The sequence below is a fragment of the Geotrypetes seraphini genome, chromosome 3, assembly GCF_902459505.1.
Source record: "Geotrypetes seraphini chromosome 3, aGeoSer1.1, whole genome shotgun sequence".
NCBI lineage: Eukaryota > Metazoa > Chordata > Amphibia > Gymnophiona > Dermophiidae > Geotrypetes > Geotrypetes seraphini.
Window position 1 is genome coordinate 153,677,107 of NC_047086.1, and position 72,089 is coordinate 153,749,195.

At 42.4% G+C, this 72,089-nt stretch overlaps 1 protein-coding gene across 3 annotated transcripts; it reads left to right on the plus strand.

Annotated features, from left to right (window-relative positions):
* Positions 1-3,407: 3,407 nt before the first annotated feature.
* Positions 3,408-48,223, plus strand: NMBR (neuromedin B receptor). Of its 3 annotated transcripts, XM_033937833.1 has the most exons (4): positions 3,408-4,250; positions 25,863-26,211; positions 32,431-32,739; positions 32,960-33,596. In XM_033937833.1, the coding sequence occupies exons 1-3, from the start codon at positions 3,820-3,822 to the stop codon at positions 32,704-32,706; spliced, it is 1,056 nt and encodes a 351-aa protein (XP_033793724.1). In that variant the 5' UTR covers positions 3,408-3,819; the 3' UTR covers positions 32,707-32,739; positions 32,960-33,596. The 3 variants fall into 3 exon arrangements, with proteins under 3 accessions (XP_033793724.1, XP_033793722.1, XP_033793723.1); XM_033937831.1 differs by lacking the exons at positions 32,431-32,739; positions 32,960-33,596 and adding an exon at positions 47,024-48,223; XM_033937832.1 differs by having other exon boundaries at positions 32,431-33,596.
* The last annotated feature ends 23,866 nt before the right edge of the window (positions 48,224-72,089 follow it).

The following is a 72,089-nucleotide window of genomic DNA, read 5'->3' on the forward strand; positions in this document are numbered from 1 at the left end:
AACAACCAGGGATCCCAGGGTGAAAAATAATTATAATTATAACAAAGTCCAATTCAAAAACGTGATCATAAAAATGATTAGAATAAAATAAACTCCAAAACAAAAATGAAATCAACATAACAATAAAGCAACAATTGAAAAATTCGCAATAGCAGTATTGGCAAAAAAGTGAAAAAATAAAAAAGTATATCGTGAGCAACAAAAGTTCAAATAAGGACCAAGTGAATGAACAAACAAAAAATCCAAGCGAGAAAGTCCAAACAGAAAATGATGAAATCAACAAACACAACGTTTAATTGTAAGATATAGTCCACAATCCCAAAAATCAGGACCGACGCCAAGTGTTCATGCAGTCATAAAGCCCACAAACTATGAGAAACAATTTCAAACGAGTTTGTCTGGGTTTTGGAAAGCCCTGACAAGCTCTGGCTGCATCTGGAGGGCCTCTTGAGCATGTGCGGATGATGTCACACACAGGCCTTCCAGATGCAGCCGGAGCTTGCTGGGGAAGAAGGGGAGAGGTTTGGGGGGGGGGGGCAGGGCTAGAGGCGGAACTGGGAGAGGCTGGGGTATAATAGGGTGGAGCTGAAGGCTTAACAGGGCGGCACCATGTGTCCGGGTTTTTGTGGTCTGAAATATGGTAACCCTAGGTCAGTGGTCTCAAACTCAGTGGGGGCCACATTTTGGATTTGTAGGTACTTGGAGGGCCCCGAAAAAATAGTTAATGTCTTATTAAAGAAATGACAACTTTGCATGAGGTAAAACGCTTTATAATTTAACAGTTAAAGGAAAGATTTATAAACTATAAAGAGTTTTACCTTATGCAAAATTGTCATTAACTATTTTTTCTGCGGCCCTCCAAGTACCCTATTTTTTCTGCAGCCCTCACATTTAAAGTTTAATATCTTTCCTTTCTCAAAACTGACACATTTCAATCACTATATTGAAAATAAAATCATTTTCCCTACCTTTGTTGGCTGGTGACTTTATTTTTCTGTGCTTTTAACTATGTTTCCAGGGCGTTCTTTTCCTTGGACTGTTTTTCTCTCCATCTTTACTTTCTGCCTTGCATCCATCTTTGGCTTAACTTAATATTACATTTTTCTGTTTCCTTTTCAAAATCTACATTTCCATATCTTACCTTCCCTTCTATCTCTCTCTTCTTCTGTCCCTATTTCCATGGTCTGCCATCACTTTCTTTCCTTTCTCTCCCTCCCTCCTTCCTTCCTTCCTTTCCCCTGGTCTGGCATCTGTCTCCTTCCCTCCCTCAACTTTTTATTTCTTTCACCCTGCCCCCTTCTTTCTTTCTCTCTCTCTCCATGCCCCTTTTCTTTCTATATGTCTGTCTTTCTCTCTCTCCGTGCCCCCTTTCTTTCTTTTTTTCTTTCTCCATGCCCCTTTCTATCTGTGTCCCGTCTCCCTTCTTTCTTTCTGTCTCCCTGTCCCCCCCTTTCTTTCTTTATTTCTCCCTGCCCTCCCCCAAGCCACCACCATTGGGGAACAGGCCAGCGCCGAGGTCTTAGCTCTCCCTGCTTATCTTCCCCAGCGTGGGGCCGACCAATTCTCGCCACCCGACGTTTCAAGTTTATTAGGATTTTATATACCGCCTATCAAGGTTATCTAAGCGGTTTTTACAATCAGGTACTCAAGCATTTTTCCCTCTCTGTCCCGGTGGGCTCACAATCTATCTAATGTACCTGGGGCTATGGAGGATTAAATCAATTCTAACGTCGGAGAGGAAGTTCTGGCCCAGCCAGGCAGCGATTGACTGGCCTGGAACTTCCTCCCCGACATTAGAATTGATGTCGGGTGGTGAGAATTGGTCGGCTCCGAGCTGGGGAAGATAAGCAGGGAGAGCTAAGACCTCGGCGCTGGCCTGTTCCCCGATTGCGGTGGCTTGGGGGAGAGCAGTGAGATGGGAAGGGAAGCAGATTAGGGACCCCTGCTTTAGGCGAGCCGTGAGCCATTTGCCGACATTCCCTCTAAAGAGACTTCTGCAAGTCCAATTACAGCAGTCGCGGTCTGTACCCGATTGTCCTCTCCACAATCGGAAAACTTGTGAAGTGGAGAGGACAGATCGCGGGCCGCAAAATAGTCACTGGGGGGGCAATGTGTTTGAGACCGCTGCCCTAGGTGTATAGAATTTCTGTATGTCCAAATACTTACAAGGCCAAGTTTGTTTGGGGGGAGGTAGGCTGTGGCTACCCCCTGCAACCCACCTCCATTATTGTTCATTGGGGGGCCATCTTCCCCCCAACTTACCTCCTTCCAGGCTTATAGCAGAAGGGAGATTGAACTGCCCTAGGCAGTGCCTGTGAGGGAGAAGGGGAGGATATAATAGGCGTCCTCTCAGGCACCACTTGGGGCAGCCCATGTCTCCTTCTACTATAAGAGTGCAGGGCAGTTAGAAGGGAGCAGAGCTGCAGGGGTGTCCCTTCACACTTCCCAACTAGTCAAGGAGGGAGGTAAGTTGTGATGAGGAAGGGTAGCCTACTTGCAAACATTTGGGTGTTCAGAAGTCCTATATGCCAAAATTACCTACAGGAATAAGTACCAGTATCACACTTTGTTGGCTACATTGAAACAGACATGCCAACAACAGCCATGGCAATAAGTCCTGCTTTGACAATTTCTGTTTTCTTCAGTCTCTCCTGCACAGTCGCATAGCTTGACATCTCCTTATTAGATATATTTTGAAATGCTCATGTATAAGCCTAAATATTTTATCTGGTTAATTTTTTTTCCTATGCTTTGTTTACTGAGCATTTAATTGGGTTGTTGTTGTTTTTTAGCAAGACGACAGGCAAGAAGAAATCCTGTAAAAGTGTTGCAACTTTAAGCAAAAATCTTGGGCTTGCAGAACACGGGGTTGGATTAACACTAGCTCTGACTGTCTGGAGATATCAGGCTAATTGATTAGCTCCAAGAGCCAGACAGCTGTTAACAGTGTAGTTTCGACTAGCCTAGGAGTCAGGGTTGTTTGCTTCTAGCCTGGACAGTTCCCTCAGGTGCTGCTAAATGTCGCATGGGGAGGGTGGACTTAGAAAAGCAGTCAATGTACCCACTGTATGTACGTGGGAGGATAAACAGCTCCTCCCATCTCTAGTCTATAAAAAGAAGCCCTAAAGAAGAAAGCTGCAGATGGACTCGGCTTTCCTCAGTTCTTAAGTCAGAAGACCACCGTGCCTACAGGAAGAAGAGTCTGAAAACCTCCCCCAGTTATAGCTTAAGCTTTTTGCTGCTGTATCATAATCACTGATGAACAATTTCAGAAGATATAGCTGTGCTGGGGATTCATGTTGCTTAAATTCGGAAAGCAGTTGTTTGGTGAACTAGTCCAGGCATCTTTCCCTACTTAAATTTGAAAGCTAAACCGGGGGGAGGGGGAGGGGGAGGGGGAGGGGGGGGGAATGAGCTTTAAAAATACACAGCCCTGGACAGAGCACTTTTCCTAAAGAGCATGCACAAGGGAGCAGTTCATTTGCTTCCTGGTGGTGTCTAATCTGCGGGAGAAACTGCAGTTCAAAACTAAAACCCCCCACATATTTTGTTTCTTTGCATAATTTTAACAATTTTTTGTGTGTTTTTTTTCAAAGAGGAAACGGCTCAGGAAGTAAGTCTGCCCCCCAGGAACGAAGAAAATAGCCGCAGCAAAGTTCTATTATTCTTTTCACGTGTGCTTGCAAACATCCTCGGTACAACTTATCTCCTTTTAATTTGTTGCTCAAGGGAGAAAGAACAGGACCCCCCCCCACCACCACCACCAGACATTTTTGTGTATCTCTCAATCCTCCCCCCCCCCCCCCTGCAACTTGTCCTATGAAAGAAACGGTCTCCTTCTCCGACAGGATGGCAGAGGAGTCCGCCGCCAGCAGCACCCCCGGGAACGAGAACGCCTCGCCCAGTGTTCCGCCCGAGCTTGCGGACCAGCAGGGGCCGGCGGCTTTCGCGGTCCGATGCGTGATCCCTTCCCTCTACCTGCTCATCATCACCGTGGGCTTGCTGGGCAACATCACCCTGGTGAAGATCTTCGTCACGAGCAGCGCCATGAGGAGCGTGCCCAACATCTTCATTTCCAGCCTGGCGGTGGGCGACCTGCTGCTGCTGGTGACCTGCGTGCCGGTCGACGCCTTGCGCTACTTCGTCCAGGAGTGGACGTTCGGCGAGGTGGGCTGCAGGCTGATCCCGGCCATCCAGCTCACGTCGGTGGGGGTCTCGGTGTTCACGCTCACCGCGCTCAGCGCCGACAGGTAAGAGCCGAGGAAGCGGGAAGTCGCCTTTGGTCCGGGGAGGGGTAAAACGCGGATCTTTAACCGCACGTCCTTAAAAAAATCTAAGGTCCGTGGCCACTTTTAGGCTCCGGACAGATTTCTATGACACTTTAGTTCTGACGGATCCTGATGCTTCCCCCCCCCCCCTCCTATGCTGAGACTAAAAGTGTCACATTCTCAGCATAGGGAGGGAAAAGCATTAGGATCCGTCAGAGCTAAATTGTCATAGAGGTCTGTCAGAGCCATAATCTATGCTGAGATTAAAAGTAGGGAAAGGGTAAAACGCGGACCTCGCGGATCTAAACCCGCACGTCCTTAAAAATCTGAGGTCCATGCTACTTGTAGTTAGTTTCTGGCTCTGACAGACCTCGGTGACAATTTAGTGCTGACGGATCCTGATGCTTCCCCCCCCCCCCTATGCTGAGACTAAAAGTGTCACAGTCTCAGCATAGGGAGGAAAAAGCATTAGGATCCGTCAGAGCTAAATTGTCATAGAGGTCTGTCAGAGCCATAATCTATGCTGAGATTAAAAGTAGGGAAAGGATAAAACGCGGACCTCGCGGATCTAAACCCGCACGTCCTTAAAAATCTGAGGTCCATGCTACTTGTAGTTAGTTTCTGGCTCTGACAGACCTCGGTGACAATTTAGTGCTGACGGATCCTGATGCTTCCCCCCCCCCCCCTATGCTGAGACTAAAAGTGTCACCGTCTCAGCATAGGGAGGAAAAAGCATTAGGATCCGTCAGAGCTAAATTGTCATAGAGGTCTGTCAGAGCCATAATCTATGCTGAGATTAAAAGTAGGGAAAGGGTAAAACGCGGACCTCGCGGATCTAAACCCGCACGTCCTTAAAAATCTGAGGTCCATGCTACTTGTAGTTAGTTTCTGGCTCTGACAGACCTCGGTGACAATTTAGCGCTGACGGATCCGTCTCAGCATAGGGAGGGAAAGGTGTTAGGATCCGTCAGCGCTAAAATGTCACCGAGGTCTGTCAGAGCCAGAGACTAGTGCTAGTGCTGGAGCGGCTCCAAAACGAATCATTTAAACTGGTTTCCTGCAGCCCCCCTGAAAATCTGCTCTGACAGACCTCGGTGACATTGTAGCGCTGACGGATCCTAATACTTTCCCCTCCCTATGCTGAGACGGATCCGTCAGCGCTAAGTTGTCACCGAGGATTGTCAGAGCCAGAAACTAACTACAGGCGGCACGGACTTCAGATTTTTAAGGACGTGCGGGTTTAGATCCGCGAGGTCCGTCAGGTCCGTGAGGTCCGCGTTTTACTCCTTCCTTTAAAAGTACCAAGGACCTCACATTTTTAAGGACGTGCGGTTAAGATCCACGTTTTACCCCCTTCCCGGTACCTGCTTTTATAGGCATGTGCTAATTCTCAGGACCTTATCACGGGCTTTTAGGGAAAAGGGACCACTCAGATAGAAAGGAAGGATGGCTAGCTAACTTTTTGATCGTCTCTAACATAATGAATGTTGCTTTATGACTATCTTTTTTCACCACTATTAGTGTAAAAGTGTGTGGCAAAACTGCACAAGCTGCAAGTACTTTTTTTTTTTTCTAGTGGAAGGGAAGAATGCAAGGCAAATCAGATTCCATCAGTTTTAAGATTAGTGCTGAATTGAGTCCCTGGTGTTATGGCATTCAAGGCTGCAGCTGCTCATTGACTCACTGATCGCTTTTGGTAAGGGGACTTTCAGAAAATATTAGAAAACTTTGATTTTATTGCTTAATTTCAAAGTGTGGAGCTGAGTTTATTGCTCGACTTTACAGTGCCGATTTTAAAATTCTGTAGGTCCTCCCATTCATTTACTGTAGTCAAATAACTGGATGCAAGCCGTATAGTCGAGGGAGAACAAATACTGAATCTCTCTCCCCCTCCCCTGGCAACAAGGACAGACATGAAGGGTTATAACACCAAAGGGCCTGTTTTCAATTTGATTATGTGAAATACTCTTTTAGCAGAGTTATTTCATTTCATTATTAAATATTACATTATTTGCACAAATGACTTTTCCTAGCTCCTCTAGGCTTAATTAGAACCTATCCCTTCTGGGGTTAGAGCATTATCCAAACTGATGTTAGCAAAAAGATATGCAGAGCCACCAGTGAACCCTTGAAAAAGCCATTAGAGTTAGCGAAACGGGTCCCGTCAGGCCATGGATATCTGCATCTTTTTTTAAAATGATAAGTGATTTACTTTCTTTGCTGAATGGATGGGAAGCAATTATCCAAAAGTGAAACAGTGATCATAAAAGTCTTAATGAAGAATAATTAATCAATAAATTTTAATAGAGCAAGGGAGTTTTAGAATAGGATGGAGAGGTGTAGAGGATCAATGACTGAAATATGGAACCGGTCAGTCTTGGCTAAAGGTTAATTTACCAATTCCCAAGCAGGTTTCTGAGATCCTCAATTCCCCTTTATTCACACTCTATACATTGGACTGTGGGATTTCATATACCATTGGCTAGAGCAGGGGTGTCGAAGTCGGTCCTCGAGGGCCGCAATCCAGTCGGGTTTTCAAGATTTCCCCAATGAATATGCATGAGATCTATGTGCATGCACTGCTTTCAATGCATATTCATTGGGGAAATTCTGAAAACCCGACTGGATTGCGGCCCTCGAGGACCGACTTTGACACCTGTGGGCTAGAGCATTATCACCCAGATATGTGTACAGACCTGAGATGCACATGCAGATTAATTGAATAACAAGCCTTAACTCCCAATAATTAGGTGCTAACAAATAATTATTGATGTTAATTGGCACTCATTCATATTTGCATGTAAAGTATATCTGGCTGCAAACTACACTTCTCCCTCCCTATTCGCGGAGGTTAGAGGCAGAGCCGGCCCGCGAATAATTTTTGGGCCAGCTCTGCCCCGCCCCCGGACCTCCCTGGTGGTCTAGTGGTGTCGCGAGGCAGGAGCGATCTTCCTACACTCCTGCCCCGTGCCGAGCCGTGCTGCTGAGTTCCCTTGGTCTCACGAGACTACAACGGGAACTCCCTGTTGTAGTCACGTGAGACCACAGGAACTCAGCAGCATGGCTCGGCACGGGGCAGGACTGTAGGAAGATCGCTCCTGCCCCGCGACACCGCTAGACCACCAGGGAAGGTCCGTGCTCCTGGGGTATCTGCTCGCCTTCTCTGCCTCCGCCTCCGATGGCCCCCCTCTACTTCTGATGGCCACCTCCGCTTCCGAAGGCCCGCCTCCCTCCTTGCCCTGATCCAAGTTCCGGGACTGTTTTTTTAAAAATGTGGGCTGCCAACGAGCGTCTCTCCGGGGGGGAGGGGGGCTGGGGAAAACCCCTGTAAATAATCAACGAAACCGCGAATAGGGAGGGGGAAGTGTATTCTATAAAGCACAGTGCCAAACTTTACTAGTGTGCAACTCCTAAGGTGGCATTCCTAAAAGTTGTGTGCCTAGTTACAGAATACTGCCTCAAGGCACCAAGCTTAGGTGCCTGCATTTACACTAGTTTCATGAGGCTTATGTCAAGCATCTATTGTTATCCGCATGCAAAAAAATAAGATCTCTAAATAGGCAATCTGAAGAAATCTTTACTTCAGATGACAATGAATTAGCAAACTCGTTGTGTAGGAGTAACATACACTCAGAAGCGTGTAATCTAGCCAAGGACCTAAGTCCCTATAGCTGGACCCACCATCCAGTCATTGTGTATGCACTTATTTATATTTTAAATCAAGTGACTTCTTAATGATTATATCACATAAACAAAAGTTGACTTAGCTCTTAGAGTGTTGAGGGTCCCGACGCAGACCACGTTTCGTACGCCTTTCTCAAGGAACCCACAGAAGCATGAAAAGTGCTTGAAAAGTATTCAATCTAAGACAGTGTGTCTAATTTTGGCAACTTGTACTCTGTCAAAAGTAATAGAAAAACCTTGTGAGTAAACTCAAAGTGCTTGTATAGAAGCTCAAAACTAAATTACACACTTCTGAGTGTATGTTACTCCTACACAACGAGTTTGCTAATTCATTGTCATTTGAAGTAAAGATTTCTTCAGATTGCCTATTTAGAGATCTTATTTTTTGCATTTAAGTTCCTTTGATCTCTTCACTCATCACTTCAAATTGTTTTTGTAATCGTCCTTATATAAACCTTTGACCAAGCATCTATTGTTAGGCATGAGGATCGATGCGTAGCACTATTCGTTAAAGAGTGCATGCCTTTTATGCCATTTAGAGAATCTCCCCTTGTGAGCTTTCATTTGAAGGTGTGCAGATGTTTGTCTCAATGTCAATTCCCTCTTCCTCTTCTGTTGTAAGAATAATTATGTAACCCAGTGTCTCGCAAACTTTGTGAGCCGGCGGCACACTAAATTGAGGGCCACGGCTCGAGGTCATCCGGAATGCGTGGACGTCAATGCAATGATGTCACGCACATGCATGATGCCATCACGTCAACATCTGCGCATGGCGGAGGCCCTCCAGATGGGGCCCTAAGATGCCATTGTGTGTGTGTGGGGGGGGTTCTGCAAAAAGAAAAGGCACGGAGAGGAGGAGAGGCACCGGCGCCGGCTGATTGCCTACAGGATGTGCAGTCACTCGGCAATAGCGCCTCTCTTCCTCCCCGGCGTCTGGCGGTACACCTGGAATCTCGCGAGGCACCCTAGTGGGCCGTGGCACACAGTTTGCGATGCACTGCTGTAACCTCCTGAGTTTCAAGAGCCAAGCAGTGGGTGTAGCTCTTCAGCAGTGGCTGGAACTCCTTTTCTGCCAAGGCTGTGATTATCAATGGCTGGTGGTTTAACTATGTGAATATGATCATGCCAGTTCCATATATCCTTCTGCACATTCTCCCAAATTCAGTATGTAACGCTGTAAGTTGTGCTGCAAATTGGGGCGCACAACGTAATTGTGTAGCAAGACCAACTTGTGCTGATAGATAACGAACACCTCATAATTGGCTAATTGGCACTAGTTAGAAGTTACACAGACAACTTGGGGCTAAATTCACTAAGCAAACCAATCGGTTTGCGACCCCTTTGCAACCCGATTTCCCTCCAACCTGATTCACTAACCTGTGTCCCGACCATCCTCCGATCCACGCATGCAAATGAGGGGGAACGGCATTCAAATGATGGCAGACAGCAATTCACTAACAAAAAACCTGCAACACCGACTGGGCTGGCTGATCACAAACAAGAGACTGCTGAGGACCAGTCGCTCAGGTCCTTTCCGACTGCCCTGCCTTCTGCTGCCCTGCTTTCAGCCCTGATCTCCTGCCTGCCCCGAACTCCTGCAGCCCTGACCTCCTGCAGAATGCTTTATGAAATTATATTTGAAGTGCTTCAAAGGGAAAATTCTTTTTCAAAATCGCAACATTACAGGGCGTAGAAGGGTCTTGGATTTACAGACTCGAAGGCGGTGAAGGTGCAAGGCCTGAGCATGGGCAGGAGTCCAGGAGATGTTTCGTAGGCTCATGCCGTACTTTACTGGACAAGAACAAGGACTATACGATGGACTATTGGCCACCAGAGCAGCGAAACTACACTGCCACTTCTCCAATCTGCTGACTATAACGCCCAACTACAAAACATTCAGGAAAGAACGTAAAACCTTTCTATTCAAGAAATTTATCAAATGATCTAATTAAACCTGATCGACCCTCCACAGATCCCGACGCATACTACTTCTATTAACCATGTATTCTCCCTGGAAATGCCCAGGCCAACTCTTGTAAACCACCTAGAACTGAAAGGTATAGAAGACACTAATGTAATGTAGCAAACTGCGGCTCAGGACACGACAGGATGGGGCTCACTGAAGCTCTCTCCTTAGGGATTTCCAAGAACCAGTCCTGGGTCCTCCTGGACAACCCCCACATAGAAGCAAGTCTGACGTATCGATGTCTTTGGACCCCACCTCTAGTGGCATCCCTGATCTCCTGCCTGCCCCAAATCTCTCCTGCCGCCCCGACTCTCCCACCCTTCCCTGAAGTGCAAGCTTGTGGTTTTAACCTATGGGCTTAAAGCGGGTTAAAGCCACAGGCTTGGGAAGAAAAAAAAACCTCACAAAAAAGAAATTTCCCTGTTCTGCCGAGCACAGAGGGCCAGCGCATGCGCAGACCATCCACAGATGGTCTGTGCATGCTCAAGGATCGATGTTCAGCGATCCGATTGAGTCTCTTGGGGGCGTGATTCCGATCGCCCTTTGTTCGTGAATCAACCCCCCCCCAGATACGGATCGGTTTGGATCCCTCACGGATCGGATCCAATCCGTGCCCTTAGTGAATCTAGCCCTTGGTAGGCACATTCTATAAAGTGGTGTGTGTCAGTTCTAGCATGTGCTTCTGAAAAGGGGGCGTGGCCAAGGAAGGAGCATGGGCAGATTATGGACATTTCTAAAAATTATGTGCATTGATGTAGAATATGCATGATCCATGCACAACTTAGCTGATCTTTCTTGGCCTAAAACTACGTGTGATTCTATATATGGTGCATGCCTTTTATGGAATCCTGCTAAGTGTTGTTCTAGTTAGTGCCAGTTTTTGGCACTTTATTTAGAATCTGGCCCATTGTGCTCTAAATTTACTTAACTGTGTCAAGGTAATAACTCTCTCTCTATAACTAGATGCCTATGCATATATAGGTACCCTGGTGTCTGATCAGATCCTATTCTGGCATAATAAGTGAGAATTGTGCGTAGTCGGACTTATTTCATCAAAAGATATCCCATTCACAAGCAAACACAATCATTTATAAAAAGGTTTGGTTTTGCAGCGAGAAAGACATCCTTTTAAGATTTGCAGCATTCTTGAATTTTGGGTTTGCCACAGCTCCAATAGTTTCTATTAGACCACATTTTGATGAATCCACAGGAATATTCCTATCAAGTGTGCTTTAAGAAATAGTGTGACAATTTTAATAAACCCCACCAGGATTGTAGCCTCTGTGTAATACGCCACTTCTCAAAAGGAAATAACCTGAGCTGTTTCCCTTCAAAAATATACTGATGTAAATATTGGTGCGGTGGCTACGAAGGGACAAATTGTTTGTGTACTTTTGCAAATCTCGTTTATAAGAGCTATTTTACTTCTGTGATTTAAACACACCCACCTCTTGTTCATGTTGGCTAAAGGTTGGTGCCCCATGGTTGAACTCTTCGCTGCGTTTGTTGAATGTCATTTTGTAATGTCAAACAACAATTCCTTCACATAAATAAAGTCTGTCAAGTTTGTAATAAAAGTTATATGGGTTCATTCTCAAAACACTTATTTATTTAGATTATTTTAGTGTTTATATGTCACTTATAGCCTAAGTGGTTTACATTTAGGTATGCAAGTATTTTTCCCTGTCTGTCCCAGTGGATTCACACTCTATCTAATGTACCTGGGTCACAAGGAGTAGCATTTGAACCCACTTAGACACACAACGTAACATAGGTTACTTGCTATAGTACGTTTTCTGTGTCTAATAGTCATTGTGGGGCTGATTCTATAAAGGGCGCCTAACTCAATTGGCAAAACAACTTTAACAGCCTCAATAATTGGTGAAAAAAAATTAATTGGGAGATAGGTTCTGATTCTCTGAAAGATAGGTGCCTATTGCAATGTGCTTAGCAGCGCCTAACGCCTAAGTGGGTGTTTCTATAGGCAGAACATGAGTTAGGGGCCACTGAGCACGATTCTCTAAAAACTTAGGCGCCTGAAATGTAGGCTTTTAAAGCTCTCGCCTACATTTCAGGTGCCTAAGTTTATACATAGGCGCCACTAGCTGTGATTCTATAAATGGTACCTAAGCATAATTGATATGTGGCTGGCACTTTTTATTTAGGTGCCACTTATAAAATCATCCCTTTTGTTAGTTTATAAAAAAAAAAATCTCATGGCTTTAAAAACATCAAAAACTTCCAGCTCATTATGTGCATTCATGTATATAACTTGTTTTATGTGTGTGCATATCTTGTGGCTTCTTCAGACTTGCACTGCTGTGCCAGTGTTATGTTTCTATGCTGACAATGGCCACTTTTTGTTCTTTTCAGGCTTTCACAAAATAAAAAACCCTTGCACACGGTACTTAGGCTTCATATCAGCATGCCCATTGATGTTTTAAAGCTACGAGAATTGTTATTAAAAACAAACAAACAAACATAGCGACTATGACTGAGGTTTTTTTTTTCCCTTCCACTAGGAAAGCATAGTTCTTTGATATTAATGAATCTAAGTCATCTTTACATCTCTGTTTGGTTGTTATTGTTTATGAGAATGCTATTTTCTGTCAGGGTGTTTCATCCAGATGAAATGTGATAAGGAGAAGATGGAGAAAGAAGGCAGGAGCCCATGACATTGCAGGCTGTGGGGTAGCCTGACAGAAACTAGCAGGCAACCCCACAGCCTGCAATGTCATGGGCTCCCTTGAAACAAACGGGGATAATGTTGGCAGGTTAGTAGGTGGTCAGGTATTTTCCAGGAAGGTGAGGACAACATGGTTGGATATTAACAGTTCTGATAGTCTGTTAGAGGTGGGCCTGTCATTTGGAATGACATGGGAAATGTCAAGAAGTTTAGCCCTTATATGGTACTTAGGCCCCTCCCAGTACATCCCAGAATGCACCGGGTAGGGGCTGGATGATGCTGTTTTAACAAGGGTGTTCCCAGAGGTAGAAGGGAGTAGGAATTCTACTTGCCTCTGACAAAAGGTATTTGGGAGGAAGAATTTCACTAGACCACCAAAGCTTAGTGTTTTCTAAGGGGTCAGGCAGGCCCAGCTCAGGGCCCACAGGGTTCAGTCGGTGGGCCCGCTGGACCATTTTTTTTTTTTGAGAGGGGGGATCAGAAAAGATCCACTGGACCACTGGGTTTTTTTAAGGTCGGAGAAGAGAGATTTGGGAGGGGTTGACTCACTGAACATGTGTACAAGAGTTGTGCTTACAGCATGTTTGGACTCCTTTATCGACCAATGCTCAACACTAGAAGTTTGCATATAATTTGTATGTTGTTAGTGTTGATTGGTCAATAATTCCAATTCAGTGCTCGAGGTGGTGTTTTCCGGTGCTGTATTCCACAATGCCGGTGTCCTGTGCATCTGCCCCAAAGTATGCTCTTAGGCAAAGAGGGAACATTTTTAATGACATTGCTCCCATGAGCTCCCCTGGGAGAATGGTATAGAAAACTGAATGAATGAATAAATAAATAATGACACAAAATAGTCAACCCCCACCTTCGAATAAAGCAAACATTTCCATAAAAGACATGGGAAACAACATGAAATGAAAAATTTTCAGCTCTTCAGCTCTAGTTTGTATTGCTATTTAGTTTATTACAGTGGTCTCAAACTCAAACCCTTTGCAGGGCCACATTTTGGATTTGTGGGTACTTGGAGGGCCTCAGAAAAAATAGTTAATGTCTTATTAAAGAAATGCCAATTTTGCATGAGGTAAAACTCTTTATAGTTTATAAATCTTCCACCGCCAAAGGCCTGCATGTTCCCCCCTTCTTTGCAGCGTCCTCCAGCTTCCCCCCTGGCCTCCCAGTCTTAGTTTCAGCTAATTACCGCAGCCTGCAGAGAAATCGCCAGGGAAAGCTGCCACCGGCCTCTGCAGCATGTTCCCTCTGCCGTGGTCCCGCCCCTCTTCTGACTTTAGGAGCAGGATCACGGCAGAGGGAACGTGCTGCTGAGAACGACTGCAGCCTGCAAGGATTGCTACAGCACCGGCAATTCTCACTGCAGGCTGCGGTAACTATCTGAAGGTAAGAGCGGGAGGCTGGGAAGAAGCCGGAGGACTAGGCAGCACTAGTACAGACAGCACTAATACAGACCGTGGGCCGCAAAATAGTACCTGGCGGGCCGCATATGGTGTCCGGGCCACAAGTTTGAGACCACTAGTTTATTATATAGCTTGCATTTAGTTCATGCCTTTTCAGTAGCCGTTCATGGTGAATTACATTCTGGTGCAGTAGATATTTTTCTGTTTCTGGACATTTCATAATCTAAGTTTGTATCTGATGTAATGGAGACTATTTTGATGATGTAGGTACCTAAGAATAGGCACAAAGAAAAAACAGGGGAAACAAAACCACAAAGTCAAAGCCACAGAACAAAAGTGGAATTGTCCCAATCGGAATGGTGCACAATAAAAAACTCATCTAATAAATCCATATGCCTTTATTCATCCAAAATTCATATAATGACTCAGCGATCCGACATGCACATGTTTCGGCCTACTCGGCCTGCCTCAGGAGTCTTATGAGTCTTCTGGTATATAAAAAAATGATGCACAAACTCACTGAATGCTGCTTGGGAAGGACGTGTAGCTAGGTCGCAGTGTTCAGCATCGCTACACGTCCTTCCCAAGCAGCATTCAGTGAGTTTGTGCATCATCTTTTTATATACCAGAAGACTCAAGACTCCTGAGGCAGGCTGAGAAGGCCGAAACATGCGCATCTCGGGTCATGAGTCATTATATGAATTTTGGATGAATAAAGGCATATGGATTTATCAGATGAGTTGTACGTGGTGCACGTGTTGTTGGAGCGGCGCCGGCTTGACGGGGGAGTTCAGAGATCCTGCGCATGCGTCTGTAGGATGGCCAGCTTGAAAAGGAAGCCGGGAGGTGCTGGTGGACGGCCGAGGCATCGGCCGAAGAGGGAGGAGAGCCGCACGGGGACCCCCGGGAAAGGAGGCCACCACGCTGCAAGGGCTGCAGCACCCACAGGCAGGTACCCACCCCTGGGTGTAGCGAGTCAACACTCGTTTTGCGAGACGAAAGTTTGCTAAGTGTTTTGCTTGTCTTGCAAAACACTCGCAAACTGAGGTTCCACTGTAGTGGCTGATCTCAGAGCAAGCTGTGGCTTACCTCATGTCTGTCTCAATAGTAAACTATGAACTTTTCCAAACCTTTTTCAAACCCAGATACACTAACCATGGATACAAAACTCACCTGCTTATGCTGTGGCTACTTATCTATGGAACATAATGTGGGAAGATTTGAACATATATTCTGTGCACTCAAATTTCCTTCTTTGATCTAAATGTGTCCATGGGAATAGGCCCTCTCAGGAGTGTATTTATCAATGTGGGCTACAGTTAAGACTTTTACCACTAACTTTATTACTTTGTGCAAAGAAACTTACCCCCTCCCCCCCTTTTACTAAGCTGATTAGTGCAGTGGCCCACAGTAATCACACTGAAGCCCATTGGGAATTAATGGGTTTCGGTGTCATTACCACTAGCACAACTTTTAAAAAGAGTGGGGGGTTAATTACTCATAACTGGAGTTAACCGTGAAATAGTATGTCTTAACTGTAGTCCAGGATGATAAGTTTCCCCCTTAATGTGCAGGAAAGTATGTGTGTATGTATATATATATATATATATCTACTATAATAGAACGCTAAACGCGCATGCGCACTCTTAATTGCGTGATCCGTGATCCGTAGGTCCCTGGCCGGCAGGAGTGCGCATGCGTGCTTAGCTGTGCCAATGACCGCCAGACAAATTCAAAAGCGAGGGCCTCCCTGCTCTCCACCTCGCGCAGTCCTCCATCCAGGAATACGGCCCTACCGGTCGAAGTTTATTTTTAAGGTAAAAGCCGCTGTGGCTACTCCTCTCATGAGCCGCACCTGCATCGGAGAAGGCTTCCAACACAGGCGGCGATCGTGAGAGGAGCCGCGGCGGCACAGGCTAGACCATGGGAAGGGAAGGGGGTGGCAAGGGACTAAGAGCAGGCCAGACCGCGGGAAGGAAATACGGCCCTACCGGCCAAAGTTAATTTTTAAGATAAAAGCCGCTGCGGCGCCTCCTCTCACGAGCCGCAACTGCATCGGAGAAGGCTTCCAACACAGGTGGCGATCGTGAGAGGAGCCGCGGCGGCACAGGCTAGACCACGGGAAGGGAAGGGGCGACAAGGGACTAAGGGAGCAGGCTAGACCGCGGGAAGGGAAAGGGGGGTAGGGGGAAATACTGCTGCACAGGGAAATGGAGGGGGAGGAAATACTGCTACAGCTGCTGCACATGGAAGTAGGGGGGGGAGGAAAATGCTGTTGCTGCTGCACAGGGAAGTGGGGTGGGGGAGGGAAATGCTGCTGCACAGGAAAATGGAGGGAGATGGAATGCTGCTGCAGCTGATGCACAGGGAAGTTGGGGGAAGAAATGCTTCTGATGTTGCTGCATAGGGGCCAGGGAGAGAGACAGACAGAAAGAAAGACAGTGGGAGGGAGAGAGACAGAAAGAAAGAAAGACAGACAGACAGACATATATTCTAGCACCCGTTAATGTAACGGATTTAAAGACTAGTATATATACTCATACTTTTTGCTGGGGTAAGGCAGTTTTCAGACAGTGATAATGTTGGTTTGAACTTGTCAAAACTGGGTGCTGTTCTTCTGTTTTCCCTTTTAAAATCTATCCACCGAGAGGCGGTGGGTCACACTCGTAGACGTAGATGCTCTCTGCTTGTTTGTGGGGCTTATTTGGCTTCACTATCACCTCGAGGTCGAAGCCTTATTTTGAATACATTGTCTTAAGGAATCTGATGGACACTGAGTTGTTGCTTGGGATCGGATACTGCATATTCTTATTATTGTTCCTTTTTTTTGGTGGGGGGGAGAGGTCTGCAGTTGTCTGGGGGGCCGCAAGGGTACGGGCCTCTGGAGTGCTTGAGACCTTTTGATCGCCTTCTGTTTTGTTCTCATCTTGGGGGGGAGGGGATTGGGGTGGCGGTAATGGGGTTTGGTTAAGGGGGTAGGGGATGGATGTATTTCCTATATTGATAATTTATTTATTGTTGGATACCAGTTGGACTGCACTGTGTTTGTTTTCTCTTTTGTCTTTATTCCTCAATAACATAAAAAGATTTGAACATAAAATCTATCCACCAAAATATACCCACTCCCCTTTTACAAAAGCAACCAAGAGGTTTTTAGCGTCGGCTGGCACGTTGAATGCTCAGCGCTGCACCGATGGTCGGAGCAGCGCAAAGCATTCAGCTAGTTGGTCAGCGCTAAAAACCTCTTGCATGCTTTTGAAGAAGGGGGGATAGTATCTAGATGCTGAAATGGTTTTCTTTTCTTTTTTTATTTGTTATTGGATAATTGAGCCATTTCTATAGATGTTGTTTTATTGTAAAAAAAAATTGTTTAATTTTCATTTCAGAAAAATAATCCCACTCCTTGCTCGGAAAATCCTTGTTGGGATTAATGTAGTGTATTCTGCAGACAGATGATTATTCATCCTAGTTGTCAGGTTACCGTCAAGCAATTCAGATGAATAAGGCATGCGTTCAAATAAATGAGACTGAAACAGATGCACCTCTAGGACTCATTCTTGAATGAGTCTTATTTAACTGCTGTTTAGAAGATTTGTCTATAATTTGTTCTCATTATATTTTATTTGTATGCAAATTGTGTTGTAGCAGTTGGCAGAAACAAACAGGTTTGCAAACATTTCTGAAAAGCATTTAAATGTTGATGTGATTATGTTTTTTAGGGCCCCAATCTGTATTATTTGTTCTTTAAATCCTAAAACACAAATGCATGGTTATGTATTGACCATTGCCAATTCAGCATTGTAACAAATTAAACTCGTATTTGCCTGATTGTTGGTTGTTTTTTTTTTTTTGCCTGATAAAACAAATATGATGGTAAAAATAGACTGGTTGTCTCAACTGCTGTGCAAAATTTTTTTTTCTTTATCATTAAGGTTATAAAGCTATAGAAGTTTGATAGAATTGCATTTTATTTTATTGCCTTTCCATTCTAGGCAGATGACCATACATGCTTCTATAATTTATACATCAGCCAAACCATTCCACCTCTTAAGTCTGTTTATTTTATTTTTTATATATTGCCTGCAAACTATCAAAGCAGATTACATTTAGGTATAATAGGTATTTTTCAGAAACATATGGATAAACAAGATATTTTTTTGTTATTATTATGGTTCTTTTAAGATTTGTTTTGTGTAATCTGTGAAAAAAATAATAAAATTTCCTTGACTTAATAGGTATTTTTCTGTCCCTGGAGGGACATACATCAAGAATTAGGAGTCTTACAAAAGAAACATTTGTCTCACAGGAGTAAAAACAGTATAATACAAGTCCACATGACTACGAGGGGCCGCTGAAAATTTCTCAGCCCCACCAAGAAGAGAATGATGTGGAGCCATGAAACTTACAAGCTATGACAGTGCCTCTCAAACTTTTTTTTAGCTCTAGCACACTACAAGATAGTAGAAGAAGAAGAAGAAGTTGACTTCCATGCTCACTGGATGAAAACTAGCACGTCCATCTTAGATAAAATTGCCCCAATACGAAAGAGCAAAAGCTGTTCAAACAAATACAACAAATGGTTTGACGTCGAACTCCTAACAATGAAACAATCAGTAAGACGATTAGAGAGAATCTGGAAAAAAACGGGAAAAGCGTCAGACCAAAACATTTGGAGATCCAACATAAAACTCTACAAACAAAAGATAAAAGAAAAACGTAAACATTTTACTCTTCCAAAATCAACTCATCTAATACTGGCTCAAAAGGAGCCAATACAAAAGAACTGTTCAACATAGTTACAAACCTATTCGACACCACACGCCACACTCAACCCATGCATAATGCCAAACTACCCTCAGCAAACGAACTAGCACTCAAAAATCAAAACCCTAAGAAACAACTACTCGACAATTCCTGCATACGAACATCAATCAATTGATATACCAAGAAATGAAATACCAGCGGATATGATCTGGAGTTCCTTCCACAACTCAGATTGGAACAACTACATCAAATTATATAACAAATACTCTAATTCATACTGTGTCTTGGACTCATGTCCCCCAGAGATTATGAAAGCAGCTCCATTAGGCTTTAAATTATCCTTACTTAATTATCTAACCAATAATCTATATAATGGAAATTTCCTCACCAACAATGGTCATATTATAATAACCCCAATCCCAAAAAATTGTAAAGAACCAGCAACATCAATAACCAACTATAGACCTGTAGCATCTATTCCATTTATGGTAAAAATCATGGAAGGACTGGTACACACCCAACTTATGGAATACCTTGAACAATTCTCCCTCCTGCACGAAACTCAATCTGGTTTTAGGCCTCTGTTTAGCACTGAAACGGTAATTGCGGCCATTCTGGACAATTTGCGCTACTTGTTCAGTAAGGGCCTCAACGCCCTAATCATGCAATTTGACATGAGTTCCGCCTTTGACTTGGTAGACCATGGAAAACTGTTACAATGCCTAGAAGTAATCGGAATCAGAGGAGAAGTACTGAACTGGTTTCGAGGTTTCCTTATATCACGCACATACCAAGTCCGTTTTAATCACGATCTCTCAGATACATGGAGCAATCCATCTGGTGTGCCAAAAGGATCACCGCTATCCCCTTTGCTCTTCAATGTTTACATGTCCTCGCTGGGTGCACAACTATCCCAGCTGGGGATAAAACTATTTAGCTATGCTGACGACTTCACGATAATCATCCCATTCACCAACTCTGTCTCGGAAGTCACCCCCAAAGCAACAGAAGTATTAAATCGGATGGAGCAATGGATGACCAAATTCAGACTAAAACTAAACTCAGAGAAAACAAATTATTTCATAGCAGTGCCATACCCACTCGACACTAAAGCACCAATGTGTATCAACAACCTCAGCTATCCAATTCAACCCACTATGAAGATATTGGGTGTAACATTGGACCAAAACCTGACCATGAAAGACCAGGTGGACTCCTTGATCAGAAAAATCTTTTATACCCTCTGGAAACTTCGGTCCGTCAAAGCTTACTTCGATGCCTCATCATTTCGAATTCTAGTACAATCCCTTATTCTGAGTCAACTCGATTATTGTAACATCGCCTACTTGGCACTCCCCCAGAAATACATGCGGCGATTGCAACTGGTTCAAAATACAGCGGTTAGACTACTTTGTGGATTGAAGAAGTTTGATCATGTGACACCTTCCAATCGACTTTTACACTGGCTACCAATGGAGGCATGTGTGAAATTCAAGTTTGGTTGTTTTTGCTTCAAGGTACTTTATGGCTTAGCCCCTAAATACATAACAGACCTTTTCTCTTTCTCAACCAACAGACACAAGCGAAGCTCACACCTGAACTTCGTTTCTCCACCGGTTAGAGGTTGTAAATTTAAAAGTCATCATCAACATCTTCTCGCACATCAAGCAACATTATGGGGTAAAGACCTTGAACAATTGCTTGTGCCTACTACCTATGGAGAATTCAGGAAACGTCTGAAAACACATCTATTCCTGAAATACTTAGGAGACCAATCCATTCAATCTTAGTCCTTAATAACCGAGCGCAAGAATCACCTGTCGCTAAATCTGTACTTTGTTTGTTCATTCAATCTGTAACTCTGTTTATTCACTCAGTCTATAACATTTCTAAGCATTGTAAACCGCATAGAACTTCACGGTCCTGCGGTATATAAACTGTTATTATTATTATTTATTATTAAAAGGAGCAAATATTTTCTACCTGAGACAATGGAGGGTTAAGTGACTTGCCCAAGATCACAAGGAGCAGCAGTGGGATTTGAACCAGGCGCCCTGATTCTTAGGTTGCTGCTCTAACCATTGGGTAACTCCTCTACTCTTACCGTGCTGAACAGCTTTCTATTTAGGACTATGTATATCCTGATAATCACTAATCTCTTTGGCAATGATGTGTTAAAACATAAGAAATACTAAAAAGAAAAAAAATAAACAGACAATAGAAAGAGGTAAAAACAATGAATTACTAAAGCAAACTAACTGTATAAAATACAACTGTATGATTATAATATTTCTACAAGCATCTGTGCAAAGTAATGTGTTTTAGCCTTTTTCCAGATCGGTTAGCATTCTAATATTAAGAGGCAAATGATTCCAGACAAGGAACTGAAATAAGCAGCATTCTATTATGAATATTTGCCCTGTGGACATTATTCATTAATGACACAGATAATTATGTTTTGGATCTGAGAACTCAGTGTGCGAGAAGAACAATATAATATCAATGGAATCAATATTGGCAAATACATACATAGTCTTAGCACTTTAAAAATCAACAAAAGAATCTTATCATGAATGTGTCATTTCACAGGGAGCCCGTGAAGGGACTATAACACGGGAGAAATATGATCATATTTCCTTTTTCCCATTAAAAAGAAGCAGCTACTTATTGAATCATTCGAAGCATTTTAGCAGAGGAAACTAAGAACCCATAAAGGACTAAATTACAGTAATCCATGGGGGATAAGACCAAATGCTGCAGAACAGTTCCGAATGTTTTAGCTTGCAGAGCAGTCTTAAAAAAAAAAAAAAAAAAAAATACTTTATAAACAATTTACACACAAAAGGGTTTATCCCACAACTGGGCATCTGGATACCCAAGTATCATTATAGAATACTATTGTAACACAGTATCAATGTGCTTAACATGTAGATGCCTGCAGTTACACATGTCACAGAGGTGGCACAAATGTGGGCACCTAAAGTGGCAGGGATGCATGTTACTTACCAGTTGTGTAGTAAGGGTGAGAAGCACCCAGGATGGTGGTGCCTCTCCCCTCTTCCCTGCCCCCCTTCTCACGCGCACTCCCTTCCCTTTTTAACTTTTCTGGCGCGAGCATGTCGGTGTCGGCTCATCCTTTGATGTCACTTCCTAGGGCCCAAGGAAGTGATGTCAGAGAGAGTGCTGATGCCGACACGGACAGCAACCTCTCATTGGGGAAGTAAAAAAAGGTACAAAGCTACACACACAGCAAGGAGAGGAGTGGAGGGCAGAGTGGAGGAGGGGTGCCTAAATCTACCACCCCGCATCCTCATAATACATCCTCTAGTTTTACCGCTTCTCTGTTTCTGGAAAAAGACTTGCTTGTACATTAATACCATTCAAATATTTAAACATGCAGCATTTCGGAACGTCCCTGACATGCTCATGGTCATGCCCTCTTTTGAGTTACACACTAGCAGAGTTAAGTGCTATGCCTTATAGAATAGTGCACAGCCAGATGTGCATGCAAATCTTAATGAGTGCCAATTAACATCAATAACTGGCTGTTAGCATCCTATTTGCAGCATTCTTGAATTTTGGGTTTGCCACAGCTCCAATAGTTTCTATTAGACCACATTTTGATGAATCCACAGGAATATTCCTATCAAGTGTGCTTTAAGAAATAGTGTGACAATTTTAATAAACCCCACCAGGATTGTAGCCTCTGTGTAATACGCCACTTCTCAAAAGGAAATAACCTGAGCTGTTTCCTTTCAAAAATATACTGATGTAAATATTGGTGCGGTGGCTACGAAGGGACAAATTGTTTGTGTACTTTTGCAAATCTCGTTTATAAGAGCTATTTTACTTCTGTGATTTAAACACACCCACCACTTGTTCATGTTGGCTAAAGGTTGGTGCCCCATGGTTTAACTCTTCGCTGCGTTTGTTGAATGTCATTTTGTAATGTCAAACAACAATTCCTTCACATAAATAAAGTCTGTCAAGTTTGTAATAAAAGTTATATGGGTTCATTCTCAAAACACTTATTTATTTAGATTATTTTAGTGTTTATATGTCACTTATAGCCTAAGTGGTTTACATTTAGGTATGCAAGTATTTTTCCCTGTCTGTCCCAGTGGATTCACACTCTATCTAATGTACCTGGGTACCAAGGAGTAGCATTTGAACCAGCATATTGCTGGTTAAGAGCTTGTGTCTAAATTTGAGCACCATATACAGAAATCAAGGGTACATGTGTATACAGTACCCTATATGTGGAAGTGCTAGCATTCTAAACATTTATGTGTGCAAGGGGTGTATAAAGGGGGCATCTAGATGATAACCCCCCCCTTTTTTTACAAAGTCACTTTAGGCTTTTTTTATCGCTGGCTGTCTGCCCAAACACCACACCCTGTGTACGCACGGGCATACACACACACACACGCACTGAGCTGATTCTTGGTCTCTTCTGGGAGCAGCTAAGGGTTACAAAGCATCATGACTGGTGTTACTGGTGTTTCTTCTGCAAACCTTTCATCTTCTCTTCAGTAAAGCAAATTATGGATTCTCAGGGCTGCAGGGATATCGGAAGATATACACTAGTGCTGCCTGATTCAGGAAAATAAATTTCGAAAATTCGATTTTCCTGCCCAATTGGGTGGTTTTTTTCCAAACATCCTGGTGGGTTTATTTTTTAGCCTCTTCACCCCCTTTGCCCTCTCCTACCCACACTGGTCCTGTGGTGTAAACAAAATAAGCAAACAAAAAAGACTTTTCCTCTCTCTGTTAAATCCTAGCTCACGTTCGTGGTCTAACACCAGCTCTGGAAGGATACACATTTCAAATCTGACATATTGTAATCACAAAACAGAAAATAAAATTATTTTTCCTACCTTTTGTTGTCTGGTCATTTTTCAAATCATGTTGGTCTGGCTCTCTTCTGATCAGGCTCTCCTTCTTTCTCCGTGCTAACCATCCATCTTCCATCTCTGTCCTTCCCTTCTGTTTCCATTTCCTCCCCCAGAGGTCTGGCATGTTTCCTTTTGTTCATCTCCATCCCCCCGCAGCTGCAGCAATGGACCCCCACCATCCATAGATCTACCATCTCTCCTTTTCTCAACTACCCTTTCATCCAGCATCTCTCTTCTGTGTCCCTGTCCCTATTTTCCTCTCCAGTACTGTCCCCCTTTTGTCCATGTTCCTATGCTCCCTCCATGCCCAGCATCTTATCTCTCCCCATATCTAGCTTCTTCTTTCTCTCTTCCTTACCTCCTGTATCCCCTTCCCCAGGTACAGGCAGCTTCTTCTTTCTCTCTTCCTTACCTCCTGTATCCCTTTCCCCAGGTACAGGCTTTCTCCTACTATCTCTCCTGCCATCCTGCACCTTGCCCACCTACTTTGGAGCAGTATCTGTCCCTCTTGTACCCTTCCCGTTGTGGTCTTGCATTTCTCTCTCCCTCTCTCCATTAGTCCAGCACCTCTCCTCTGCTTTTCTCCCCCTCTTTTTGGTTTGGTCTCTCTCTTCCCTTCACCCCAAGTTTGGCATCTCCTTTCTCTTACTCCTTCCTCCTCCTCCCTCTGCACAGGCCTACCTTCCGCCACAAAGGCACTCTTCCTCCTCCCTCTGCACAGGCTTGCCTCCCCGCCGTGAAGGCCTGCCCCCCCTGCCACCAAGGCCTGCTCCCCTGCCACGAAGGCATGCTCCCCCCCAGCTTCCCCGCGTTTACCTTAAGCTAATACCGCAGCCTGCAGGATCGCTGGTGCTCTAATGATCCCTGCAGCTGCCGTCATCCTCAGCGGCACGTTTCTTCTGCCGCGATACTGACCCTGACGTCAGACGAGAGGCGGGACTGTAGCAGAAAGAACGTGCTGCTGACGACAACGGGCAGCTGCAGGGATCACTAAAACACCAGCGATCCCGTAGGCTGCCGTATTAGCTTTAGGAAGGTACGGGGGGAAGGGTCGGCCATCGAATCAGGAGGTCGATTTTTCTTAAAATTGAATCGATTTGAATTGATTCACCTGATTCGAATCGGTGAATCAATTCGAATCGTGAATCAGGCAGCACTAATCTATACACTGTTTTCCAAAGCACTGCTACACTAGCAAGGACGGCTAAAAGCATATGGCTATGGAACTGCTTGTGTGCTTTTACCTGGAACGAGTGAGAACAGTTTTCAGCTAGGTAGGTTACCTGAGTACATCCCTCACTACTATGGTGAATCATTTTGAAAAGTGTCTTCAGTGATTTCTATAGCCTGAAAGTTAATTACAAAAAGATCAGAATTTCAACCAGTGGCTTGCAAAATAGGTTAATCCCAGTGTTAGCCTGAGAGGCGCTACACTGAAATTCATATCGGCTGATATTCAGTTGTTGTTGGTGAGCATTTTGCTGATTGCTTTCTCCATTATTCCTGGATATTCAATTCCAACCCTGTCTAGGCTTCAGCATTGAATATCCTTTTTATTAGCTGGCAAGAACATAGCCAGTTATGCCAATATTCATCCCCTCAATACATAAACCAAAACCACTTAAAGATAGGACTGATAATTATGAGACCCAATTTAAGCAGTTTACTTATGTGGTGAGGGGCTGAATATCGGTACTTAACCCATCTCCACCCCTGGAATGCCCAGGAGTTAGCCGCTTATAATTCTGCACTGACTATTTACAGTTGAGATAATCAGTTAACTGTCGCTGAGAAAGACAGGATAGCTTTAAAATTTACCTAAGTGCCTTACCACTTCATACAAATGGTTTTTTTACTTATTTACTATTGTTAAAATTCTCTTCTTCTTCTTGTTGTACTTATATTTTTGTAACCGCATCAAACCGAAAGGCATTTTGCGGTATATAAATAAAGTCTTATGTTATGTAAAAAAAGCGATTTATCCACTTGGCAGCCATTTCCAGCCAGATCAGTCATTTTGAATATTGGCTGGAGAGTTGTCAGCATGCTATACCAATTATAGAAAGGAAGCATATTTATTTTATATATTGATAAAGGCTTGCATTATCTAGTTCATTCATGAAGCTCATGTTGGATTTTCCATCTAAAGCCAGATTTCAAACAAATCTTTTTTTTTTTCTCCCTCAGGTATAAGGCAGTTGTAAATCCAATGGATATCCAAACCTCAAGTGCTGTGGTCTGGACCTGTATTAAAGCCACAGCCATCTGGATCATTTCTGTGCTGTTAGCTGTTCCGGAAGCTGTATATGCTGAGATAGCCCATATAAATTACACCGATAATGCCAGTTTTACTGCTTGTATGCCATACCCTCAGAATGACGAGATGCATCCTAAAATCCACTCTGTCCTGATCTTCCTGGTCTATTACCTTATCCCGCTTACCATTATCAGTGTCTACTACTACCATATTGCCAGGACTCTAATTAAGAGTGCCCATAATATCCCTGGAGAATACAGTGAACACTCAAAACGTCAGGTAAGTGTTGTATAGACTTTTTAACTCCATGGCAGAAAGGAAAAGGACAGAGAAGCCCTACGGCGGGCTCCATCTCTGGCAGTGTTCAAGGCTCAATAAAAAGTCCACCTCTTTGAGAGTGCATTCATCTCCTCTCACCTTGGGTTCTGCATCCCCAACCCTATATCATGTCTGTCTGTCCAAGTTAGATTGTAAGCTCTTCTGAGCAGAGACCTTCTATAAATGTCAAAATGTACAGCACTGCATGTCTTTCAGTGCTATATAAGTGATAAGTAGTAGTAGTAGTAGTAGTAGTGGTAGCTTGAACCATCTAGGTTGATAACTGTTTTATCTCTCAAACCTCAAGACTCTTAACAGGCCAATATTCAAGGCAGAGTTAGACTCTTAACTTTGAGAGTTAGATTCTCAATCTGACCTAGTTTAAAATTTACTAGATCAAAGTTCCTAAATTCATGCTCCTAGTTTCACTAAGCTCCTAAATTTAGGTGTCTAAAAGGCGAGTTATCTATAAGCAGCGGAATGCTTTTTTTGGAGGGGGAGGGGGGATAAAAGCAACACCATAGATCCTGCCCAAGCTCTGCTTCAGACCCTGTTCCCATAATAATAGTACTAATTATAATGCCATTTCTTCCATTCATTGTTCATATACATATAATATAATTTTATAATCTGCCTTTCCCTCCTTCCAACTCTCTTCCAGCATGGCTATTCTTATCTTTTTATCTTTTTAAATTAACCTTTATAAAGTTTATTTCCATGCATTATTTTACTGAAAGAGGCTGAAATGTTACTTTGTTTTTTTTTAATTGTTTTAGGATCTTATCATCAGATACTTGTGATCTGGATTGGGCACTAGGATTGATGGACCTTTAGTCTGTCCCAGTATGGCAATGCGTATGTTTTTATATAATACAACTATTTTTAGGTACCAAGAACATGGGTAAATGATCAGAATATTGGCTTATACTGTACATCAGAGCTAATCATTTCTGACCCTCAAGGTCAGCCAGGTTTTCAGAATATCCACAATGAATATGCATGAGAGAGATTTGCATGCACTGCTTCCTAACTTTAGGTAGACTATATAGATTTCCCCAGCTAATATATAGAGCAATGAGAAAAGGGTATCAAAGTACACACCAAACAGTGGATTAAAACAGCATCAAGGGCCTCGTAGACTGGAATAAAACAGAGTTTGCTTTATTGAATGACCCAACACAGGTCGTGTTTCTGCAAACAGTGCCTGCATCAGGTGTCCATACAACTTCAGTAGGATGGTCAAATAGTCAACTTATATACTCTCAAAAAAACAATCCAAACAAATTTGTGTAAACAAATGTGTTAAGCTTCTGCTAGAGCGTTCGCTTCCCCACAGACCATTCAAATATAAGCCAAGAACAAGTTTCTCCTAAGAAAAAAAAGGAAAAGTGTTAACTGAAATATAAATCAAGGGTTTATATTCGAGTATTCGTATCTTTCCTTCTCTCGCCCATAGTGTTACATTTCTGCCACTGACTGCTGCCTCCTGCCAGATAGCCCACTCCTGTCCCCCAGTACCAGAAGCTTCCTCACATCTGTCCTTGCTCCCGTCAAAGAGAAAAAAAACTTCCCTCCTAAACGCACCCATCAGTCCCCCCTCCAGGTCTACTGCACAAACCTGGTGGTCCAGGGGCAGAAGTGATCCCCACACGCTCCAGCCCAGGTGCCATCTCCCTTTGCGAAAATGACTGTTGTATGCTGGAGGTTGCAGCAGCCATTTTGGGATTGGCAGTGTCATAGCAAGGGAGGATGGTGCTCAGGGCAGTGGTGCCTGCATCATCCCACCATGTGCCCTCTCTGCCGCTTGGGTGCCCCCCACTCTTTTCTGGTGTTAGTGAGTGCTCGTTAATTCATAAAATGGAAAATCGATCATTTTCTGACAGTGGTATAAATTACCTTAGTGCAGGAGTGTCAAAGTCCCTCCTCGAGGACCACAATCCAGTCGGGTTTTCAGGATTTCCCTAATGAATATGCATGAGATCTGTTAGCATACAATTAAAGCAGTGCATGCTAATAGATCTCATGCATATTCATTGGGGAAATCCTGAAAACCCGACTGGATTGCGGCCCTCGAGGAGGGACTTTGACACCCCTGCCTTAGTGCATGGGAAAACCATGCAAGGGCACACCAGTGGTGTAGTAAGGGTGGGGTGGGGGGGAGGTTGGTTCGTCATGCTTAGGACGCCGGCACCCCTCCTCCTCTCCGCCCTCCTTCCCCTGCCGCACGCGCACCCTTTCCCTTACCTGTACCTTTTTAACTTTGGCACGAGCAGCCACTAATTTGCTGCCTACGTTGGCTTCGGCGTGTTCTCTGATGTCACTTCCGGGACCTGCGCCTAGAAAGTGACATCAGAAATAGCACTAAAGCTGATGCAGGCAGCAAGTTGGTGGCTGCTTGCACTGAAGTTAAAAAGGTACAGGGGAGGGGCATGTGTGGCAGGGGGGGGCAGGGAAGAGGGCAGATGAGGGGCGCCAGATGCCGATCACCCTTGCTGTGCCACTGGGGCACACTAAGGCCATTCTTTACCAAACCTTGGTAAAAAAAAAAAAAAAAAAAGACCCTATTGGATACACTATGGAGCACATTAGTTTATAAACTAAACTAAACCTTAAGTTTGTATACCACATCATCTCCATAAAGATAGAGCTCGACACGGTTTACGGTTAATTCAATAAATGAGGGAAGGATATAATAAGAAATTAGAGGTTATGAAGAGGATAGCTAGCTTTACATTTTAAATAGATAGCTTTACGTTTTGGAGAAAAGCGAGGTTTTCCGATGCTTTTGAAATAATTGGAATGAGCCTAGGTTCCGCAACAGGGCAGGAAGGTTATTCCAAAGCTCAGTGAATTTGAAGAAAAGGGATTTTCCTAATTTACCTGCATACATGACGCCTTTTAACGAAGGGAAAGATAGTTTGAGTATGTGGGCGGATCTGGTAGTGTCAGGTCTCAAAGAATTCCAGGATAGAGGGATTAGGGGAGGAAGAATGCCATGTATTGAATATTAGGCAGGTACATTTAAAGTGAATCCTAGAAATCACCAGAAGCCAGTGAAGTTTTGACAGAAGCGGGGAAACATGGTCAAATTTGCTTTTTGCGAAGATCAACCTAGCCGCAGTGTTCTGGATCCGCTGAAGTCTTTGAAGATTTTCTTAGTTAGACATAGATAGATGGAATTACAATAGTCCAGTCTGGAAAGAATGATTGATTGTACAAAGAAAGCAAAATGTTGTTGGCGGAAGCAGGATCTCACTTTCCTCAACATGTGAAGACTAAAAACATTTTTTGAGATGATCATTAAAGGAAAGTGTAGAGTCAATAATGATGCCCAAAACTTTGCTTGAGAATTTGATCTGCAGTGTGGGACCAGAATGAGCGTGGGTAACTGATCTAATTTTGGGCCAAGCCAGAGTAGTTTTGTGTTTACATTAGTTTATTTTGTCAATCAATTTGTATTTCTATGTATTTTCCACCACTGGCTTTGTTCCTATTCAAGAAAAGTCAAAGAATGAAATGAACATGGTTGGTAAGAGAGATAACAAAAGCTAGGCTTTCCTAAGCTATTTACACAGCACAGAGATTTCATAACATCTTCCTTTGAAAGCCTAAAAGTTGATGTGGTGTGCAGTCAGCAGAAACCTATTAAGTGAAAAGCTATTTCAGGACTGAATACTCTTTTGGGCTGTTGCTTTATTTTCTTCTAAGCCTGTAACTACTCATATTTTCTGCTTTGATGGATGTCAAAACCAGATTTTTTTTTTAAAAACCCAAACATACATTTTTCTATTGACACATACTAGCATTTGAAAATAAAACAAGAAAGGAAAGTTAAAATCATAACAATTTTCCTGTCTGAATTTAGGGCATACATCGTGCTGGCTGGTGCTACAAACCTCGTCTGCTCTTTTGTAAATGGTAGGGGGGTTAAAAATAGAAATATGTATACAAAAACTGAACCATAAAGAAGCCAGGCTCTGCATACAATGCAACACCACAGAAACAGTGGTGCATGTCCCCTAATACTGTAAAAAATATAAAGACAGCAGATGTAAATTTTAAAAAAGAGAAATAATAAATCACTTTACAAAATAACAAAAATAAAATAAAAAATGGAAAAGATAATACCATTTTATTGGACTAATACATTTTTTTAATTAGCTTACAGAAATCAAATCCTCTTTTCTCAGGTCAGTTAGTCAAAAATAAAAATGTATTAAAATTAGTCCAATAAAAGGATCACCTTATTTCAATTTTCTATTTATAAACATTTATCAACAGAGCTACAATACTACTTTATCCTAAAGCAAAAAAAAAATAAAAATTAAAATAGATTTTTTTTTCTCTACCTTTGGTTTCTCTACCGTCTGGTTTCTGCTTTCCTCATCTTCTTGTCATTCTCTTCCTTCCATCCAGTCTGCCCCTTCCAGAAACTGTCTGGCTCCCCCTTCCATCTCTCTTGCCCCCCCCCCCCAATTGGTCTGGCATTCATATTCTTCCCTCTGTTCCGCTCATGCTCTGGCATCTCCTTTCATCTCTCTTTCCCTCCCCCCTTTCCCCCCTCCGGTGGTTTTAGCATCCCTCTAATCTCATTTCCTCCACTCAGATCTCCTTCCCCCTCTTGCTCTGGCATCTCTCTCTCTGCTTTTCTTTCTCCTCTCTCCCTGTCTAAATTAAATCCAGTCCTCTGTTTCCCTCTTTTCACTGTGTCTTCCCAGAGCTTGCCACCCCTTTCCTCCACTCCCTCCAGTATCTCACTAACTGTCCTCTTCCCCCCCATCAAGCATATGCTCTTTTTCTTTATCCCCTCCTTCCATCCAGTATGTGTTCTAATTCTCCACTTCCATTCAGCTTTTGCTTCCCTCCTCTCTCCCCTCCCAAATGGCATCCAACGTCTGCCCTCCTCTCTCTCCCTTCACCCACTTCCATCATTTGCACCCTTCTTTCTCTCCCTCCAACCCAATTCCATCGAATATCCGGCCCCTTTCTCTCACTCTAGCCCAATTCCATCAAGTTATCCTGCTCCCTCACCTCACCACCGCTGCTGCTGCTTTCTCACATGCTCCTGATGGCACAAGACAAACCTCTAGCACCACTTAACCTCTTCCCCTTGTTGGCCTATCTCACTCCCTTCCCCTCACCTTCGTGATCTCATTTCTGTTTCAAAATCAAAACATTTTCTTTTTTAGACAGGCTCCGGTGTCGGCAACCATTTCTCTTGCAAGTGACTGCTTGATGCAAAGCTTCCCCTTTGACGCGAGCCATCCAGGCAGAAACAGGAAACTGCATCAGAGGGGAAGCTTTGGACTGAGCAGCCGCTTGCAACGGTTGTAGATACTGGGCCCGTCTAAAAAGAAAACATTCAGTTTGAAATAGGAAGGCAACTGGGAAGGTGAGGAGAAGGGAGGGAGATGAGCCAACTAGGGGAAGAAAGGCCCGGAACGTGGTGCTCCCTGGAGCTATGGGGCCCAGTGCAGCAGCCCTGTTTGTCCTCCCCTAACAATGGCCCTGGTCAAAGCACCACACTAGCAGCGGGTCCCCCTGATGTTTTTGTGCATGAGACATGGGTAGAGTTGTCAGATTTTCCACCCCCAGGCCCGCCCACCCCTGCACTAAACCCACCCTAGTCCCACCCCCGCTGCCTGCTCTTGTCTGCTACTTCCCGCTCTTGTCCACAAATCGCATCGGATAGGGACCTCATTGCATGACATCTGCGCATGCGCGGACTTCCTCCCTGCCCAACGCGATTTGAGGAAGCTTTTCAAAACCCGGACAAAGTGCCGGGTTTTGAAAAGCCAGCCAGACCCCTGGACATGTCCTCAAAAGGTCTGGTAACCCTACTACTGGGCCTACCCTTTAATCCAGTTGTGCGATTTTCTCAATTTTTTTATAAACTTGAAACTGTGTCAGAGAGACCTCCCCTAGACATTGTGATGTTTCAGATTTGAATAAGATAAATTAATAAAAGAGTATAGAGAGGGAGTGGCAAGATGGCGGTGGTGTGAGGAGCCGGGAAAGATGCTCTAAGATTTCACCGTGTCTGCTTTCCTCAATAAAACATACCTCGCTTATCGATGCCACATATGAAGAGGAAAGGGGTGGTCAGGGCCATTTCCTCGCCGGCCCTGGCGTCCACCCCGTTTCAACAGACGATAGACTATTTTTTTTCATTCATCCTAGCAACTGCTCAATCCGGAGTGGAGAGCCCAGTGTTGGGCGGAAACGAGAGGAAGTCGTTCGCCCTTTCGGGCATGGAAATATCTTTGTCTCCTCCGGCTTCCCTTCACCCTCCGTGTCCAGCGATCGCTGAGGCATTGGGGCAGGAGACACGCGGGGTCTCCCAGCGGGGGCACAACATCTTCAGCAGAATGGCTGATGTCTGCAAGCAAGAATGAGGAATTTTCATTCTCTTTCACGGAGGTATCCTTGAACAGCATCTGGCTTCTTCTTCAGTGAATGGAGAGTAAAATGGGAAAATCAACAGAAGAGGTAACCAAAATAACAGATAAAACTTGATTCTTTAACAAAAACAGTGGAATTAATGAAATCGGATTTTACAGTCCATGCCAAGCAAATGCAGGATGATATACAGCATTTGCAACAGTTTAAGATAGCCTCAATTAAAGATAACACTTCAATACATAGAAAATTGGAACAATTTGAAAATTTCAACAGACGATTAAACCTCCGTATTTTAAATTTTCCACAGATCCCGGGAATGTTACCCCTAGACATATGAAAAGATATTTGATTGAAAATTTACAGATTTCCTCAAACTGTATTCCTCCAATAAATAAGATTTATTATTTACCAAATAAAAAGATTCCTGGAAGAGAAGAAGGCGAGAACGGAAAAGAAAGAGGAAAAAAGAATAACGAAATAGACTTTGCTAACGTGACTGCTCTCCTTGAACAAACAATAACAGCAGACACTGATAGAGCAACACTCTTAGTATCATTTGTATTTGAGCAAGATGTTAACATGATTCTGAAATTGTATTTCAAAAATTCTCAAAAATTATTTGGGGAACAGAAAATATGGATTTATCCGGATGTCGCTAAGACCACTCAAGAACGGAGGAAATAATTTCTTTCTATTTGTCAAGAGACTATTAAATTAGGAGCCACGTTTCTTTTAGCATATCCCTGCAAATGATTGGTTAGGTATTTAGGAGTCAAATACACTTTTTTCTCTCCAAATCACCTGAAGGAGTTTTTAGATGTTAAGATCGTCAAGGAATGTTGAAAGAAGGATAATAGAAGTAAAGCAGTTGTTTAGATACACTAAGCTTTTTTAATTTAACCAATTTCCTTTTTTTTTCTTCTCTCATTTTATATAACTGCTTACCATTCTCCCCAATATAGTGGTCTAAGAAGGGGGATAAGATTGTTTGATATTGTAAGATTGAATTTTAATACCTTGATTTGTTTGTCCTACCTGTGTTTAATGGAGCAAGATGCATTATTGTAAATTTTGATTTATAATTAGAAATAAAGTATATAAAAAAAGATAAATTAATAAAAGGGTTGGAAAAGATAAAAGAAAAAAATTATAGTAATATAAAAGAGAATAAGGAATTTTACTGACCGATAACAAGATTGATTCAGGAAGTCTGTGTGATAGAGGTGTGGATTACACAGCAGCACCACTGAGGTCTATGAACTGCCCCTCACTTTCTCTCTTCACTTATCTCCCCCTATGATCCCCCCCCCCCTTTAAGCTCCGCTCAGCTGGTAAGTCCTTCCTGTCTGTGCCCTTCTCTTCGGCTGCCAACTCCAGACTCTGTCCCTTCTGCCTTACTGTGCCGTATGCTTGGATCAAGCTGCCCAAATCCATACGTTGGACTCCGTCTCTGGCAGTGTTCAAGACCCAGTTAAAAGCCCACCTCTTTGAGAGTGCTTTCAACTCTTAACTCCTCTCACCTTGGGTTCTGCATCCCCAACCCTAAATGTCATGTCAATCCATCCAAGTTAGATTGTAAGCTCTTCCGAGCAGGGACCATCTATAAATGTCAAAATGTACAGCGCTGCGTACATCTTTCAGCGCTAGATAAGTGATAAGTAGTAGTATACTTTATACATACAATTGGATGTTCCAGATACAAGAATATTGAAATTTCATCATTTTTGAAAATGGCATGCCTTCCCTGACAGGACTGTAGATGGAGGACTTCCACTCAGCTTAGATGGAACAATGGCAGTAAAGTTATAAAGAGGAATAAACTAATCTTACTAGCAAAGCCTAAAAAACAGTGCTTACTTCCGCTTAATGAAAGGAGCCCTGTATTTTTAGCTAGTTTTCCAAAACAGAATAATTAAAATCTTCCCTACTAGCAGTTTTTCTTAGCTGAAAATGAATTCATTGTTAACGTAATTTAGAGTACTTTCTGTTGAATGTTTTGATATGTTAAACACCCCAAACAAACATATAGCAGCCCAGGAAATCACAAATTAAAAATATAATAAATGCAAACTCTCATTTTCCAGTAACTCAGGCAAGACAATTTAATTTATCCAAATTCTCTTATCATAACAATTAAGGCGCACACAGCATGTGATTCCTCAATCACTCAGCATTTCATAAATTGAATTTTAAGTATTTATTTGAAAATCTGCCTTAGGGTGTATGGGATTAACATTTTTCACTCCATTACTAATCTACTTTTTTTTCACTCCATGTAAAACACTGAGTGCTGGAGTCTGGAGAAATGTAACATTTATCTGCAAGTTTTAAGCTCTATTGAACTGCACAAATATTGCAGTTTTAACCATTTCTGGTACACGATGCTGATATTTAATTGAAAAGGACAATTTTCAAAGCTATTAATAAGTGGGAGGAGGTAAAATAGCAATTTAGCTGTGCAAATTGATTTTTTGAAAAGTGCCCTCCCCTCTATACATTGTTCCATAATGTGTACCACAGTGTCTCTCAAACTTTCTCGAGCCAGGGCACACTAAAGGTAGTGGCCACGGCTTGAGGCACTCAGAAGTGCGCAGATGTTGCCTTGATGGCATCGTGTGTATGCGTGACATCACATTGATCTGCGCATGTGCAGAGGCCCTCCAGATGGGCCCTGAGACGCCACTAGGGGGTGCCAGCAGGGAAGAGGGCCAGAGAGAAGGAGAGGCACTGGCGCCAGCTGATTGCCTATAGCAGTGTTTCTCAACTACTTCAAGCTAAGTATCCACTAAGTCTAACATATCAACTGAATACCCCAACCACAGACCTCCCTAGGCCAACCCAAGCTCTGCCCCATGTCCCATCCCCTTTACTAATTGTAATGCTATTTTTTCCATTCATTTTTCATATCCAATAGATATCAATTCTCAAAACTGACACATTTCATAGTAACATAGTAGATGACGGCAGATAAAGACCCGAATGGTCCATCCTGTCTGCCCAACCTGATTCAATTTAAATTTTTTTTATTTTTTTTCTTCTTAGCTATTTCTGGGCGAGAATCTAAAGCTTTACCCCGTACTATGCTTGGGTTCCAACTGCCGAAATCTCTGTTAAGACTTACTCTAGCCCATCTACACCCTCCCAGCCATTGAAGCCCTCCCCTGCCCATCCTCCACCAAATGGCCATACACAGACACAGACCGTACAAGTCTGCCCAGTAACTGGCCTAGTTCAATATTTAATATTATTTTCTGATTCTAAATCTTCTGTGTTCATCCCACGCTTCTTTGAACTCAGTCACAGTTTTACTCTCCACCACCTCTCTCGGGAGCGCATTCCAGGCATCCACCACCCTCTCCGTAAAGTAGAATTTCCTAACATTGCCCCTGAATCTACCACCCCTCAACCTCAAATTATGTCCTCTGGTTTTACCATTTTCCTTTCTCTGGAAAATATTTTGTTCTACGTTAATACCCTTTAAGTATTTGAATGTCTGAATCATATCTCCCCTGTCTCTCCTTTCCTCTAGGTTATACATATTCAGGGCTTCCAGTCTCTCCTCATACGTCTTCTGGCGCAAGCCTCCTATCATTTTCGTCGCCCTCCTCTGGACCGCCTCAAGTCTTCTTACGTCTTTCGCCAGATACGGTCTCCAAAACTGAACACAATACTCCAAGTGGGGCCTCACCAATGACCTGTACAGGGGCATCAACACCTTCTTCCTTCTACTGACAACGCCTCTCTTTATACAGCCCAGAATCCTTCTGGCAGCAGCCACTGCCTTGTCACACTGTTTTTTCGCCTTTAGATCTTTGGACACTATCACCCCAAGGTCCCTCTCCCCGTCCGTGCATATCAGCTTCTCTCCTCCCAGCATATACGTTTCCTTCCTATTATTAATCCCCAAATGCATTACTCTGCATTTCTTTGCATTGAATTTTAGTTGCCAGGCATTAGACCATTCCTCTAACTTTTGCAGATCCTTTTTCATATTTTCCACTCCCTCTTCGGTGTCTACTCCGTTACAAATCTTGGTATCATCTGCAAAAAGGCACACTTTTCCTTCTAACCCTTCAGCAATGTCACTTACATACATATTGAACAGGATTGGCCCCAGCACCGAACCCTGAGGGACTCCACTAGTCACCTTTCCTTCCTTCGAGCGACTTCCATTAACCACCACCCTCTGGCGTCTGTCCGACAGCCAGTTTCTGACCCAGTTCACCACTTTGGGTCCTAACTTCAGCCCTTCAAGTTTGTTCAATAAAAATAAAATCATTTTACCTACCGGCGATCCTCTGCAGGCTGCTGTAATTAGCTTTACAGGTGTGACCGGGAGGCCAGGAGGGAACCCAGAAGATGCTAGAGAGAAGGGGGAAACATGCAGGCCTTTGGCACATCGGGCAACGCTGGCGCTGTACCGAGAAGGGAAGTCAGCTGCCAGGCAAATCGGGCAGCGCTGGCGCTGTACTGCGAAGGAAAGTCAGCTGCCAGACGCCTCTCTTCCTCAGTGTGCCGCGGCACACTTTGAATCTAAGGAGGCACACAGTTTGAGATACGCTGGTGTACCATATGATTGTATTCATTTTATTTCAGAGTTTGCTATACTATCTTTCATACATATAGCAATACAGGTTACAAGAAAGAGCATTTTCTCCCTATTCTATATACGAATATAGTGCTCAAAATTGCACATGCAAATGCACTAACCCTAACCCAATTTGTGCATGCAATTCAATTGCCAAACGAGCTAGTTAGATCTGATAATTGGTCACCAATTATCAACACTCATTGTCATTAATTTAAATTTACACATGCTTCTTTATGTGCTGGGAGGCATGACCACGGGAGGGGCATGGGTGGATCTGGGGCATTTCTAGAATTTGCACAGAGTGTAACAGAATAAGGGAGATCCGTGCCTAATTTAATCATGAGAACTTTTACCAGGTTTCAGTTGGTGGAAATCCTCATGCCCAAAATTGGGCATGGATCCCTTTGCCAAATGCTATTCTATAAATGAATTCCCAACTCGGAGTACTGTTTATAGCATAGCGATCAGTGCTAATTTTAATTGGCACTGATTTTTTTTTTGTTGTTGTTTTGTTTATGTTTATTAAAATTTGATATGCTGCCAAATTTTGCAAAAGTTCTCAGCGGATTACATTAAAATTACATAAATAAGAACTGAAAAGAATTCCATAATATAAAGAAAAGACCTATACTCATCATTCATATCAAAGATACATATACAGAATTTAGGGCCTCTTTTATGAGACAGTGTGGGTTGGCACGACAAATGCACCGAAGTCCATAGGGATTTAAAGGGCTTTGGTACATTTGCCACATGGCGCTCGCTAGCGTGGCTTCTTAAAAGAGTAACATATAGTAACATAGTAGATGACGGCAGATAAAGACCCGAATGGTCCATCCAGTCTGCCCAACCTGATTCAATTAAAATTTTTTTTTTTTCTTCTTAGCTATTTCTGGGCAAGAATCCAAAGCTTTACCCGGTGCTGTGCTTGAGTTCCAACTGCCGAAATCTCTTTTAAGACTTACTCCAGCCCATCTACACCCTCCCAGCCATTGAAGTCCTCCCCTGCCCATCCTCCACCAAACTCTTTGTCTTATATGTACTTACATTGGAACTTATACATTTTTTATATATACATGTGTGAACAGTAGGGCCCAAATTCTCTAAATGGTGCTTTAAGTTAGGTGGCGGTGGGCACTCTACCACTGCCTAACTTAATTGTTTTAAGTGGTATTAATCAGTGCAGTAGTTGACCACGTTGTTTAAAACCAATTAAAATGTCATTAAAAAAAGGATGATGTAATTGCATCTGCAGAGCCACCTAACGTCACCTAAGGTCAAAGTAGGCATAGTTTATGCTGGAAATGATCTTGGGCGCCGCTTGGAATGTAGGTGTTACCATAGCACTACCAGGCGGTGATGGGATTCTACCAGACATAAGCAGCTCTGTACAGAGTCACAAAGGAGACAGTCCCTGCTCCAAGGAGCTTGCAATCTAAAAAGGCAAGAGAATCAGATGCCATGGATACAGTTAGGGGGAATGGGTAATTTTCTGACTAAGGTGGTGGGCAGTGGGAGCCAACCTGTTCAATTGAACTGAGATCAAGAGGCAACCCTTACATACAGTCAAACCTTGGTTTGCGAGAATAATTCGTTCCAGAAGCATGCTTGTAATCCAAAGCACTCGTATATCAAAGCGAATTTCCCCATAGGAAACAATGGAAACTCAGACAATTTGTTCCATAACCCAAAAATGTTAATACAAAATACTATACGTACTTGTAGTGCAAGACCTCGCTCATTTAGAACAGTCGCTACACTCCCGCAGCGTCAGAGAGAGAAGAACCATCGTCTCAGTTGTGATGATATGACGCGTGTATACTGTATGTACTCTAATCGCAAGACTTTGCTCATTTAGAACAGTCGCTACACTCCCGCAGCGTCAGAGAGAGAAGAACCATCGTCTCAGTTGTGATGATATGACGCGTGTATACTGTATGTACTCTAATCGCAAGACTTTGCTCATTTAGAACAGTCGCTACACTCCCGCGGCGTCAGAGAGAGAAGAACCATCGTCTCAGTTGTGATGATATGACGCGTGTATACTGTATGTACTCTAATCGCAAGACTTTGCTCATTTAGAACAGTCGCTACACTCCCGCGGCGTCAGAGAGAGAAGAACCATCGTCTCAGTTGTGATGATATGACGCGTGTATACTGTATGTACTCTAATCGCAAGACTTTGCTCATTTAGAACAGTCGCTACACTCCCGCAGCGTCAGAGAGAGAAGAACCATCGTCTCAGTTGTGATGATATGACGCGTGTATACTGTATGTACTCTAATCGCAAGACTTTGCTCATTTAGAACAGTCGCTACACTCCCGCAGCGTCAGAGAGAGAAGAACCATCGTCTCAGTTGTGATGATATGACGCGTGTATACTGTATGTACTCTAATCGCAAGACTTTGCTCATTTAGAACAGTCGCTACACTCCCGCAGCGTCAGAGAGAGAAGAACCATCGTCTCAGTTGTGATGATATGACGCGTGTATACTGTATGTACTCTAATCGCAAGACTTTGCTCATTTAGAAAGTCAAAACACTCCTGCGGCGTCAGAGAGAGAAGAACAATCGGCTTCAGTTGTGATGTGTGTATGTACTTGTATTGCAAGACGTTGCTTGTATATCAAGTTAAAATTTAATAAAAAGTTTTGCTTGTCTTGCAAACCAAGTTACTTGCAATCCAAAAAAAGGGCCTAGAATTTTACTTTTAAAATCACTCACTTGATTTTGTCTGCCTATGGATTACAAATTTAAGACACAATTTGCAAGTCAAGCAATAACTGTATTCATATTATAGACACTAGCCTATACTTATCGTTCATAGTTGATTGAATTCTCTTTCTGATCCAAAGCTCTGTAATAGCTTCTTTTTTATGATGAAATGTGAGAAGCCTGGACTATTTCACTACACCATGGGTCAAAATACAAATATAGTTTGTAACTACACCTGGAATAAAAGGAGGACACAAGCAAGGACATTTAATCCAGGAGAAACAACAAATGTGTTGAAAATCTTTGTTGCCAGTGATTCTCGCTCACTGCGTCTAGTTGGGAGTTACTGAAAGGTGATAGGATTGAAAGCAGTGTGGTTGAACATATGGCATTTAATATGCTGGGAAGAACATCATGCATATTGATATCCACTAAATGACCTGCGGTTTGCATCGCTTCTGAAGGCATGTTTCTGTTATTTAAATGTGAATAAAAAGAGCGACAGTTCAGGAGTCAATCTCTCAATCATGATTCATGCATACTGCAGAGACTCATGATTATCTCACAAAAATTCTTCCTGTCACTCAAAACTAACTGAAGCAGCAGAATGCAAAGTCAGTTTTGCGCTCTGTAGTGATCAGAAGGACAAGGGGAAGCATCAGCAGGTTAAAAAAAGAGGGAAAAGTTCTAAAGGTCTGGGTTTTTATTGCTAGCTGACCGATTTGAATTTTAAAAGAAAATAGAGCTGATGAAAATAAGCCTGTTTACTTTAACAGGAAACTCGGAGCACTTTTTCCCAAAAGTTCTGCCACAGACGGCACAGCAGAGAATAATGATATCTCAACCTAAAAAAGAAAATACTGAATAGTGTTTCACTGTCAGCCCAGTGTGGTTCAAAAAAATGCATACAATCCTTAGGGACGTAAAAAACAACAACTAATCCTTACCAAAACCACACGCGATAAAAAGCGCCTGCTAAACACTAACGCATCCATTATATTCTATGGATGCGTTGGCATTTAGCGTGCGCTAAATTGGCTAGTGTGCCATAGTACAAGAGGGGGAATGTGAGATACTAATGTGAGCAAATTGAAGTTAGAATTAATATATCAGTTACTACTCATGCAGCTTTGAGGGTTTAATTTTAAAATTGACCGTAAGGTAACGGCTCTCCATAAATACTCACATACATCATTCATTCTCTCCTTGATGTGAACAACACTATGTATCAAAATTTTATTTTATTTTTGTTCTTGGGGTGTAAGTGTTGCCTCTTAATTGCCTATAGAGAACAGGTGTGGTGGCCATGTTAGTCCACTCTTCAAGGAAATCACAGGGGTTCTGAGTGGTACCCATATAACTCCTGTGTTGAAGAAACTACACTGGCTACCTATGCAACAAAGAGAGCAGTTTAAGATTGTTGCGATTATGCATCAGACATTATATCATGTTCCTGAAGTATCTAGACAACTGACCCGTACATGTCTTTCTCCTCAATAATGGCTTTCTTTACCTATTAATCTCTTTCTTCCACCTCTCTTAAGCTCAACCAATTTGTACCTTCGTTTAATCTTTTGTAAACCGCATAGAACTTCACGGTACTGCGGTTTATAAACTGTTATTATTATTATTATCATGCTTCCCCAAAGATCTTACAAGAATTCTTTGAGATCTATAAACCGAGAATAGAGCTTAGAGATATAAATGGGATGAAATTAAGTTTGGAGGGTAGAATGTTGATTATGCATGCTAAGATCGGAGCATCAACGATATCTGTGGCTGGCGTAGAACTATGGAATGCCTTGCCTGGTATCCTGTGGTTTTGTATGGGGAGGATGTATTTGAAGAAAATGCTGAAAACTGAATTATTTGCCAATGCCTTCTCATGCTAAGGTATATTTCTGTTGATAATCGTCTTTTAGAATTTTTTTGACAGCAATATATGATTTAAAGCTTGCTTGTATTTCTGAATTGATTGAATTTGCGCTCTATCCCTGTTTATAACAGAGATGATTAATGATGTTGTTTAGACCAGTGTTTTTCAACCTTTTTTGGGCAAAGGCACACTTGTTTCATGAAAAAAATCACGAGGCACACCACCATTAGAAAATGTTAAAAAATTTAACTCTGTGCCTATATTGACTATATATAAAGTAATTCTCTTGAATAAGAATCAAATAAACACAAAGAAAGTATTTTATAATGCTGCCACCGCCAACAACACCGTTGGCGGCGGTGGCACTCAAGTGGCTAAAGAGCCGCAGTTTGCCGGCCTAGGGACAACACTGGAGGGTGGCCAGCTGTGCACCCCCTTGGGACGTAAACCCGGGGTGGGGCAGACTGCCCCCCCCCCTGGTATGCCTCCCTCCCTCCCTATGACCAAAAATTCTCCTTTCTTCTATTCCCCGTGTACACAACCATCTCTTTCCCTCCCTTCCTCTCTCCAAAGTCCATACCTTCTGTGTCCAAACACTCATTCCCTCCCCCACCTCAGCATCTCTTTCCCTCCCTTCCTCTCTCCCAAGTCCATTTCTTCTGTGTCCAAAAACGCATTCCCTCCCCCACCTCAGCATCTCTTTCCCTCCCTTCCTCTCTCCCTCCCTTCCTCTCTCCCAAGTCCATTTCTTCTGTGTCCAAAAACGCATTCCCTCCCCCACCTCAGCATCTCTTTCCCTCCCTTCCTCTCTCCCAAGTCCATGCCTTCTGTGTCCAAAAACCCATTCCCTCCCCCACCTCAGCATCTCTTTCCCTCCCTTCCTCTCTCCCAAGTCCATTTCTTCTGTGTCCAAAAACCCATTCCCTCCCCCACCTCAGCATCTCTTTCCCTCCCTTCCTCTCTCCCAAGTTCATGCCTTGTGTCCAAAACGCACTCCCTCCCCCCTTTTGTGTTCCGTGTTTGCCTCCCAGCCTATCTTTGCAACTTTCTCAGCATAACGAAGCTCAAGCCGCGAGGCTTGTCTTCTGCTTCCTGTCTGCCCTGCCGCACACAAATAGCCGAACGGAAGTATTCTCCGACGTCAGCGCTGACGTCGGAGGGCAGGCTTTGCTTAAGCCCTCCCTCCGACGTCAGCGCTGACATCGGGGAACGCTTGCGATCGGCTATATGTTAGCTGCAGGGCAGGCAGGAACAGAAGACGAGCCTCGCGGCTCGAGATGTATTGAACTCCGCGGGTCCCCCGTCCAGCTCTCTCCTGTCCACGTGGGGCGGACCGCCCCTCTCCCTAGACTGGTGGTACTGCCCTGATGGCGGCCCTGACCGTACGGCACACCAGGCAACATCTCGCGGCACACTAGTGTGCCGCGGAACAGCGGTTGAAAAACACTGGTTTAGACATGTCTATGTTATATGTGATAATCATAGGGAAAGATTTTATATATATGATATGGAAACCACATAGTTATATGCGGTATATAAATTTTTTAAATTAATAAATAAATAAAACAAAACCATAAAGGAAAAAAAATACCTTTTTTATTGGACTAACTTACCCCCCCTTTACAAAACCGCGAAAATGTTTTTTAGCGAAGGTGAGCGTGCTGAATGCTTAGCACCTGACGCTCATAGAGTTTTATGAGCATTGGGGGGCAGTACAGAGCTTTCAGCGCACCGGCCTGCGCTAAAAACCGCTATCATAGTTTTATAAAAGGAGGGGAGGAGGGTTTAATGTAGTTTATTTATTTAAAAACTCATACCCCATTTAAACTTAAGCAGTTCACAAGATACACGGTTTTTAAAAACAATACAACAAATATATATTTTTTAATACCTTATTTTTGATCTAAGGAAGAAGGGGTTACCTTCGAAAGGTAATCATAAACTACATTAAGTTAGTCCAATAAAAAAAAAATACACTTTTTGCGGGTTTGGCACTTGCGACTTCAATTATTTGCGGCTTTTTATTCACCTCCTGGACCTCGCCACAACTTACGTTTTAAAAATTTCACAACTTATTTAGGGCCAATTCTGACCCACACCCACCTTCCGCCTACCTCCCAGACCCCTCCACAACCTACTTAGGGCCGACTCTGACCCACCCCATCTCACGGACCCCTCCAGAACTTACTTTATAAAGCCTTGTGCTCTAGCGCTGAAGCAGGGCAGGACTGATCTTCCTACGCTCCTGCCCTGTGCAGAGCTTGGAACAAAAACGGCAGCCATTTTTGTTCCAAGCTCTGTACAGGACAGGAGCGTAGGAAGATTGTTCTTACCCTGCTTCACAACTAGACCACCAAGCTTTACAAAGAAAGTTCTGGAGAGGTCTGGGAGGTAGGTGGGTCAGAATTGGCCCTAAGAAGGTTGTGGAGGGATCTGGGAGCGGGAGGGAGCTGGAGTTGGGTCAGAGTCAGCCCTAAAGTTATTCACAAATTTTTGTTATTTGTGGGCTGGCTTTGCTTCTAAACCATGCAAATATTGAGGGGGAAGTGTATTTTTTTTTTCTTTATGTTTTTGTTTTATTTCTATGTATTATCTTAATTGCCTAAGCCACAAAAAGTATAGAAAATAGCTATCATTCCCTTCAAAGTTTGCTTTTATGACCAGGACATTGATATTTAGAAATTTACCTTTTTTGTAGAACATTTCAGATTGATTCCAAGCTGAGTAAACTTAGGGGCCCTATTATTAAGGCACGGTAGTTTTCCTGCTATCTCTGCCTTTGGGACAGCAGGGACACAAAGGTGAACTACCAAAGGCAGGACTGGCCATAGCGGGCTGAGTTCTCTATGGGGAAAAACAGCGTCAAATGGGAACCACTGGTGCCAATGCCATCACTGCACATCAAATTGGGCCTAATGAGACAGTTTGTCAAAACTCTAGATAAGGAGTCAGCAGCCTTCAAGTACCTTCAAGATTTCTTCCCTAATCTATCTGAGGCAAAGGTTAAATCTGACATCTGATGTCAGATAAAGAAGATCCTGGAGTGCAAGGAATTTCCCAAGAAGCTAACTAGGAACATAAGAATTGCTATACTGGGATAGACCGAAGGTCCATCAAGCCCAGTATCCTATTTCCAACAGTGGCCAATCCAGGTCCCAAGTACTTAGCTAGATCCCAAGTAGTAAGACAGATTTTATGCTACTTATCCTAGGAATAAGCAGTGGATTATCCCAAACCATCTCAATAATGGCCTATGGACTTCTCTTTTAGGAAATTATCCAAACCTTTTTTAAACCCTGCTAAGTTAACTGATTTCACCACATTCTCCAGCAATGAATTCCAGAGTTTATAATATTTTCTCTGGTTTGTTTTAAATCTACTACATAGTAGCTTCATTGCATGCCCTCTAGTCCTAGTATTTTTGGAAAGAGTAGACAAGCAATTAACATCTACCCTTTCCACTCCCTTCAGGAAAGAGAAAGTGGCTTGGAACAGCTTTGTCGCAGTAGTTCGGGGTTTCCTGAGCAATCACAAGGCCAAAAACTATGTGGAGTTGGTTGAGAATCTGGTGAAGAATTACAGTAAAATGGACTGTAGGATGTTTGTCAAAGTCCATGTCCTTGATGTTCATCTTGAGACATTTAAGAACATGGGAGGTACTCAGAGGAGCAAGGTGAGCGCTTCCACCAGGATATACTGGACTTCGAATGCTGCTACCAAGGATAATATATGAGAATATGATGGGAGACTACATCTGGGGGCTGATTCATTAAAGTGTCTTACATATAATTACAAATCTTGAAAAACAACTCACTTCTAAATCTTGTGGTCATCATTGTATAACTTCAGTAGAAACACATGTTGTGATTCATATGTTGCTTTTTATGACTTTATAAGAATGAAAAGATGAAAATTTGGCATTTTTACATTTTAAATAGGTGAATTGCAAAATTTGACTTTCCTGGTCACAAAAGCAAAGTTTTATGGAAATAACAGACATTTTCTATATTTTTAGACATGAGCAATTAGGAAATTACATTTACTGTTCAGGAACAAAAATTGTGCTACATTGTGTAATTCATTAGTGAAACTTAGGGGAAATGGGATTCATTAAGGTTTGGTAAAGGTTCACCTTTACCGCACCTTGATGCCCTGTGGGATTCAGCAACCTGAACATTCTCACAAGCGGCGTTATTCAAGTGGCCCAGGAGCATTTGTGTTGTGCCAAACTGCGGCCCGATGATCTCAGGCTACAGGAAAGAATTCCTCTGTAGACCCAATTCCCCTCATGTAGGGCCCCCTAGTGGTTACCTCAAAATTCCATGGTGGCCCAGAGAGATCCTCTGGTGATGAGACTACTGCTAGGAGCGCTGTTTTGACTGCAGTGCTGGAGTGACCACGAGGAATTGGGCATCACTCCCAGCTGAACCTCTGGACTCCACTGGCCCCCCTGAACTCCACCAGACCCTCCGAACCCCACCGGCGGACTCCTCCAGACCACCATGGGATTTTGAGGTTGACACTAGGAGGTTGGGGGGGGGGGGTCCAGGGATCCCTACATGGGGGGAGGAGTTTTAGTGCCGGATGGTGGAGAAGGTTAGTACATGGAAGGGTTAGGTCTGTGGGGGAGAATTCATCCCTGCAGCCCAGGAGCATTGAGCCATGACTTTGCATGGCCTTATGCTCATAGACGGTAAAATAACTACAGAAAAGAGTTGGGGTTATTTTACTGTCAATTTTGGGCCCTAACATGACTTGCAGTATATCACCATAAGCCACGTAGGTGATTGCATAGTAAAAAGATGCAAAACATGCATTTGCATATTTTGCATCTCATTAGTTAGTAACATGCGGCAATTTAAATATATCTGCGCTATTTTTGAACTGCAGTGTTAGGGCTGTTTAAGCCACTGTAAGAGGCTTTTACCACGACTTATGTCATTTTTTCCTCTCCACATCTGGGTATCTTTGGTTTGACTACAATCCATGACCAAACTGACTCAAATCAATAGAGTGCTTGTAATCATTTTATAACTCCATTAGTTGCAGATGACAAAAATACAAAGAAAGCTCTGTCTTAATTGCATACTGTAAAGAAACAAGAAAAAAAAAGCCCGTTGCATTATTGTGTTTTTTATATTAACCTGATAAGTTCACAAAAAATTCTTATTTATTTTTTGCCATTGCAGATGGAAACACGAAAGCGCCTGGCAAAAATCGTTCTAGTCTTTGTTGGCTTTTTTGCTCTTTGCTGGTTCCCTAACCATGTGCTTTATATGTACCGCTCGTTTAACTACAACGAGATCGACCCCTCCCTTGCCCACATGATCATCACTTTGGTGGCCCGCGTACTGAGCTTCTGCAACTCCTGTGTCAACCCATTTGCACTGTACTTCCTAAGTGAGAGCTTCAGGAGACACTTCAACAGCCAACTCTGTTGCCGAAAGAAGCGACACAGAGAGAGGTCTACCAGTTACCTGCTGAGCTCCTCTGCCATTAGGATGACCTCTCTGAAAAGCAATACCAGGAACACTCTGACAAGTACCACTCTCTTAAATGGGCAGAGCATGAGGCAGGAGGTATCACTCTGAGCTTACTAGACACAAGCAAGACTTTGAGCTGATCCTTGGCATGGGATCTAGTTAGGTACTTGGGACCTGAGTTTGCCACTGTTGGAAACATGATATTAGGCTTGATGGACCTTCAGTCTGTCCCAGTATGGTAATTCTTAAGTTCTTATGAATATGCAGAGACAATTATCTTAAGCAGCATAGTACTGGGCATAGCTTTGGATTCTTGCCCAGAAATAGCTAAGAAGAAATTAAAAAAAAAAAATTGAATCAGGTTGAGCAGACTGGATGGATCATTTGGGTTTTTACCTGCCATCATCTATTATGTTACTATTTTTGACAAACATTGCCCTATTGAATCCTAAAACTGATGCAGCTCCCAGTCTTTATGAAAATCAATCAAGTATGACTTGTGTGCAAAATAGACTAACAAGAAGAAATCTTTCAATGCACTGTAGCCTATGGCTTTTTTTTTATATGCTTCCTGGGAGTGGACAAAGAACTCTGATGAATCTAAACAAACATGATTGTACAGTTCTTCTTTGTTGTTAACCGCCTGGAACTTTGTGGATGGGCGGTATACAAGAATAAATTTATTATTATTATACTATACAAATATTTATAAGAGGTATAATGCTGAAGATGTATAGTTTGGATGTAGATATTCTTTTATCATGCCAAGTTGTTTTCTGTTGTTTTTCTTCCATATGTATAATAAGGCCCATTACAAGTGCATTGCAATAAGTGTGGGATGACTGAGACACTGTAACCTTGGAATGCACAAATAACTCTCATGGCATAATAAACATCAAGAGAGAAGATGTCACAGTGTTTTCCTTAGGGATGTCCAGGTATGTTCTAATTACAATTCAATCTGAATACCTTCTCAAGACAAGATGTTGACTCTGATCAGGACAAACCAATCTATTTACATTTCGTTTTTCAACTGCTCAAAAACGTTTATCAATAGAATTGTAAAATCTACCATAAATTTCAAGAAATTAGTTGACATTTCTTGCAGAAGGTTAAAATTTCAGCTTTCAACTTCATAGAAGACAGAACAGTTGGGTCAAATCTTAGGTAAATTACGATATTAATTGTTAGAAGTGTACAATAGACAATGGTCCTTTTTACAGGCCCTCTTCATGTTAGAAATGTGCATAAACTGGCATTTAAATGCTTATCTTTCAAAAACTTCTAAGTCTCCAGTTTACTAAGCCGGGATATGCATGTTTCAAACCTAAGAGCATGCAAATGTCAAAAGGGTGTAGTCTGGGCATTTCTTGGGTGGGACAAGGGAGTGTCAAGTTCAGAGATTTTTTTTTCCAGCAGGGGATTAAGGCCCAGATTCTATAAATGGCGACTGACATAATGATTCAATTTAGCTTAATTGGTGCTGTTAATTGAAAAGTGTTATTAAAATGTAATAAAAATAAAAAATAATTAGCTGGTAGGCACTTAACTCGGTAGGCATCTACCCCGAGACACCTACCAGAAAACAGGCATGATTAGAGGTGGATTCAAGGGGGATTTGGTTTTTAGGCCAAGAAAACCCTGGCATAAATGGGAATGCGCCTAAGGTTTCAACACCTACCAGCACCTATGAATGCTCAGGCGTCACTAAGTGATTCTATAAACGGTGCCTAGTGGATGATTGACAACTGTGCTCAACAGTGCCTACGAGTTATTCGCCGTATATAGAATCAAGGCCTAAACGCCTATGTCCTAAAAAATCGACATCAGGAGTTATACCTGTTACTAAACACATTTATTTATTTAAAAATGTATGCCCCGCCTAAAAACCTAGGCAGTTTCCAAGCAACATGCACAATCATTTAAAGCAGGAGTGTCCAACCTTTTGGCTTCCCTGGGCCGCATTGGCTGACAAAAATGTTACTGGGGCCGCACAAATGCGCAAACGCTGCAGCAAGACAGAGGAGGGAGCCGGCAAGACGGTAAACACCCGGGGGCAGCAGAGGAAAACACTGCATCGCCTTCGACAGGGGCTGCACAAAATACTTCACGGGCCGCAGGTTGGACACCCCTGATTTAAAGAGACATTACATATGCACTTAGGATTTGGGAAACAGCTGCTATTAAGGGGTTTTCCTCTCAAATGCCAAACCATCAAAAGAAACTGGTCACTATGATAGTGTTGGGGTAATAACCAGTTATGTTTCCAAGGTCACAAAGATATGTAGTATGCCAGCACATAGTCATTTAGGTGCTGGCTTTGAATCCATCAATATTAAATACACATTTTTCTAAAATGAATGCTTAGCTGCACACACTTGGCACATACAGTAAACACCAATTTCTCCTGTGTTTTAGAGCAAGCTCGACATTGGCAGATTCTCTTCTAAAACATTGGCGAAACTTAAAGATGTACTCACCTGTGGGTCTCAATTCCTACTTCTATGAACTGTCTGAAATGGGGCTGAATGTCTCTGGATTCATGTCATCAGTACTCCAAATAGAATTACAAGTCTGCACATAAACAATTTTATAAATCAAAAAGTATAAGATATTTAGAAGGGATATGTATTCATCTGAAACGATATGGGATAAATCAGTGACATTTCCAATGTCATTTCATGTTGGGTTTTTCTCTGCAAAACCAGGAAAAAAAATTGAAATTTCAGGGTTTAAAAAAAAACATTGTTTTGCCCTTATGTTTCCTTTACTATTTTTTAAAATTGTATTTCTTTACCTACTTCCTTCCCTCTGTATCATTAATTTGTCTTGTCTGTCGTATTTACATTGTTTGTTTCCCTTCAACTATTGTAATTTAATATTTTATACTTTGTACATCGCTTAGAATGTTAATAAGCGATTAATCAAATATTTAATAAACTTGGAAACATGCTCTTCCAAAACAGTGTGCAGAGTTTCAAAAGAGTTCATATTTCTATACGGTGACCCGTCAAATGTGTGCCCAACAATTGTTCCTTGACAAATGCGCCCTGACAATTGCACACACGTCAAATGCACACACTGAATGGGAGGTGACCATCAAATGGATACTATCTGGTCTTTTTGAGGGTTACAAATTAAGCCTCTTTTTTGAGGGGGTGGGGGACCCCTCCCCCACTACACTAAAACATTCATTTGCTATCTAATGTTAAGGTAAGGTTTATAGATGATTATGGGAACCCTTTACATAACTGGATATCTGGAAGAAGTGGCAAGACCCGAACAACTACACAAATCATAATACCACTCGTGTGAGCCTAAGAGAATATCTTGGGTCCCAGATCTGCCACCTATCTGTATATAATTAATTATGCAAAGATAGCTCTATAGGGCCCCTATTATGGCTTCAGTTTGGTTCTTTTGTTTTTTTTTCTGTTAATTGTTTTTGCCTCTCGAGTGGCTGTGGCATTAGCATACTGGAATGTTCCTGGTTGCATCACCTGTAATACTGATGGGTTTAATCAGAATCTTCAAATTTCTGACTCCATCTGCTATTAGGGGACATAACCCCCATCGTTCTGGACCGATCTAACAAAATTCAAGGAAAGGAAATTAACAGGAACAAATTTCTCCTTGCATCATATACCCTCTCTTTTGTCTGTTTTTAAACTGAATTGCCGTAATCTGCTTAGCCTATTTTTATAAGAAACTTGTTTTATTTCCTTCATAATTTTATTGCTCTTCTCTGAAATGGGGCTAGAAGAACCACACAAGAAAATCTTGGTGCAGTTGCATCATCATCCTATATAGAGCTATAGTGATATTCTGAATTTCGTTTACAATTCTTCGTCAAATAATGCTTAATCTTCTGTTTGCAAGCAGCAGAGGGATCATCTGAGATTTCAATTCAGAATCTCTTGCACTCTAAGATAAAATCATACCCCTAGAGCAATACACCATGGAGGAAAGAAGAAAGAGCAATGTGCCAAAAGTGGGATTTGGACCTCTACCTCTACTTAAAGACTGAAAGATTCCGTGCATGGAATGTTGCTACTCTCTGGGTTTTGGCCAGGTGTTAGGGACCTGGATTGGCCACTGTGCGAATGGGCTACTGGGCTTGATGGACCTTTGGTCTGACCCACTAAGGCTATTCTTATGTTCTTATGAAATACATCATATCAAACCATACTGTCTGGTGCTCAGCTAGGCTCCTACCTGGACAAATAAGATACTATCTCCAGTTGTAAGTACCAAGGGGGAAATTCTATAAATGGCGCCTTAGGCACTGGTAGGTGCCCTACTGGCACCTAAGAGGGAAACACCATTTAAAATGCTACTTAAATAAAATTTAAAGGCACCTACTTGCACCTAAACAAATTGTGCCAGCATGGGGCCTAGGCATGGCTAATACTGAAAGTGGCATTAGGTGCTGGTAGGCATCTCTAGAGACGTGATTCATGTCAAAGGTAGGCACCAGAAATGTAGGCCTTGAAAATCCTAGCCTATTTTTCCGGCATCTATCTTTGCCAGAGGCATGATTCTCTAAACAGCACTGTCGCGTGATCGACATGCAATTGGCGGCCTCTTTTAAGGCGGTCGCTGACAACGGCACCATTTAGAGAATCTGGCACTAAGTTCTTCCTCATAGGTCTATCATCATTTATAAGTAGTGCCCCTTGAAGTGTGTTCAGGATCTTTCCGTTTCCCATCCCATTCTGAAAATGGATGGGAAACGTTTCCCACCCATTCTGAAAATGTTCTGATTCATGTCTAGTAAAACTCTCCTATCAACAACTCTTCCTCGTTCCCTGGCTGTGTTTCGAGTCTTTTGCAATTCTCTGTCCCTTTACTCTATCTGAGATGGAGTTTGCAGATCTCACTCACTGATTCAATCTAGTTTTTGCCTTCACTGCATTTTATGGATTTGTCAACTTATTTCTTTAAAAAATTGGAACCACAGACCCACAAATGTAATAAGGCAAATCAGAGGTTGGAGGGGCTAGGATTCAGGTTGTCAGAATTGGGACTCACTGACTTTCTGTTGATCACATTAATACTACATCTCATTGAAAATAAATTATACTTTAAGGGAGTGGTTCTTAACCTTGTTGGAGGTACTGAACCCCACCAGTTTCATATGCGTGTTCACCGAACCCTTCTTTATTGGAAAAATAAAATATGATTTTTACAAATTCAAAACATAGGTATACAGTGAGGGAAAAAATAATATCAATTTTGAAAACAAAAAAGTTCTCCTATATTTCGAATAATAATAACATAATAATGAAATTTACTGCAAATCAGTGTGACTTCTGCTGTTGCCTCTCAGAGACCAGTTCAGAAATGCACAGCTTAACCTTGGCAAGTGCCACTCTCATGTCATTTTCGCAACAAAGTCTGTTCCTTTTCTTCGTTTTTATGTCCAGCATCCTCGAAAAGGATTGCTCGCAAAGATATGTTGTAACAAACGGTATGAAAATTTCCAGAGCTTTCTTAGCAATAACAGGGTACGTTGCCAATTGATGACACCAAAACGTTGAGAGCGTTGTTGTTCTGAAGAGTTGCTGTTGAACCTGGCTCTGCTGAATTTCAATGATTTCATCGAGGTATTCATCATTGACATCTGTTGTCTCAACACTAAACGTGAACAGCTGTCTCACCCATGCTGGATATGACTCTCTTGTAGGGAAGTATCCATCAAGAGACTTTGCAAGCTCATCTAAGTGCGTGGCAATAGTTTGCTTCAGTTCCACGGGTACAGAAATGTCTCCGATTCCAGATACATCTTCGATCTTACTTACACAGTTGTCTAGCAGGGGAAAATTTGCGAAGTTATCGTTTTCTGTTTGTCATTTCCATAATGGTAGCTTTTTTTGAAAAGCTTTCAGGTTTTCTTCCGCTTCGATGATGTTGACTCCACCACCCTGCATCTGCTTATTGAGATGATTGAGAGCTGCAAAGATATCAGCCATGTACGCTAAAATGAGAATGAACTCAGAATTTTTTAAGCAATCTGCATGACAATGTTGCTGCTCTTGCAAAAACAGAGCTAATTCCACACGCATGGCAAAAACACGATTCAGCACCTGTCCCCAGGATAACCACTGAATGTTAGAATGGTACAGAAGTACCTCGAATTCAGATCCCATTTCTTTACACAGCTCCTTGAAGATGCGGTGCTTCAGAGCATTATTTCGCACAGAGTTCACGCATTCCACAACAATTTTTAAAACTTCTGCCAGTTTTGGAGGCAAGGTTTTTGTTGCCAACGCATGCCTGTGCAGAATGCAATGCGTAACAATGATGTGTGGTGCATCGGCATTCACTAGCGCACCAAAACCGGACTTTCTTCCGAGCATGGCTGGAGCTCCGTCCGAACAAACTGCAGAAACCATATCCCACGAAAGATTGTTGTCTTTGAAGAAGTCATCCATAAGTTTCTTCACATCAGTTGCCTTAGTTGTTGTTGTAAGATGCTTACAAAATAAAAAATCTTCCTTTATCACGTCGTCTTTCACATAGCGCACGAATACTGCAAGCTGGCTTAGATTGGAAACGTCTGTGGTCTTGTCGAGTTGAAGGCTGAATTTTGCCGGGCTTGAAATCAGATCTGCAACTACTTGAGCCAAGATGTCTTTGCTCATGTCCTCTATTCTGTTGCTGATGATGTCATTTGAAAGAGGAATTTCAGATAACTGAACTTCAGCCGCTTCTCCCAGCATGATATTCGCTGGTTTCAACACAGCTGGTTTTATGAGTGTTTCACCAATGGTGTGTGGTTTGCCCTGCTTTGCGATCAGGTAAGCAACTTCGTACGATGCTGTGAGGATTGGTTTGTTGATGGGTACAAAGCCGAGAACAGGCAAAGTAGCCTTTTCATCAAATCTTGCTCTCTTCACCTTGAATTCAGCGAGCGTTGTGTTCTTGTATTTTCCATCTCCATGCAGCTTAAGGAAGTGTTCCCTTAGTTTTGCCGGAGCTAGACTAGAATTACTCAACTTGGCATTGCAAATCATGCAATTAGGACGCTGACTCCCATCACGTTCCGTTATACATATGAATCCATATTGTACATATTTGTCCGACCACTTTCGTATTTTGCTCGACATAGTTAGTAAGGGATTAAATATTAAGGTAGGTATCACACGACGTACCATCACAACAGTTACAATTCGACTACTGTGCGCATCAAATCCCCTGCAGCACAGATAGGCCAAGCGATGTTGCGTGATCACCTGCAGCCAATTATGGACAAGCGGGGCGTATCATCACGAATCATAAGCGCTTCGGTCACGTTCAATCATCTATCAGTTAAATCACAAATTTTGATCAGGAATTGATTGATGTATATAAGGTGTTAGTTACAGATTGATAGATCAAGAAACCGAGTACACGATCAGTCTTGATCAAAATCACTGAATAACTGATAGATGATTGAACGTGACCGAAGCGTTATATGAGTCGGAGGTATGTTTTGACCTCCGCCGAACCCGCGAGACTGACTCACCGAACCCCTGGGGTTCGGTCGAACCCAGGTTAAGAACCACTGCTTTAAGGTAAGAAAAGGATGATGGTTAAGATGGCCGATGGTGAAAAATAGATCATTTTCTAAGGGATCCATTTGCCATTGCATCTCCAGGCCACTACTTTAACTCTATCAACGTTGTTGCTACTCTTATTTAAATGAGCTGACAAGAGAACAGATATTGAAGAAAAAAGAAATCCAGTTCTATTTTGCCTTTAGTAACCCTCCACTAATGATCCATGTATATTCAAATATGTTCATGAAGTAAAGCCAACTGTAAATAAAAAAAATATCATTTTACTTGCAAAAACATTAATATTGAGGTGTGATTTTTACCAGCACATCAGAGTAAAAACTAGCTAATACTCTTAAACCTCTTGCGTATCTGTAGAAAGGAAGAAAGACTAGTTTATCTGGCTTTTGAGACTACATTGTAGTGTTTTAATATCATTTTGCAGTTGGAGGTCTTCTTATTTTATTAATGCTCCTGCTGTGAATTGTAATCATGCTTAATGCAGCAGGCAGATGTGGAACATGAAGTTCTCGCTTTTTTTTTTTTTTTAGTGCCAGATTTGTTGGCTCACGTATTCATTTATACTCGTAGAAAATAAATTCATAGAATTCGAAAGAAAAATAATCTTATTTTTTTTTTTAATGAAAGAAAAGAAGTTGAACTATATTCACAGGATTAGGTTAAAAACAGAAAATTCAGATGATTCTGGGACTTATTTATTCTTGATTTTCTACCTGCATTAGAGAGGTAAGGTCCAATAGTGTTTCTAATCCACTACCAACACTGTTAGCATTTGGTTTAAAGAGTTTATAGAATCCAGGCCTTAGTGTGTCTTCACTTCAGTGCCGAGTGTGCTATAGCAGGAAGATCAACGCGTCTGATCGCGATCCTGGTTTTGATGACATCTGTGAAGATAAGTGAAACTTTTCCTCAGGTTCTTTTTCCTTTTCCCTGTGCACAGTGGTGGGACATGGTACCGGTTTAAAAGATTACATTTTTGAGTAATAGTGGAGGTTTTTTTTGCCCATGATACATAATAAGAATGGCTAAAAAACTCAATGGGTTGCCGTCTGCATATGAAATAAAGTTGAGGCTTTTCTCCACTTGAATGAAATGGTTTTTCAGTGAGCATTCTCACCACATGGCTAATAACATTTTTTGATTTATTTTATTTATATACTGTTAATATTAGTAGTATTCTAGAGAGACATTTAAATACCTACATAATGTAAATGCACGTGAGTCAAGTCTTTCATTTGAAAGGAAACTCTGCAATGAGAGGGCATAGGATGAAGTTAAGAGGCTCTGGAGTAATCTAAGGAAATACTTTTTTTACAGAAAGGGTGGTAGATGAATGGAACAGTCTCTCAGAAGAGGTGGTGGAGACAGAGACTGTGTCTGAATTCAAAAAGGCCTGGGATAGGCAAGTGGGATCTCTCGGAGAGAGAAAGAGATAATGGTTACTGCGGATGGGCAGACTAGATGCGCCATTTGGCCTTTATCTGCCATCATGTTTCTATATAACATTTCTATGTATATTGGCTCAATATCTCTTCTCTTTGAGAACCAGGGGTGGTCACCACTGTCCGCATATATTTATCACTGCCTGCCATTTGGATAGTGGTGCTGAATATATGCAATATATTTAAAGTCCATGGCTGGTGTGTAAAACAGATATTAACCTTAGATTTTATTCATTCACACTGGCTTTTACAAAGCAACGGTAGAGGTTTCTACTGCGGGCCGGCGAGGTAAATGCTCCAATGCTTATAAATTCCTATGAGTATCTGAGCTTTTACATTGCCGACTTGTGGCAGAAACTAGAGAATGTCACGGTGGCAGTTAGCCGTGGCTAGCCGCAGGTAGCCCGCCAAAATGGTGGGGGCGAAAAAGTGCTCACTGCGGGCACGGGGACAAGGCCATCCACCATCCCGTGGAGTAGTGAATGGCCTTGTCTCCACAGTTAAGGGAGGGAAGGCGCGCGATCACCTCCCTCCCTCCTTCCCTACCTACCTACGGCCAAATCTATCTCCCTCCCTCCCCTTACCTTTGCGGTGATTTAGTAAAGAAACTTACTGAAGCTGGCGAAGCCTGTCTGCCTGCAATTGCGCGTGTGTGGGTGGATGCTTCTCCTCTGACACAACTTCCGGTTGCGTCAGAGGAGAAGTTTCTGCCCATACACATGTGACTGCAGGCACAGGCAGGCAGTCTGCTGGCTTCAGTAAGTTTTTTTACTAACGCGCCACAAAGGTAAGGGGGAGGGAGGGAGATTCTCGGGCCGCTGAAGGGCAGTGAGGTGGTGAGAGGGAAGGGTGGATGCTGCGGGGATGGTGGGATGATGGGGATGGGGCGGTGGTCTGGTGATGGAGACAGATTTTTTTCCCCCGTGTCATTCTCTAGTAGAAGCCTCTATAGCGGCTTTGAAAAAGGAGCCTGGGGGGGGGGGGGATTCATCAATGTGTTACTGTTAAGATGAGTTTTTTTACCACAAGTTGTGCTATTTTAGCACAAGGTCTCATTGGATAAAATAGGCTCCTGTGCATGACTTTTGGTAAAATGACCCATCTTAACATAAGCACCCTTGGTGGCTGAAAATTGCCTCTATGTGGATAATTTGCAGTACTTCCATTGCTTTGTCCTTCCTTGAGCCTTCACTATACTGGATTGTACTGAGCCAGTTAGAGGAATGTTTGGCTTGGTTCCATCTTTAAAATGGCCCAAACTGTATACTTGGGACCTTTTTTAGGCATCAGAAATCATTTTAGGCATTAGAAATCAGTTGGAAAATTATATTTATCCAGTGATTTCTCATTTACAGAGATGAGCAATCAGACACCTCTCATTGAATCATCAATATTGAGTTCCATTATTAATTCAAAGGATAGTGACTGTGATGTGCCAATTTTCTACATTTCCCCCTCCCCATTCGCAGTTTCGACACTGGCGATTTCACATACAATTTTTTGGGGGAGGGGGGAACCCCCCATAGTATAGCACATTGCTGCCTCTCTCCAGCCTTCTCTCTCACCCCTCCCCCCAGGCATCCTGGCCTTATCTGGTGGTCTAACGGGCTTTCGGGGCAGAAGCGATCTTCCTATGCTTCTGCCCCGTGTAGATCGCCAATAGGAAATGGCTGCTGTGAGCTCCCGTCGTAGTCTCGAGAGACTACGGGAACTCACGGCAGTCATTTCCTATTGGTGATCTGTACGGGGCAGGAGTGTAGGAAGATCGCTCCTGCCCCAAAAGCCTGCTAGACTACCAGATAAGGCCAGGATGCCGGGGGGAAGGTGGGAGAGAGGCGGAGGTGGGTTAGAGCCAGATGAGAAGATATTCGTGATTTTTCCCTATTCGTGGTCTGGCTCTGCTCCTATTCCCCGTGAATATTGAGGGAGAAGTGTACTTCTTTGTCCATGATTCCACTTCTAGATCAGTTTTCAATGTCATAACCCCTGATCACTCTGCTCTCTTCTCATCTATCATCTGCCATGCCACTAGAACCTGCAAGTTTAAGGGCTCGTTTTATAAACCTGTGGTAGGAATTGAATGGGTTTCAGTGCATTTGCAATGGGGGAATCATTACCGTGGCTTTGTAAAAAAAAAAAAAGCCCTAAATAATGTAGTCTATGAATAATTTGCATCCCGCTCATAAATATCCATTTACTTGGAAACAACAATGATCTATCTGCCCAGTTGCTTCAAAATATAAATGGTCTTTTCTAGAAAAAAAAAATATTTAGCAATATTTCTCAGCCACACAATCATCATGTAATTTTATTTTTATATTTTCATTTCAGAATAACTTTTTCCATTTCATGGTTTATAGAAATAAAAGCCTTTATTAAATAAAACTGTAGCATGATTTGATTTATTTTAAAATTATAGACAAGAATTATATAAATTATTTCTCAAGCTGACCTCTGAAAGGCCCTAGCAATCTGTCTTCATACTATTGCAAGCCTGAAATCAAGAAGTTAAGCACCCCTTTCAGTGAATACAAAAGACAGCTAGGTTTGGTATCAGTGTTAAACAGAACTTTACTCTGCAATAATAGGAGATGTAGCAGTGTCAGACAGGACCCTATCCTCCAAGCCATGGACAGCAAACAAAGACTGTAATAGAAGACATAGGGTCTAAGACATTCAAACCTGGGATGAGACTGAAAGGATAACCATCCATCTGGACATTCCCAGACAGCAATACTATTAAAATACAATCAAGGCTGCCCAGCTAGGGAGCCAAATCAGATGACATCATCCAGCCAGAACAGAAACAAATTTTATTGAATTCATGACTTGTGATTGGATAATATTCCTGAGTTAGTGATTGGACCTGACTTCAAGCCCCTATGGTCCATAAAAAGAGGAGATTTCTCTTTGGATCGCTATTGGACATTCTGCAAACAGAGCTCCTGGGTCTTTATCATAGTGAGTTACATTTAATCCAGCTTAAATTAATCATTCTGCTTCTCTAACAATATTTTATCATGTGGCACATTTCCCTTGTTTAAAGATCCCAAAATTGTAACTAAATTTACTGTATTGCCTTCCTAATCTTATAAATTTGCTCTGTAAAAATAAAATTCTATTTCTTTCTTAAATGCTTTAAGGATTTGTCCTTAAATATTACACAGAGCAAAGCTAGAAGTAGGTAGTACATTCCCCAAATTAACATCTATTTATATTATATTAAGTAATAGGGACACTGTGCTGTGCTCCCCTGACATTGATCTGCAGCCTTGTAGTTCTATCCCTGTGTCAGTTCCCAAAGCTAGACCAGTGCAGTCTAGAAGTAAACAAACTTAGGCTGCACCTTTTTCCCATTCCACCTCTTTATGAAGAGACATAGAACTGCTTTGGCTTCAAGCAAGGAAATATCGGGTGTGCTCACCTAAGCTAATCATGGGGGAGGGGCAGGAAATGTCTGGGCCCTTATCCTTCAGTTGAGATGAGCTAAAGGAGGTCAGAGGAGTCCAGGAGGAGGAGACATGGGAGCTGATGGACACTAGTAACAGTTGTGATGAAGATTTTCCTGCTGGGGAGTTGCCTATGTTGGAGGCAAGCCAGATGACTGGGAAAAGACTCCTATAACATAGCTATCACCCAAGGCCATGGACTGCAGCACAGCTCTGAAAGCAGGTCAGGGGTGGAAAGCTAACAGGGGAAATGTTTGCTATTTTGTTTTCTGATTATGCTTTTTTTTCTCTGTGCTGAAACCTGAGCCCTAGGCACATGAGTGTAGCCATTTGAAAAGTGCTCAGCTGAACTGTGTAAAGCAAAGCCAGAAGCTTCATGCGTTTGGGGACATTAAGAGAAGCTTGCCTTTCTAAATGTTTTTTCTCTCTAATGTTTGAGACTGTGTTTAAGAGAGAGGCCCAGAAGTGTTAAAGAGGCTATTGTGCCATTTTTACTTTGCCTGAGGAAGAACAGGGAAGTGGCTGTAGTGTACAAAATATACCCTGCATAATTATTGGGCGGACTGTTTTTTTTTATTTTTAAGAATTAAGATTCAGCCTACCCAGTCCAGGCAAGTGGCGTCCAGGTTCGATGCTGCTTGGAATAGCAAGGACCTAGCATTCTGGGTTAAGCCAGCATTAAAGTTTGAGGGTTTTTTTCCTGCTGGGGAGAGCAGAAAAAGGATTTTTGATTCATTGGTTCTGCATTATTGTTTTGGAATGAGCTATAATATTCTGCTGAGAGTTTTGTTTTGATCTCTGCTATTGCTACCCTCATGGAGGGGAAATGAACTGTAATCCTGACTAGTAAATTGTATTGTTAAAAATAAGTAGCTTTAAGTCAAGCCTGAAAATAAAAGCTGAAACCTTTATTTTTCATCTTTAAAGACTGTGTGGTGCTTGTGAAACCTCTTCAAGTAAAGCCAGGTCCAGCAATGTGCATGGAAGGCACTGAATCTTAGGCCGGATAATTAAAGTCACACACCAAATTACTCGGCCGGACAGGGCTCCAGCCGGCTCGGGGAGAGTTAGCTGGGTGTCCATGTCACAAAAAATTATTCTCTTTTTGTGTGTTATAAGACCAGTGAATGTTTAAATACGTCACACCAGTTTAAGATGGTAGTTACTAAAATGTGTTAAAGAAATGAAGCCCAGTTTTTAGCACTGAACAAGTGAAATGGTAAAAATCATGCATTATTTCCATGTAGCATGTGTTTTGACACATGCACAGCATCTAATTATTATGTAAATTCAATAAAACAGCTAATGTTTAACGTTGCAAGCTGTGTTATTTTTGTAAAGGTAATGCCAGCTTTGAGCTGGGATTATTTTTGTTCCCCCTCTCCCCTCCCCCTTCCTGCAGCATTCTTATATATATATATTTTAATAGCCTATCTAGATGTTTTGGCCCTTAGGACGTTCAACTTTTTTGGCTATTTGCAAAAAGAAAAATGTCCTAGTTTAAAACATCCCAAACCAAGCAATTTAGACTACACTGGCCACACAGATATGCCAGTAATGCAGTGGGGCACCTTAGAGGGCACTGCTGTGAACTTCACATAAATGGTGCCAGGTATACATCTCACCAGAACCCCTTTATGGTGAGCCCTCCAAAACACCCCCAAATCTATTATTCCCACCTACCATCCCAATAGCCCTTAGGGCTGCAGGTGTCACTTATATGGAAGTACAGTAGTTTTTTGGTGGGTTTAGATGGGCTCACACTTTCTACCTAAAATGTAGTTGGTAGGGTGGGTTATGGGCCTGGGTCCCCCTCTCTATGGTTCACTATACCACCTGCCAGGTTACTCTAGACACCTGCTTGTTTCTTTACTAGGATTTCCCATACCAGGTGTTGCTGTTATAGGCATAGGTATGTACTGATTCTTTCACAGCTTTGGGGGAGTGGGGGAGTCAGGACTTAATCCCTCCCGTGGTCATCTGGTTAGTTTGGGTAAGCTTTTAGCCCTTAGATCAGTGGTCTCAAACTCAAACCTTTTGCAGGGCCACATTTTGGATTTGTCGGTACTTGGAGGGCCACAGAAAAAATAGTTAATGTCTTATTAAAGAAATGACAATTTTGCATGAGGTAAAAACTCTTTATAGTTTATAAATCTTTCATTTTGGCTAAGTCTTAATAATAATATTGTCATTTATAGCTAAGAAACTGTTTTATTTTACTTTTCTGATTATGATAAACATACCGAGGGCCTCAAAATAGTACCTGGCGGGCCGCATGTGGCCCCCGAGCCGTGAGTTTGAGAGACCACTGCCTTAGATGGTTTTAAAACAGGTCTAGCTTCGGACGTCTAAATGGTGTCCTCGATGTCTTGGTAAATGTTTGATTATCGCCACAAGACATCTAAACGCTAAGCATGCCCTAAGCCTGCCCATCTCTCAGACTCAAAGTGGTGAAAAGGTCCAGAAAAAGACTGATGAACTCAAAATTTCACACTCAATTCTTTATTTCTTTAATACACCATATGTTGACTCGACATGCGCATGTTTCGGCCAAAGAGGCCTGCATCAGGAGTCTCATAAATCTGTATAAGCTACGAAAGACCACATCCAATGTTCATTACACAGTGACATACGGCGAATGCAGTTGGCTAATGGTAGCGCTACTTTACAGCACGATTTGACTCTCCTGTGTTTTTCTATCTAAGCCTGCCCATAACATGCCCCCTTGAACTTTGAACACACTGTGGTCAAAAAGCCTAGCTTGATGTCTAGAAAGTCAGTTTCAAAAATTGGCACTTGGACATTTTAGCGATTAAACGTCTAAGTGTAGGTTTACGCTATCTTTTGCACGTCTTTCTTTTATGAAAATGAGCTCCTTACTGAATAAGAACAGTTTTGGATCTTTAAGCTGGAAGTGACCTCTGAATGGGGACTCAATGATATGGTGGAGTGGAATTCTGTTATATAAATATTTTACATTTATCTGCTTTTAATGTTGAGTATGCTCTCCATGATTAAATAACGAATGTCAGAGCATATGACATCATCACATTGTATATGCTATCACTTTGGCATTTTTCAGTTGCAGGGCATGTTTAAGAAGACATCTCTCATTGGCGATCGGTAATCCTTTCTAATGAACATTAGGTGTTCTGGCAGGATCAAGTCAGCACGTGCCATAAATTTAAATTAAAAAGATCCTGAGGGGTCCAAGTCTACACAGTCTGCTGGGACATAAGATAAGTTAAAGTTGTGGAGGGGCATAATCAAAAAAAACATCTAAGTCCCCTTTTGGCCTAAGGCCTTAAACGTTGAAAGTAAAAGTAGGGAAAATGTCCATTATCAAAAAAAAGTCCAAAAGGAGGGTTTTTTGATAATGGCCTGCCTCTGCGTACAGCTGTTTAAACGCCCAGACTACCACTACATCTAAACTTACACCATATAATCAACCTTAAAAAAAGACTAAGCCCCAAACGTCCAAAACAAGAGCTTTTACGCAAAGGAGGAGCCAGTTAATCACCTAAAAGCTGGATTCTGTAACCGGAGAGGCCTAAGACAACTGGGCCGATTCCGGTTGGCCCAGGTGCCTAAAACCCCACCTATGGGTGGGGTTTGAGCTGCCTGGGCCAATCGGGCCCTAAGGCCAGCCATTCTGGAGATGGCTGGCCTGTCGGACGGACAGGCTTGGCACCCATCCATCCGACTAACAATTTTTAAGGTACGGGGAAGAGGGGTGGGGGTGGGGGTGTCGTGGGGTCAGCTGGGGGGTCGTGGGTCGGCGGGAGAGGGGGCGATCTGGGGTTTGGGGACGGTCATAAGGGGGGTTGCATCGAGGGCAGGAGGGCCTTGGATACCTCCTGCCCGTATTTTAGTGGGGGGTAGGGGTTAGAGGATGTTGCCGGGCCAGGAGGGCTTGGGCTGCCTCCTGCCCTGATCGTGTTGAGGGGTTCAGGAGTGCCACGGGGCAGGAGGGCTTGGGCTCCCTCCTGACCAGATAGTGTCGGGGGGGGGGGGTGATATATCACAGCAGGAGAGATTAGCCATCTCCCCTGCTATGATGCGATCACTCCTCTACCCGAACTGCCCCAACCCGCGGCAGGAGAGATTGGGCATCTCTCCTGCCGCAGGTCACAGCAGTTCGGGTAGAGGGGTGATTGCATCGCGGCAGGGGAGATGAGGCATCTCTCCTGCCGCGATAGTTGCGGTGGGGGGAGGTGGATAGGTTGCCGGGCCACTGAACTGATCGCACCAGCCGCCATCAGCTCAGCGGCCCCTTTTTCGGCACTTATACCTGTTGTGACTTGGTCTAAGTCAAAACGTATAAGTGCCGACTAGGCAATCTGTCAAAATCTTTGGTTATACGTGTTGTACGCCTAGGTGTAGGTCAGCCCACCGCCCGCCCTTTCCATGCCTCTAAAAATGCCTCTTTTCTCTCTGTGCGTTTAGAGGCAGGGGAAAGGCCTAAGCTGGTTTTAGATACGTCTAAAACCAGCTTTGATTATGGGTACTTGGACGATCAGGCTTTTTGATTGTCCAAGTACCCATTTAGGCCACTTTTTAGACTTTTTTAAAAATTTTTTATTATGAGCCCCATAGTGATATTTTTGAGTAAATACAATTGTTGTTAACAACACATTTAACCCCTCTTTTACTAAGGCGCGCTAGCCGTTTTAGTACATACTAAACGCTAACGCACGTGCTAAATCGGCTAGCGTGCCTTTGTGAAAGGACCCCTATTTGGCACGGCTAAGTTGTTGATGGACATATTATATAAGCTTTATAACTTTTCATAAACATGATAGAGGACCTCAAGGATGTGTGGTTTAATCCGCGGTTAATAGCAACTAGGGCCTTAGGGCCATACATTTCCTTACAAAACAGGCACTGATTAAGTGTCATTAATAATAAGTGGATTCACTGAGAGCTCTCCTCTTTAAAATAATGCAGTACAGCAACACAAAAGATTATTCATCATATAGTGGTGAATATAATATTAAAGCTAGTGATATTTGAATTAGTGTCTCATGATAGATTTCATCAGAGTCCTTTTAGTATGCCTAATGATGTTTATAAAGCATTCTTTACTATAAGGAAGTCAAGTGTTTCAGACAGATTCCATGGATCAATTCCTGCAGACCCATTCTGAAGACACCAGTAATATTGCAGCTTGGTCTGATTTGAAGAAACTTTATTTTTTTTACTAGACTGAACAATCTACTTCCTGCTAGTACAGCTGTTGAAAATCTTTTCTGCTGTGCTGGTTTAATAATGATTCAAAAGTGCACCTGCCTTAGTGACAGTCATTTTCAAAATTTAATTTTACTAAAAGCAAAATGGATTGAACTGTAGAGCGATAACTTTATCGGGATAAACATTTTAACAGTAGTTACATTCATTGCACTTGTGTTACTTTTACTCAAAAAGTATTATATTATGCAATACATTTTCTATTTTCACATAAGCAATTTTTTAAAATGTGCTCTTTTACTTACTGTAAGTATTTTGACCTAGAACTTTGAACAATACTGTGGCCTTACAGTATGGTTTCATCATTAGTTCATTAGAATGTCACTGTCAAACTTCTTCCTGTTTCTCCTGTTAATGCGTTAGGGGTTTTTTTTTTTTTTTGTTTTAGATGCTGTATGTATAAAATCATGTATTCAACATCTTAATTCATAACTTCATTTATCTCTTTGACATTCAGAAGACAAATTTCAACATATCATGTTTCAAAGTTGGATCTGCATCATGGAACAAGAATTGCAGCTCTTATATGCCCAGCTTTTCCATTCTTTTCCTGTAACAAAATGGCAATAGTGTCTTTACATCTATACACATGAACCACAAGACCGGTCAGAATTTTCTGCATCAATTCTCAGATATTTGTCATTCCACCTATCGGCACACAAGGCACATCATTCTAATTCTGAATTCGAACAAAGGATGTGCAATATTTGCAGCCTGAAGGTCACATTTGTTCTTGATAATTAAGATGATATAGTTTATCTTCTCCATGCCAATCATCTGCTGCATTGAATTGATGGTTTGCCAGTATATGGTGCTTCTCCAACCAATTATTAACTAAAGGAACTGCATACAGTGCGACATTCATCCTGATTTGAAGAAACTTTTTTTTAGCAGACTGAACAATCTACAGTTACTGAATTTTTTTTTTTTTTTTTTTGCTATGCTGGTTTAATAATGATTCACAAGTGCACCTGCATCTGTGACAGCCATTTTCAAATTTTAGTTTTACTAAAAGCAAAATGAAGGACTGTGTAGCATAATGGTTAGAGCTACAGTCTCAGCCATTACCTGCCCATGACCAATAGATTACAGAGAAATGTATATTGGTACTAAATCCCAGTATGTGTTGTGTTAGGATAAAAACTTGTATTGAGAAATCTCACACTGTAATTACGGAAAATTTAACCTGTAAACTGTACATTATGTATATTGGTATTAGATCTCTAGTGCGTGTCTAGTTAAGATAAAAACTTGTACTGAAGAAACATGTACTGTTAAGGATAATTATGGAAAATTGTAACATGGAAACTATATTTGTTGGTACTAGACCCCTAGTTTGTATCAAATTAGGGTACAACCTTGTATTGTAAACTTGTTCTGTAATTATGTCAGATTGTAACCTGTTAACCATATAATATTTCCATGGACATTATAATCCTTCGTTCTCAACACCCTTTTTGCACTATCAAACTGTCCTCCTAAACTCATTGACACCATGTTTGTGACAGCTCTTATGCACATTTTGAAAAATTGGAAGTCACCCACACTACTAGACTACACCTTTTGGTGGAACTCTTTGAGCATGTACCACAAATTCGAATCATATGCATATGAAAAGAATATGATATCCCGTTTCTCTACAAATTTGGTGCGAAATAAATCACCTTGGTCATTCTTAGATTCATATGTTCACTCTGCCTCGTAGACACTTCTGCCACTCTCTCACTCACTCTCTCTCTCTTTCTCTATCTCTCTTTTTTTTTTTTTTTCTCTTATTTCATCATCTCTGCTTCTCTATCCTTTCTATTTCTTTTCTTAGCAGTTTCAAATACTTTGAATTCTTCTTACTAGTCTGTTATATGCAAATGAATGCAATTATGGTTTCTCTTGTTTATACATCACTATTTTTTTATTCAATCTTTATGTACTTGAACTGCTTTTTGTATATTATTTATAATATTCAATAAAATTATTGAAATAAAAAAAAGGAAAAAAACAAACAAAAACAAAACAAAACCATATAATATGTATATTTAACCTGTAACCCATTCTGAGCTCTTTGGGGATAACGGGATCTAAAAATTAAATAAATAAATATAACATTTTCATCTTTGTTATCCATTCCTTTCCTTCCAATTCTTAACATTCTATTTGCTTTTTTAGCTGCCGCTGCACATTGAGCTGAGAATTTTAAAGTATCCTCAACAATGACACCTAGATCCTTTTCCTGGGCAGTGACTCCTAACATAGAACCCAACATCACGTAGCTATGATTCGGTTATGCTGGGGACATCTCCCACCTCCATTAATTTATTGATAAAATCTGCTGAATCCCGGATGTAGGAAAAATTCTCCTTTACCATTGGGCACAGAAAGCAATCTGTGAATACTGATAAAGGTTCAAGGATGAACCTCCTGCTCGACACTATAGGTCTCCCTGGGGGCTTCTGTAGTGTCTTGTGTATTTGTGGTAATAGATAAATAACTGGAGTCTTAGGAAAGGGTACATTTTAAAAACTATAACTCTTTCTTTGTAAGAAATCCTCTATCAAAAATCTCTGTGGTATACTACGTGATTAACTTCTGTAGATCTTTCGTTGGATCCATCTGAAGTTCACAGTAGTCTGTGGCTACCGAAAGTTGTCTCAACATTTCTTCATCATAATCCATTTTGCTCACAACCACGATTGCCCCTCCCTTGTCAGCTCTGCAAATTATCCTCTTTCCGACATGCGTCACTTTGCACTTGCTCACATTAAACGTCATATGCCATTTTGATTCCCAATCTCCCAGTCTTATAGAGGGGAATTGGAAGTCTTTACAAGTTGGTGTTTCTAATGAGTTGCTGTGCATTATACTACCAGTGAAATGCCCACTTTAAAATATAGAAACAGAGTATGACGGCAGAAGAGGGCCGGCGGCCCAACAAGTCTGCCCACTTAAGAACCCTCCCTCCCTGGTGTACCCCTCTTTTATGCATAACTTTGTAGCACCCCCACCTGTTTGTCCCATCGACTTGAAGTCGAATACGCTACTGGCCTCGACCACCTGGCGTGGAAGTTTATTCCATCGATCAATCACCTGTTCGGTGAAGAAGTATTTCCTGGTGTTGCTATGAAATCTTCCCCCCCCTAAGTTTTAGCGGATGCCCTCTTGTCGCCGTGGGACCCGTAAGAAAAATGATTTCTTCCTCCACCTCAATTCGACCCATGATGTATTTGAATGTTTCTATCATGTTCCCCCTTTCTCTGCGCTCCTCGAGAGAATATAAGCGCAGTCTGGTCAGACGTTCTTCATATGGGATGTCTTTAAGTCCTGAGACCGTCCTAGTGGCCATTCTCTGGATCGACTCAATTTTCTTCACATCTTTTTGATAATGTGGCCTCCAAAACTGGACACAGTATTCCAGATGAGGTCTCACCATAGATCTGTATAATGGCAGTATGACTTCAGGCTTTCGGCTGATAAAGCTCCTTCTGATGCAACCCAGCATTTCTGCTTTAAAATAGCAACTGCTTTTCATCACACTTTTCATTCACTGCTCACTGAAAAATAAGCTTTCTTTAACAATAAACAGCCTGGAGCACATATCCCTGCAGAATCCTAAGGTTTTTCTATGTCGTTTTCCTTTCAGTTCTCAGAAGAAAGAGCCGCCTGTGAAAAGCATAGCTCATTCCTGACAGAGGAAACAGTAGGATGTAATCGAATAACTAAGAAAAAAGGGAGAGAAAAAAGGCAGACTATACCGTGTGTAGATCAACAAACCAAGGATAGAATGGTACTTCAGAGGTAAACCAAACAAATACAAATACAAAGTAGTCTGGATTTTACTTTCAAATTCAAATTTAATTCTCATCACATAGTTGTGAAAAGGCCTAAAGTACATGTTGATATTTCTCTCTGGCACTGAGTCAAGTACATACAATATATTTTCTAAGTGATCGTTGTCAAGAGGCCTGTAGACTACAAGAAATATGAATTCTTCCCTATTTTTTTAAATACATGATTAAACTCAAGCTTATGTTATTCTGCAATCAGTGTAAACATGTCAAGAATGTAATACAAAACAAGGGACAGTGAATCTTATTTAATTGCCTTTAAACCTAGACGGTGCTCAGATTCCACGAATGGAGAATTTCTGTTCCATTCGTGGAATCTGAGCACCGTCTAGGTTTAAAGGCAATTAAATAAGATTCACTGTTCTTGTTTTGTTTTGATTTATTCCTTTTGGGACATTGCTTTTGTACTTTTACCCAGTTGTTATATTAAGAATGTAATACATACAATACTATTTCCATAAGAACATAAGAATTGCCGCTGCTGGGCATGATAATCCATCGTGCCCAGCAGTCTGCTCACGCGGCGGCCCTTAGGTCAACTTAATCTAGTCTTACATGCGTGCGTTCTGGTTCAGCAGGAACTTGTCTAACTTCGTCTTGAATCCCTGGAGGGAGTTTTCCCCTATAACAGCCTCCGGAAGAGCATTCCAGATTTCTACCACTCTTTGGGTAAAGAAGAACTTCCTTATGTTTGTACGGAATCTATCCTCTTTTAACTTTAGAGAGTGCCCTCTCGTTCTCCCTATCTTGGAGAGGGTGAACAACCTGTCTTTATCTATTCCCTTCATTATCTTGAATGTTTCAATCATGTCCCCTCTCAGTCTCCTCTTTTCAAGGGAGAAGAGGCCCAGTTCTCTAACCTCTCACTGTACAACAACTCCTCCAGCCCCTTAACCATTTTAGTCGCTCTTCTCTGGACCCTTTTGAGTAGTACTGTGTCCTTCTTCAAGTTCAGCGACCAGTGCTGGACGCAGTATTCCAGGTGGGGGTCATACCATGGCCTGGTACAGCAGCATGATAACCTTTTCTGATCTGTTTGTGATCCCCCTCTTAATCATTCCTAGCATTCTGTTTGCCCTTTTCGCTGCGGCGGCGCATTGAGCGGATGGCTTCATCGACTTGTCGACCAGTACTTCCACGTCTCTTTCCTGGGGGGGGTCTCTCCGAGTACTGCACCGGACATCCTGTATTCGTCTATATTTCATTAGTAAAAATTGAATGCTAAATGGGAGCACAAAACACTTTCTTGAGAGCTAAGGCCCGGATTCTGTGTAGCGCACCCAGTCTCAGAAGCCGCCTAAGCGTCTTTTGAGAATCGCACACGGGAGGCCTATACAGAATCGCCCTAAGCTGCCTAACCACCATGACTCTCTAACTGGCGCCCATTATAAAGGCACCAGTTAGAGAATCGCATTGCCGCTGAATTGATCATGGCAAGGGAATCTCCTTGCTACGATCAGTTTAGCGACCGTGGCAGGGAACCCATACCCCCTGCGAAAACGGCAAGCAGGAACATTGGGCAAAAGGGTCTAGCCCTGCTCTAGGTGTGTATGTGTTGGGTGGGGGTGTGTGGAAATGAAAGTATAGTAAGAGCCATACAAGCATATTTTTATTTTGGTTTGATTCTCGCACAGTGCATGATATAGTTGTATGGAAGACAGGAAAGACTGCTCCAGGCTTTAGTATAAGGCCAGCAGCAGCTGCATAAGTGGTTCACAGGCAATGGGAACAGCAACAGGCTTCCTAGAGAGCTCTGGAAGCCCAGCAGAATTTCCCGGCTCAGATGATACAAGCACTACAGACACCTACACTGCAAACCCCTTCCTCAGTTCTAGTGCTAAAGAAAATGGTACTGGATTTCCCTATCTCTATAGGGCTTAAAAGTTAACCTGTCAATGTAAACATCAATAGTCAGCCTCCAGGCCCTTCCCCCCAGGGTGGTCCCCTTCCAACCCCCAACCCCCAAGATCAGTTCCCTCTTGAATCTCCCAGAGATTGGCTCCCCTCCCAATCCTCCCTGAGCTCATCCCCCTCCTAAACCCACCTAACATTGATTAACCCCCTCTCAAACCCCTCTAAGCTCAGATCTCCCTTCCTAACCCCTCTCACCCACTCGTACCTGTAGGCTCCTCCCTTTTGATCCCTGGTGGTCCAATGGGTTAGCCTTGTCAAGATAATTCTCACTCACCCCTGACCCCTGACCCTGGAAAATGGCTACCTTGACCTCTAGCGGTAGTCTTGAAGTACTACAGCTAGAAGTCAGTCTTCCATATAAAGATTGTGGTGAGAAATTAAACAGAATCCTGAGTTCTGTTTTTCATATCCATGGCCAGTGCCTTGTTTCTTCTTCAGTGTGCCTTTTCACTTGATGTCTTCCTTTTTTGTCCAACTTCTCCTCATCAGCTAACCAACCATACTTGGCTTCTTCAGCAGCACAAACACCAGCAAGGGAAAGGGCAGTCTCTGCCTCCTCAGCTCTTCATTCTTAGGACAGGAACAGCTGCCCCACCTACCATCAGTGGCAATGAAATAGCACAGAGTTGAATGAGTTTTCACTCTTAAAATTGTGTTTGTTTTTTCTGTAGATATGGCTGCCCTGTTATATGTGTAATGTGTGTTGTCAGTTCAGTATGATTTCTTTAGTGTAGTGCTGTATATAGCAGTAAGGTTTTGTATGAATGAATCACAAGTAGAAGTATTGATCCCATTACTGAAAAAATCTGACCTTGACCCTTCCATACCATCCAGCTATCGCCCAATTGCAAATATCCCTCTCCTAACCAAGATGCTAGAGTCCATCATTTCTTCCCAACTCTCATCATACTTAGAGAGATTCTCTATTCTTTTACCCTATCAATATGGCTTTCGTCCTAACTTCAGCACTGAATCCCTACTGTCTTCCCTGATTTCAAGGGTTCAACAACTTCACTCTCGAAACAAGTTCGCCATCCTCCTACAATTTGACCTTTCCGCTGCTTTCGACGTTGTTCACCATGATATTCTTGTTTACCAACTCTCTGAGATAGGTATCAACTCCACAGTCCTAGGTTGGTTCTCCAAATTCCTCTGCTCTCGTTCTTACATTGTTAACATGAATGGCACCTCATCCTCCCCCTGGAAACTGAATTGTGGAGTCCCGCAAGGCTCTCCACTATCCCCTATCCTTTTCAACATCTATATGTCCTCCCTAAAACTCCTCCACCAATCCCCCCTTGAAACAATTTACACTTATGCAG

Bases quoted from the DNA above. Each gene is read 5' to 3' on its own strand.
- NMBR (XM_033937831.1), top strand. From the start codon at position 3,820: ATGAAAGAAACGGTCTCCTTCTCCGACAGGATGGCAGAGGAGTCCGCC. The intron at 4,251-25,862 runs GTAAGAGCCGAG...TTTCTCCCTCAG, and splicing joins ACCGCGCTCAGCGCCGACAG to GTATAAGGCAGTTGTAAATC. The intron at 26,212-47,023 runs GTAAGTGTTGTA...TTGCCATTGCAG, and splicing joins GTGAACACTCAAAACGTCAG to ATGGAAACACGAAAGCGCCT.